The following is a 72,089-nucleotide window of genomic DNA, read 5'->3' as shown; positions in this document are numbered from 1 at the left end:
GGAGAAAAAGGGTCTCAAGAGTAGGCTGAAGAGCCAGAGACACAGCCCACTCCCACTGTTAAGAGTCCCACAAGAACACCAAGATACATAACTATAACACATATGCAGAGGACCTAGCTTAGACCCACCAGGCTCTGTGATTGTCACTTTGTTCTCTGTGAGACCCTATGAGCCATACTTAGTTGTTTTTGTGGGCTGTGTTCTTATGGTATCCTCTACCCTTCTGCCTCCTATAATCCTTCCTGTCACTATTCTGAGGAGTTCTCTGAGCTCCATCTAATGTTTGGCTGTGGATCGCTTCATCTCTTCATCTACTCCTATCAGTTACTGGATGAAGCCTATTTAATGACAAATGGGATTAGGCACCAATCTATGAGAATAGAAGATCATTATGAATCATTTCATTGACTTTGTTTTGGGGGGGGGGGGTTGTTGTTTTTATTTGTTTGTTTGTTTGTTTTATGTTGTATTTGTTTAACTATGTAAAGCTGTTTTATTGTGCCTGCCTAAAACACCTGATTGGTCTAATAAAGAACTGAATGACTGATAGTAAGGCAGTAGAGAGATAGTTGGGGCTGCCAGGCAGAGAGAATAAATAGAAGAAGAAAAACAGGAAAGGGAGGACTGAGAGGAGAAGGAGATTAGTACGCCAGGGGCCAGGCACCTAGCTACACAGCCAGCTATAGAGTAAGAAGTAAAGAAAGGAATATAAAATAGAGAAAGATAAAAAGCCCAATGGCAAAAGGTAGATGGAATAATTTAAGAAAAACTGGAAAGAAACAAGCCAAGCTAAGACTGGGCATTAATAAGTAAGAATAAGTCTCCATGTATTTATTTAGGAACTGGGTGGTGGGTTCCCAAAGAGCTAAGAGGAAAAAAAACAACTACTGATTCTTTGGATGAATGGATGAATTCCTAGAAAGATGAACAGCTCTGTTAAATCCATGGTCAGTCATTTGCATTTATTTGTGGGTTTTTCTATAAGAAGTTCCCACTACTCAATGGCATTAAATATTGTTGATCATTTTAATAATTCCCAATCTGATCAGCAAAATGTGAAGATCCTGTGGTGTGTATGTGGGTGTGTGTGTGTGTGTGTGTGTGTGTGTGTGTGTGTGTGTGTGTTTATACCTTAGAATACAAGCTAAATGGACCACTTTTCACATGTTTAATTGCCATTTTTATTTTCTTTTAAATGGCTTGTCCATTTCCTTGCCAATTTTGAATTGGGATGCTTGTTTGTTTAAAACTGTCTTCCCATATTAAGTTCCTTAATATTTTGTCTATCATATGTGATACAGGTGATGGGCATTTCATATCACTTTGATTTTCTTCTTCCAAGATGAACTTTTAAAGAAAATGATGGGCTTGTCTTTTGTTTGCGTTTTGGGTTTGATTTTGCAGTTTTTTTTTGATGAACTGAATGTGATAAAATTACTAGATGGAGTCAAACAAAATAATAACTGTCTTTTCCTCCAGTGACAGTGGCAGGCCCTGGGTTGTCTTGTCTTTTTGGTATGCTTCCCAATACCTCAGTATGAAAAAAGTGTCTCTCTAAATCACCTTTAGCAGTGGTAGGTAGGCATATGATCCAAGACAGCCAATTTGGACCTGCTTTCCAGGAAAATGAACAATAGGAGTGTTATATAGAGGGTCAGTTAGAAGATATATAAAATCACTGCTAAGAGTAGGTAGCCTCATGCCATGACCTAAAGCAAAAATATTCACCTTTAGGGGTTCAGCAGTTTGCAAACTAATTATTGAGTGATATCAGGAGCAAACTGTCACATGCCCAGGGATATCTTTTTCAGCTGTGATGCCTAAGCAATTCTGCCCATTTTTGCCCATAACAAAATCTTTCCCATGTAGATTCCTTGGATCACTGCCCAGTTCTGATTCTCATTAGTCTTTTTTTTTTTTTTTAATGGTAAGCATTAATATTTGATCCCAGATCCTTGGACCTAAAATTTATATTTGTACTATTTTTATTAATGTTTAGAATTTTATATAATGTATTTTGATCATATCCATCCTCCCTTCCCTTAACTCCTCCTTGATCAGCCCCACTTCCCTAGTTTCCCCATCTTGGTGTCTTTTTTTTATAATCTAACAATATATACACAAAGAATTGTTTTCAGATATAAAGAAAAGTGAAATTTGCAGACAAATGAATGGAACTGGAAAACATTACAGTGAGTGAGGTGACCCAGACCTACAAACATAAATGTCATATTTGCTTTATGTGGACCTTGGCATTGGTTCTTTAGATTGTGTGTTTGACTTGGATTACCTATAGAACACAGCAAAAGAATCCAAGCAGAAAGGTCCCCCTGTGGAAGGGGGAGATATTAAGGGAGAGGGAGAGTAGAACACAGGTGAAATGAAAAGGAAATGGTTCGCATTTTTCTTGACCACATGACCACATAATACCCTTGTCATCACATCTAAGTAGAACTTCTGCCAGTGCCCCCTCTTCCTGTTCTCAGAGATTACTCTTTATCTACTCAAAAACTATCTAAAGTCCGATTGTGTAAGACAGTATGTGATTGTTCTTTTTTAAATTTTATTTATTTATATGTGAAGTGTATGTGTGTGTGTGTGTGTGTGTGTGTGTGTGTGTGTGTGTGTGTGTGTGTAAAATGTGGTGTATGCTGTAGGTATGTGGTGCATGTATGTCATTGTACGGGTGTTCACACATGCTAAGACCAGAGCAGGATATTGGGTACTGCTTTCCACTTTATTGCAGGGTCTCTCACTGAACTGAAGCTCTCATTTTTGCCTAGGCTGCACAACCATAAAGCTTAGGATCTGCCTGTTTGCACACCTCAAGGCTGGCTGGGTTAAGGACATGTGTGTACATTCATGTCTGGCTTCTTATCTGGGTGTTGGGAACTCAAGGTCAGATCCTTGTGCTTGCAGAGCAAGTATTCTTAGTCACTGAGCTCTCTCCTGATATTTTTCATTATTATATAAAGCAGTGAAAATATACTCATGGTGATAATAAAACATTGTCTTTAATTATTGAAATAAGATTTTGAATATAGTTTTCATAAATTATGTCAAATTTAATCCCCAAAATTTTATTTAAATAGTGAGTTAACCCTGGATTTGCATAACTAACAACTTTGTAAAGTGCATAGCAACTTTTTCATCTTAAATTGAAAAATATGGTAAACTCGGTAAGCAAATTTTATTTGTATAAACTGTTGATAAATGACATGGAAATTTTTTTTTATGCTTTTGTGGTTTTTATTTTATTTTGTTTTATTTTACAATACAATTCAGTTCTACATATCAGCCACAGATTCCCTTGTTCTCCCCCCTCCTGCCCCCCTCCCCTTCCCCTCAGCCCACCCCCCATTCCTACCTCCTCCAGGGCAAAGCCTCCCCCGCGGACTAAGATCAACCTGGTAGACTCAGTCCAGGCAGGTCCAGTCCCCTCCTCCCAGGCTGAGCCAAGTGACCCTGCATAAGCCCCAGGTTTCAAACAGCCAACTCATGCAATGAGCACAGGACCTGGTCCCACTGCTTGGATGCCTCCCAAACAGATCAAGCCAATCAACTGTCTCACCCATTCAGAGGGCCTGATCCAGTTGTGGGCCCCTCAGCCATTGGTTCATAGTTCATGTGTTTCCATTCGTTTGGCTATTTGTCCCTGTGCTTTATCCAACCTTGGTCTCAACAATTCTCACTCATATAAACTCTCCTCTTTCTCGCTAATTAGACTCCCGGAGCTCCACCCGGGGCCTAGCCTGTGGTTCTCTGCATCCAGATCCCTCAGTCATTGGATGGGGTTTTTAGCATAACAATAAGAGAGTTTGGCCATCCCATCACCAGAGTAGGTCAGTTCGGGCTATCTCTTGACCATTGCCAGCAGTCTGTTGTGGGGGTATCTTTGTGGTTTTCTGTGGGCCTCTCTAGCACTTTGCTTCTTCCTATTCTCATGTGGTCTTCATTTACCATGGTCTCCTATTCCTTGTTCTCCCTCTCTGTTGTTGATCCAGCTGGGATCTCCTGCTCCCCCAAGCTCTCTTTCCCTTGACCTTGCCCTTCATTACCCCCACTCATGTCCAGGCTGTTCATGTAGATCTCATCCATTTCTCCGTCATTGGGCGATCCCCCTGTCATTCTTGGCGTCCTGTTTTCTAGGTAGCCACCCTGGTGATGTGAGTAGCAGTCCAGTCATCCTTGTTCCACATCTAGTATCCTTCTATGAGTGAGTACATACCATGTTTGTCTTTCTGAGTCTGGGTTACCTCACTCAGGATGATTTTTTCTAGATCCATCCATTTGCCTGCAAACCTCATGATGTCATTGTTTTTCTCTGCTAAGTAGTATTCCATTGTGTATATGTACCACATTTTGTTTATCCATTCTTCAGTTGAAGGGCATCTAGGTTGTTTCCAGGTTCTGGCTATTACAAACAATGCTGATATGAACATAGCTGAACAAGTGCTCTTGTGGTATGATTGAGCATTCCTTGGGTATATGCCCAAGAGTGGTATAGCTGGATCTTGGGGGAGATTGATTCCCAATTTTCTAAGAAAGCACCATATTGATTTCCAAAGTGGTTGTACGAGCTTGCATTCCCACCAGCAGTGGAGGAGAGTTCCCCTAACTCCACATCCTCTCCAGCGTAAGGTGTCTTCAGTGTTTTTGATCTTAGCCATTCTGACAGGCATAAGGTGGTAACTCAGAGTTGTTTTGATTTGCATTTCCCTGATGATTAGGGATGTTGAGCAATTCCTTAAATGTCTTTCAGCCATTTGAGTTTCCTCTGTTGAGAATTCTTTGTTTAGTTCTATAGCCCATTTCTTAATTGGACTGTTGGGCATTTTGATGTCTAATTTCTTGAGTTCCTTATATATTCTGGATATCAGTCCTCTGTCAGATGTGGGGTTGGTGAAGACCTTTTCCCATTCTGTAGGCTGTCGCTTTGCCTTGTTGACCATATCCTTTGCTCTACAAAAGCTTCTCAGTTTCATGGAAATTTCTTGTAACTTAGGCATAATACACCATGGTTAGCACAAGATGAAAGTGACAAGATCATGATCACACAGGAATGACAAATTCACACATTTATCACAAATAAGTTTTACTGTATCATTCTGTCAACTACCAAATGTCAGAACATGTGTGAGGCAAGAAGAAAATGAGTAGCTCTTCAACAGAAAGCCCCAGATAAAATGAAATAATATGCAAGATGAATGTGGCACTCTCCAACATCTGTAGTAGCATAGACTTTGTTAAGAGAATGTTTAAAGAATGTTCCAGAGCTCCTTACAGCACTTCTCACTAAAACCAGAGGCCACACACTATTTAAAATGACATCATTCTTATCCCATTAATTAAACCTAAAATTCAACCATTAACAGTATTTTACTGTACGTCACTTTTAAAATGACCATTTTCTCTTGGTAAGTACAAAATTTCAGAAGGTTACAGCAGGCATCCACAAAGGAAAATTAACTTAGCCGTTTGAACCCTGACTATCTGGCTCAGTTAATCTTGGGTTTAGTTGTGTGGTTTTCTTTGGTTAAGGAGGGGTAAGAGGATGCAAAGTTTGCTTCTACAGAGAGGAGCTTAGAAGACAATTGTGTGGTCCCCATGGAGTCTGCTCCTTCTGCCCGGATCTTGGAACAAAAAGCAGACGTGGGCAAAGAGCAGTGCTCTCTATGACCAGCAACATCTTACATCTGACATAAAACTAGAGAGAAACATGTCTGTTGCCATGAGCAATTGAGATTTGAAAGATGCATGTTTTGTGTCATAATTTGGGTGTTAGGAGTTGACACTGTGGTCCAGTGCATCTTCAGGTCAGATAGCCAGGCAAATTCTGAATTACATGTTTTGAAAGAGTAAAAAGTCTCAGGAGGGAATTTCAACTAAATCCATATTATTTATTCAAATATGAATAGCTTAAATTACACATTGCCTTTGACTCAAGCCGAAAGTATCAATATAGAGGCTCACTTTAGCCTGCATATGCAACTTGTGTCTAGGATACAGGCAGTAGGTGTAAAACTGAAAAAAATTACTGAATAAAAATTTGGAAGTATGGGAAAATTAAAAAGGAGATAAATGAAGAGAAGAGAGTTAAATGAGATGCATTTTTACTGCCCTTACAGACATTATCAAAACATTTTTACAAGTTCTGAGTTTAATTTTTTTTCAAAACTAGTTAAAGCATGAATAGGTTTGTAACTTTATTGCTTATTGAATAATACACTTGTTACTTCTAATATGACTACTCTAGTTTAAGAAAAAAATAAAGAAGTATCCCATTCAGGTAGTACCAAAAATTGGAGGATTACTGGAAAAACCAAAATGCTAATGAGTTTGAAAACTGGATTTATTTCCATGATATACTCAACCACTGAATGTTAACTAGCCAATTTGAGATAGAGTCACTGAAATATTTATTGAGCAGTAGGAAGGACATATGAAATCTAAATATGTATGCATGTGTTTGAATCAATGGTGTATATTAATTAGTCAGTTAGCAGAGGGCATTTTATCACTATGTCATTAAACCGTATGTTGTCTTATCTAAAATTGAAACATATACAACACACAGCATGTCTTTTTATTTTATTTATTTATTAGACTGAAAAGGAATGGGAATGTTTTCTGTCTTTATTTTCACTAGTAGTTGAACCAGATTTTAGTCATATTTAGCTATTCAAATAGTAAATAAGCAAGTATAGAATGAGAAGAAATGGGTTGAAAATGTACTCCATAAGAAAGGAAGAAATTGAATAAGTCTTAGGAATGGATGATTGATAAGATGGAGTACCATTAGACATGAAAGGTGTAGACATAGGTAGTAACAGTGTTGATGGGTAGAAAGAAAAAGCTTTGGACCACTAAAAGGGTGGACAGTTAAGAATAATAACTGGTTGGAAGAATTTGAAAGTTATATGTTACTTATAATGAATAAGTAATGTTAAATTATTCCCCAGGGTAACAGAGTATGTCTATAGCATATGCAAAACTATGGGCGTAGTCAACAATACATATTATCTCTCTGTCTGTCTTTGTCTGTCTGTCTGTTTCTCTGTGTGTGTCTCTCTTATTCTCTTTCTTATTTATTTATTTATTTATTTATTTATTTATTTATTTATTTATTTAAGATTCTGGCCACTGTTACCCCTCCCTCCTCTACTCCCAGTCTCTTCCTTCCCTCATTCCCATTCACCAATCCAGTCCTCCTTTGTTTCTGTTGTGGAAAGGGCAGGTCTCCCATGAATATCAACAAAGCATGGCATATCAAGTTGCAGTAAGACTAAGAACTTCTCCATGTATTAAGGCTGGGCAAGGTGACCCAGTGTGAGGAGTAGGGTACCAAAAGCTAGGAAAAGAGTCAGAGATAACCCCTGCTCTCACTGTTATGAGTTCTACAAAAGGACCAAGCTACACAACAGTAACATATATGCAGAGGGCCTAAGTCAGTCCCATGAAGACTCCCTGATTGTTCATTCAGAATCTGTGGGCCCTTATAAACCTAGGTTAGTTGATTCTGTGTGTTTTCTTGTGGTTTCCTTGACCCCTCTGGCTCCTATAATCTTTTCTTCCCTCTACATCAGGATACCCAGAGTTCTGTCTAATGTTTGGCTATGGATATGCATCTTTTTCTATCACTTGCTGGGTGAAGGCCCTCTGATAACAATTGGGCTAGGCATCAATCTGGTCACAGGAGATGGCCAGTTCAGGCAACATATCCGCTGTTGCTAGGAGTCTTAGCTGGGGCCATCCTTGTAGATTCCTGGGAGATTCCCCTGTGCCAGGTTTTTACCTGACCCTTAAATGCTTCCCCCTTTGCAGTAGTCTCTTTCAGTACTCTCCCCCTCTGAACCCCCCATCTGATCTCTCATGTTTTCAACCCCATCTGCCTACAGTTCATTTATGAAATCTCTGCTTCACCTTCCCAGGGAAATCCAAGTGTCCTCCCTTGAGCTCTCCTTGTTATAGTCTCTTTGAGTCTGTGGATTGTATTATACTTATCCTTTATTTTATAGCTAATATCTGCTTATGAGGGAGTACATACAGTGATTGTCTTTTGGAGTCTGGGTTAACTCACCCAGGATGATTTTTTTCTAGGTCTATCCATTTGCCGTTGTCATTTTTAACAGCTGAGTAATAATCTACTGTGTAAATGTACCACATTTTCTTTGTCCATTCCTAGGTTGAGGGACATCTAACTTTTTTTCTAGGTTCTGGCTACTACAAATAAAACTGCTATGAAAATAGTTGATCAAGTTTCCTTATGGTATGATTGAGTATCCTTAAGTTCTTTATATATTTTGGAGACCAGCCCTCTTTCAGATATGGGATTGGTGAGTATCTTTTCCCATTCTGTAGGCTACCATTTTGTCCTACTGACTATCCTGTAGCTAGAGTTTTTCTCCCCAGGTCCCACCAAACCCTGGCAGTTCCATAGCCCACTTATAAAATAAACATACAGACACTTATATTATTTAAACTGCTCGACCATTAGCTCAAGTCTACCATTGTCTAGCTCTTACTCTTATACTCAGCCCATTTCTGTTAATCTATATGTTGCCATGTGTTCCATGGCTTTACCTGCTGCCTTTACATCATGCTCCCTGGACAGCAGGCTGGTGTCTCCTCCTAACTGCCTTCCTGTTCTCTCAAGTCTCCTCTCTGCTAGTCCTGCCTATACTTCCTGTCTGGCTACTGACCAATCAGTGCTTTATTTACGAATCAATCATCCACAGCACTTCTACTTTTTCTTTTTCTTTTTTTTCAAAAAGGAAGGTTTTAACTTTAACATAGTAAAATTATATATAACAAAACAATTATCAAGCAAGAATTACAGTTGCAATATTAAAGAAGATATCCTATCTATCTTATATTTGTGAGTCTAAGGTTTTATATCTAACTTATCTTTTATCATAACTGAGGAAATTATAACTATTCAGTCTTCAACCACATCAAAGACCCCAGAAGGATATATTATTACTTGAGAAATGGGAGAAGAATGCAAACAACTTTCGGGGTCTTGCAGGGTAGACAGAGACAGCTGGCAGCCTGGACAGTCACCTAATGTTCTTTTGTAAAGTTGGGGCATCTGTCTTTAGCCCACAGGCCTAGAGTCTCTCAGTTATTTCTTTCTGTGTCCTGTAGAATGTCTGGCAGTTTCCTCTGTGAAGCAGGAACCTGAAGGACCATTTTGCCAAGCAAAGTTCAGTGGTCACCTTCCTATAGGTCCTGCATGTCCAGTTGATCAAGCAGTCCAGGCAAGAACAGTTTCTTGCCCAAATAACTATTTTTGCCAAGAAGAAGATAAACTCCATATGGAGTGTCTTTGATGCCCATCCTCCTTTCTGAAGTAAATTGGTGCTGCCAGGAGCAGACATGTCTCACTGTTCAGAAAGTCTAAATTTTTAAAACATTTTAAATGTCATATTCTGTAGGTCTTTGAAGTGTTTGAAGAATACCTACCTAATTGAATTATATCTATGTATACCTAGAAAACAACATGACTATAAGTTTGACTATCATAGAAGACTAATTATTAATCTGTATTTCCTAATTATCCATTACAATCTAAATGAGTTACATAAACATAATGCCTCAAACAAGAATAGAAATATACATACAGTATAACAAAATTAAGTTTAAACTTGTATCAATAAACTAAAATCCATAGAAATGTAAAACATTTTAAACAAGTTGCTCTTTAAAAGTAGATTCAATAATCTACCCTTTCATCCTATTTATAATCAACCTGATTTAAATAAAAGTATTGTTTTTTCTCTGCCCCACACCAGAGGGCTCTTCTGATATGGGACACAAGAATCTCTCAACCTTTTTTTTTTTTTTTTTTTAGCAATATGTTTGGGTTTAGAGAAGGAGTGAGCCAATTCCATCTCCAAAGCCAGCTTGGTATATTTGGGAATTTGGACATAGCTTTTCTTACTACTTCCTGCTGGAGGTGGGTGCTGTATCTTATGGGGACACAAAGAAAATTTTAGGATTATGGAGTAGTCCATGAGGGTGTATCATCTGAGTCAGTTGCCTTGAAACCATTCTGGATGTTGGATAATCTGGGCCATGGTGTCATCAGAGACCTTTCAGGGGGTCTTGGCTGGTCAAACCTGATGTATCTTAATCTGGAACAAATCCATAGCCTCTGGCTTTCTGTGGAAACAAAAGCAGAGCCTCCTTTCCAAAGCAACATATCCTTATATCCAAATTTTGAAGTCAAGGTACCTTTAAAATATATATATTAGCTTAATTCAACAGCTTTTGCAATCAAAGGTTTTTCTGCAGTTAAAAATCCCAAAGACAACATAATCCAGATTCTCTGTGTAATATCCATCTTTATGTGGCTTATTTTTTACACTACCTTTACTGTCTCTTTAAAGACTTTATTTTTAAAAACTATTTGTTTATATAACTGTATATATTCATTTTTTTCTCTCTTTCAAGCCTACGTACCTTTTTACAGACATTGTAAAGCATTTAAAGTCTTGTTTCACCTGAATCTGTCTTATTGTGAATCTATTGTTTTAAACTGCAGCATTACTAGGGCTAAAATAGCAGCTTTGGCTGGTGGCTCTGCCCACCTCAGCTTCCCAACATGGCGATGGTACATTTACCACCAGCTCTGGGAGCCATCAACTCTTAGAAACAGTGATTCTATGCTTCTATCAATGCAGCATGTAGCCCAGAAACCTCTTTTTTTTTTCTTTTGGGGGGGGTGGTTGTTGTTTTTTTGTACTAGCAAAGACTAAATCCACTACGCAGCATAATGTGCCACTTGTAGACGCCTCATTCCCACCATACTGCAGGTCAAATGGGCACACCAGGAACCCGTCACAGTAGCTCAAACCTGCAGGCTGCCACTAACTAGAGAGAGAGAACTAGGAAGCTGTTTTTAGCTCTGTTTTTGAATCTTTTTTGTCAGGTTTTAGGTGGAAACTCTTGTCAACCCACTGGGTATCATTTGTCGCTGAAGTTTTCTCCAGTCCTGCCTGGCCCACAGTCAGGACAAATATTTCTCACCCGCCAGTCCTGCAGCCGCTCAGACCCATCCAAGTAAACACAAAGAGACTTATATTATTTACAAACTGTATGGCCATGGCAGGCTTCTTGCTAACTGTTCTTATATCTTAAATTAACCCATTTCTATTAATCTATAAGTTGCCACGTGGCTCATGGCTTACCGGTATCTTAACATGTTGCTTCTCATCATGGTGGCTGGCAGCATCTCTCTGACTCAGTTTTCCATCTTCCCAGAATTCTCCTCTCTCCTTGTCCAGCCTATACTTCCTGCCTGGCTACTGGCCAATCAGCATTTTATTTATACAGAGCAATATCCTCAGGACTGGTGGGTGAAAAAGATTTGTCCTGACCATGGGCCAGGCAGGACTGGAGAAAACTTCAGCTACACTCTCCTTTGCCTCACAAAAGCTTCTCAGTTTCGTGAGATCCAATTTATTACATGTTGATCTTAGTGTCTGCACTGTTGGTGTCCTACTCAGGAAATTGTTTCCTCTGCCAATATGTTCAAGGCTATTTTGCACTCTTTCTTCTCTCAGGTTTAGTGTATCTGGATTTATGTTGAGATCTTTGATCTACTTGGGCTTGAGTTTTGTGCAGGGTAATAGATATGGATGTATTTGCATTCTTTTGTGCAGTTTGGTAGATAAGGATCTATTTGCATTCTTCCTCATGCCAACATCCAGTTATGCCAGTGCCATTTGCTGAAGATGCTTTCTTTTTTCCATTGTATATTTTTGGCTTCCTTGTTAAATATCATGTATTCATAGGTATGTGGATTTAACTCTGGGTCTTTGATTCAGTTCTATTGATCTGTCTGTTTCTATGCCAATACCATGCAGTTTTTATTACTATAGCTCTATAACAGGACATTCTTTTACTGTTTTCGCTATCCTGTGTTTTTCATTTTTTCATATGAAGTTGAGTATTGATCTTTCAAAGTCTGTAAAGAATTGTGTTGGGATTTTAACGGGGATTGCATTGAATCTGGATTGCTTTTGGTAAGCTGGTCATTTTTACTATGTTAATCCTTCTGATCCATGAGCGTGGGAGATCTTTCCATCTACTGATATCTTCTTCAATTTCTTTCTTCAAAGACTAGAAGTTCTCATCATAGAGGTCTTTCACTTGTTTAGTTAGAGTTACACCAAGATATTTTGTTATTTGAGGATATTGTGAATGGTGTTGATTTCCTGATTTCTTTCTCATCCCATTTATCATTTGTATATATGAAGACTACTGTTTGTTTTTTGTTTGTTTGTTTGTTTTTAGTTAATCTTGTATGCAGCCACCTTACTAAAGGTGTTTATCAGCTGTAGGAGTTTCCTGGTGAAATTTTGGGGATTACTTGTGTATACTATCATATCATCTGTGAATAGTGATACTTTGACTTCCTCCTTTCTGATTTGTATCCCCTTGATACTACTAAGCATGTGGCCTCTTGACCTAGATTATATAAATTTGACTTTGTAAAAGATTCCATGATTGTGTCCATAACAACACTGCCACCCAGAAAATAGTAGATAGCTCCTCCAGGAAATGCTTATGAAGGCCATGGACTGCCAAGAGTGTATCCTTTGTACTACTATCACCAGTGTATGAACTGTCTGGTCCTTTAGTTTAATAAGAAACAACCTATTATGGCCTCAATGTGCCCATCCCTAGTTTTGTCCCCCAAATAGGCAAAGAAACTTACAAGAGAAAAGACAATGATGAAGGTATCACATCACCTGATTTCAAATCCTGCCTCAGATCCATAGTAACTGAAACATGAAGGCTTTCATAAAAACTAGCACATAAACCAATGTTATACCAATGTCATAGAAAAAAGAGGCTCCTAAAGAAACCCATGCCATTTATTTTGTTAAAGGTTCCAAAAACGTCCACTGGAGAAAAGCCAGTAACTTCAAAAATGATGCTGGGAAACTTGATGTCCACACATGGTTGACTGAAATTGGGTCCTTCTTGATTACCTCAAATACAGGCACAGTCAAAAACTTCATGAAAAGTATTCAAACAGTTCAGTAGATAATATTGAGAACGGACAAATTTGTTTCTATGAAATTTGAAGGCATCTAAACATCAAGAAACAATTAACAGAGTAAAGTGACAACCTATAAAGGCTATAAATTCTTCTAGCTGCACAAATAAAAAGGAAATGATACATAGAATATAATATATAAAGAAATCAAAAAGTAAAAGTAAAATACTATCAGTATGTGATCCAATGAAAAAGCCACTTCTCAAGAGATGAAATATAAATGCAATATATAAAATAATTTCCCGCATCCTTAGTCATCAAGGAAATGCAAATCAAAACTCTACTAAGATTTCATTTATTCAATCAGAAAGGTTATCACTAAGAAAATAAACAACAAATTTTGCTGAAGATTTCAAAGAAAATAAATTTATCCAGCTTCTGTGGAAATAAACATGGTGGGTCCCAAAAACTAAACACAGAACTATCATATGACCCTGGAAATGGCAAAGGAATCTAAGACAGCATACTACAGAAATCCACATGAATTTGTACTCTTTGTAGTATTCTTCCCATATACAGGCTATGGGAATAGCCTACAGGTGTCCACCAACAGCTAAATGGCATGGAAAATGTGAGATATACATACCAATTATTTTCATATGCCATTAGTGGAACAAACTTGTCTTTGTATTTCTAAATATGATGCTATGAGTCTAACATGGCAGCTTGATCAATTTAACGCACTTTCTACCATGTGACCTTGATGTGATCACACAACCTTTATACGGTGACCACACCTGTTCTGGTTGCATTTCTGTTGCTATGACAAAAAAAAAAAAAAAAAAAAAAAAAAAAAAAAAGTCCTGACAAAAATCAACTTAGAGAGGAATGATTTATTTAGGTTACACTTTCAGGTTATAGTCCATCAACTTGGGCAGCCACAGTGACAAAAGCTGGAGGTGCTGGTGATACAACACCAGTCAAGAGCTGAGACAAAGAAATGCACATAGGCTGCCTGCTTCTGTTTCTTACTCAGGCGACTTCCCTCCCTCTTAGGCAATTCAGGGCCCAGCCCTCGAAATAGCACCACCTACAATGAGCTGGGCCTTCATTTCTTCATGCAGGCATGAAGCAATGAACAACCATGACAGTTCCCACAGACAGGTCCACAGCCCAACCTGACCTAGGTAGGTAATTACTCATAGAGATTCCCTTCCTGCATGACTTTAGGTCATGCCAAGTTGACAACATAAGCAAATGAGCACAACGCAATTACCCCTTCTTGTAGCTGGATAATGCAGTTATGTCACCCATCTCAGATTTAACATTAGTGTTACTACGTAAAGTAATGCTAAGCCAGATTTGTTACAAATGCATTCTGCATTTTCATTTGTGTCACATTTCTGAGACAACCAATGGCCTCTTTTTCCAATTCCATCATTCTTCATTATGTTGTAATGTTTCACAGAGAGGTTTTCATAAATAAGAATTTAAATAAGAAGATGAATAAAGTTAATATTAAGATATCTAATAGCTCTAGCAGTTACTTTTCCTTTGCTGTGATAAAGTACCTTGACAAAAGCAACCTAAGGGAGAAAAGGTTTATTTTGACTCATACTTCAAGACTACTGTCCATCATGGTATAAGATTCACATTAGCAAGAATCTGAAGACTCTGGTCCTACTGCTTCTGCAGTCATGAAATCTGCAGATGAATGTTTGCGTTCAGGACACCTTTTGCTGTTTAGACGTAACAGAATCCTAGCCCATAGAATAGTGTCACCCATAGTGGGTAGGTCTTCCTACCTCTATTAACCTAATAAATATAATATTTCACAGGTATAGCCAGAGAGCTATCTCTCAGGTGACTCTAGATTGATCAAATCAAATTGATACTGAGTTTAACATAAATTTATTCAATAGCATGCATCTAGTAAGTCATTGTCAACAAATAACCAGTATAGTCATTGCAGAGCATCTCCACTGAATATCAGCCTAGAGAAAAGCAATTAAAAGAAAATTCAGGATGGGAGACTATAATTTCTCATTGCTTCTCAGCCTTTTGGCTATGATCAAGTGTAGGGAATTATAATTTCTTTTATAAGTGTGATCAAATTCATTGAAACTTTAAAGTATGTGGATTCTGTAAAATCATAATGAGGACTTATTTAAGAATACATACATGTATTTTGTTATGATTAGCCCCTTAACCATAACAGGTATATGTGATATTAAATAACTCATACATGAAACATTCATATAAAATTCCAAGCTAAATGTTTGAAGCAAAAGTCCATAAAGAGAATATATTTCTGCTATGTAAAGGTTTTCTCAGCAACCAAGGTTCTTACTCTCTAATGAATAAATATTTTTACCTCTGTTTAGACCAGACACTGAATATACATCAAAGACCTTGCAGCAAAGTGAACTGAATTAAAGAGATAAGGCAACGCTCCTCCTGGGAAAACTGCTAAGTAATTGCACCCATTAGCTGTGAATTTTCAACAGGTGCTGCCTAAACGTTATATAGTGTCCACCTAGTATTCAATAATGTATCTTAGTTGTGGGTCACTGTGGCAAATTGTGTACCAATACATTTACTTTGAGTGGAATTACTGCACCTCCCTGCAAATAAATACAGATAGACATGTCATTTGGTAAGTGTTAAGGGGAACCACATTAATTATCACCAGAAATGTCCCTCCAGAAATCACTTTTGTCAATAATCCTATCTCAACTGAAAGGAACGGGAGGTAAGGGCATTCAATTTAAGCAATGTGTTGCTGAAAATGAGTTTTGGAGAAGTCAGAGACTAGATCCAGAAGCTACAGAACAGCCTTCTTGCCTGTGGTGTACAAATGTGCAGGTAAAGAAGGTTTGTTCTGTATCCTCACAATGAGTCTTTTCAAAATATGAAGTGTGTACGAATATGAAGACATTTTTGGTCAATTTCCGACCATCACCAAAAAAAAAAAAAAAAAAAAAAAAAAAAGCTGAAATTTTCCCTCTTGCCTTTCAGAGTCTAAGTGAAAAGGCCTGAGGAAAGGCCTAGGAAAGTAATTTAAAATATATTTTGATGGGAAATTGAAAATAAAATGGATGATTCCACAAAGAAAAATATTTGAACTTTTTAAAAATCTGAAATGCATATAAAGGAATTAACAAAATGTGTGCATTACAAAGTAATTCAACTTGTTAGATATGAACTTTTTTGCTCAGAGAGCATTTAAAAATTTAGAAATATGATATAAAAGAGGAAATAAGAATAAGAATATCATTTTATAATGAATAATCAGTGATAGCTCAGTGGTTAATTTTTATCTGAGGCTGCATAAGACATGACTTTATTTAAAATACATATAATTACCCAATAAACTGAGAAAGAAAGGTGGAAGACCAAGAAAATAAATGAAAATGCAAAACACATTGAAGATAACAGAAATAGTGAGATATGGGCAGAATTTAGAACAGCCTGTTTTGAGTGGTAGCAATCTTAAATTGTTTTGTCTTCTTTTAGTATTTAATCAAACACTTGAACCAGTAGCTTGTTCTATCAAAGTTATGATTTCAGTTCACATTTATCTATGTTCTATGTTGACAAGTCATGATTATTTGCAGCGAAATAGACACCTCATTATCAGATGTATATGGTCGTGTTCTCTGATGACCAGGATTTGACCCACCAAATGTGATGTAGAGTGCCATCAGAAGTCTTTGTTGTGTTTGGCCCATATTTTCTTTTTATTTATGTCTTTTCCCAATTTTATCATATTATCAAATTATGACCATGAACCAAACACAAACCTGAAACATTTTTTTTCACCACTTCAGCTGAGAAATAGTTATTGTCTGAGAAATAGTTATCGTCTAAAACATTTTTTTCAATTATTTTAAGAGCTGTAGATAGTGAGTGCATTATAATTGTAGGAAGGCCTGAAATACTAGTCAGAAGAGAGAAAATGAAAATCATATTCTGAACAATTCCCATTCCCTTAGGAGAAGTATACTTTTTTCCAAGTGAATGAAAATACATAACTGTTGTCAAAAAATTTCCTGTGTCCTGGCCTGCTGGACAAATCTCTCCCATTCACATTCCCCAAGTAAACACACAAAGGCTTATATTAGTTATAACTGCATGGCCATGGCTCAAGCTTTTTGCTAGCTAGCTCTTATATCTTAAATTAACCCTTAACTATTAATCTATGTATTGCCACATGTTCTGTGGCTTTACCTGCGACCCATTACATGTTGCTCCTTGGGCAGCTCACTGGCATTACACCTCTCCTTCTTCTTGTCTCTCACTTTGAATTTCCCTCCTGCCTCTAAGCTGGTTTACCATAGGCCAAACGGCTTTATTTATCAACCAATCAGAGCAACACGTATTTGCAGTGTACAGAAAGACATTCCCCCATCACTTCCCCTTTTCTGTCTAAACAAAAGGAAGGTTTTAACTTTAACCTATTAAAATTACATATAATTGCCGGGCGGTGGTGGCGCACGCCTTTAATCCCAGCACTCGGGAGGCAGAGCCAGGCGGATCTCTGTGAGTTCGAGGCCAGCCTGGGCTACCAAGTGAGTTCCAGGAAAGGCGCAAAGCTACACAGAGAAACCCTGTCTCAAAAAACCAAAAAAAAAAAAAATAAAATAAAATAAAATAAAATTACATATAACAAAACAATTATCAAGCAAGAATTACAGTTACAATATCTAGTCTATTTATAGTAAAGAAAAAATTTTCTATCTATCCTATATTTGTGAGTCTAAGGTTTCATATCTAATTTATCTTTTATCATAACCAAGGAAAATTATACTCAGAACTATCTAGTCTTTAACTACATCAAAGACTCCAGAGGATATACTATTACCTAAGTTAACTGGAAATGCATTGTAAGCAACTTCCAAAAATCTAGAATGACAGAGACAGCTGCCTGCCTGGATAGTCATCCAAAGTTTTTCTGTAACATTGGGACATCCATCTTCTGCCCATAGGCCTAGTTTCTCAGTCATTTTTTTCTCTGTGTCCTGTAGAATATCTGACAGTCTCCTCTGTGAAGCAGGAACCTGAAGGACCATCTCACCTTGCAAAGTTCAGTGGTTACCTTTCTATGGGTCTTGCATGTCCAGTTGACACAACATTTTGTCAAACAGTCCAGGTAAGAGCAGTTTCTTGCCCAAATGGCTGTTTTTGCCAAGAAGGAGATAAACTCCATATAGAGTGTCTTTGATGCCCATCTTTCTCTTTGAATTAAATCGATGCTGCCAGGAGCAGACATGTCTCACTGTCCAGAAAAGTCTAAATTTTTAAAACATTTTAAATGCCATATTCTGTAGGTCTTTGAAGTGTTTGAAGAATACCTACCTAATTGAATTATATATATATATATATACCTAGAAAACAACATGACTATAAGTTTGGCTATCATAGAAGACTAATTATTAATCTGTATTTCTTAATTATCCATTACAATCTAAATGAGTTACATAAACATAATACCTCAAATGAGAATAGAAATATATATACAGTATAACAAAATTAAGTTTAAACTTCTATCAATAAACTAAAATCTGTAGCACTGTAAAACATTTCAAACAAGTTGTTGCTCTTTAAAAGTAGATTCAATAATCTACCCTTTCAATCATATCTATAATATCCCCTTTTCTTCTTTAAAAACAGATTGCCTTTTATCAACCCCCTTTAAATAAAAATAAACATTTATAAACAATATTTTGAGAATCCGGGCGTAGCTTCTCATACTACTTCCTGCTGGTGGGGGGCACTGGTAATCTTATGGAGATTCTGAGGAAATTAAGAATTACGGTCAAGTCCTGACTGGAGTAGTCTGTGATGCTTCATTGTCTGAGCCAATTGCCTTGAAGCTGATTTTGCATATTGAATCATCTGGAGACCTCTCAGGGGGTCTTCCTTGATCAAACCATATGAGCCTGGAAGCAATCCACAGGTTCTTATCTTCTGTGGAAGAAAAAGCAGAACCTCTTTTCCAAAGCAATGTATCCTTAGACATAAATTTTGAAATCAAGATATCTCTAAAATATACATATTGATTTAACTGAGCAGCTTTTACAATCAAATGTCTCCCTAAAATTAAGTTTCAAAGACAATATAATCCAGATTCTCTGTAATATCCATCTTTATGTGGCTTATTTTTTACATTATTTTTACTGTCTCTTTAAAGACTTTATTTTTTAAAACTTTCTATTTCTTTATATAACTGTCTATATTCATTTTCTTCTCTCATCCAAGCCTACCTACATTTTTACACACACTGTAAACCATTTAAAGTCTTACTCCGTCTGAGTCTACCTTATTGTGAATCTATTGCGTTAAACTGCAGTAGTCAGTACTAAAGCAACAGCCTTGGCTGCTGACTCCACCCATCTCAGCTTTTGAACATGATGGAGATAATTCAACACCAGCTCTGGGAGCCATGCTGTCTGCTGACTCTGGGAGGCCATGGGTCTATGCTTCTATCAAAGCAGCATATAGTCCAGAAACCTCTTTTTTTGTCTGTACTAGCAAAGACTAAATCCACCATGCAGTGTGATGTGTGGCTTGGAGACGCCTTTGTATACTGCAGCAGAATCCACCATGCTGCAGGTCAAGCCCAGATGCCAAGAACCCACCATAGAGTAGCTCAAGCCCGCAGGCTGTGACTGGCCCAAGAGAGACGTCTAGGAAGCTGTTTTTAGCTCTGTTTTAGAATCTTTTTTTTTCTTTTTTTTTTTTTTTTTTTTTTTTTTTGTTTTTTGTTTTTTTTTTTTTTGTTTTTCGAGACAGGGTTTCTCTGTGTAGCTTTGCGCCTGTCCTGGAACTCACTTGGTAGCCCAGGCTGGCCTCGAACTCACAGAGATCCGCCTGGCTCTGCCTCCCGAGTGCTGGGATTAAAGGCATGCGCCACCACCGCCCGGCTAGAATCTTTTTTTTTTTTAAGCTTTCTCAGGTTTTAGATGGAAACTCTTGCTCTACATTTTGGTGGCACATAACCGTTTTATATAGTAACTCTTTATCTTTACGGCCGGTGACATCTCGTTGCCACCGAGATATCTTAACCTGTACCGAACAGCAAACATTAGCCACTTGACACATTAGTTATTTCAATACTTTATTTACATTGCCAATAAATCTGAAATGCCAATAAAAACTTAAATTAGCTTCTTGAAGTTACATGATACAATTATTTCCTCAGTAAAGAGGATTTATTTGGCTCCCAACAATTTATAGTTGAATTTTCACTCTTTGCTTCTTGTTGAGTTTGTTCTCATAAATAAGACTCAATAATTATTTTTATACATACATGTCTTTACATAATTATATTACATTATAAAAATCAAATGTGATAAAGTTAGATTTCTGATTTTGAGTTGTATAAATTGTTGCTCCCTCAGCATTTACAATTCTAGTTTTCACAGGCATATGTGTCTATTAAGTGTTTTCAATACTAGTAACCCCACATTTGAAAGTCATGGATTTAATAGCCCTGATCATATCAAAAGATTGATTGTATGTCTATTCTGACTCTGAGTGAAGTCTTATTCCTTGTGTTATGAATTCTCATTTATAAAAATACTAATGAATTTTATTTTCACTTGATATTTTAAACTTCATAACTCAACAAATTAACCTGATTGTTTTAAGAAGTCAAAATATATAGATCCGCACCTTTTGAATAAATTGCAAAACAGACATCTTAAACAAAATTAGGAAGGTGGAAATATTTCTGTTGTATGTGTGGAACTGGGTCATCAAGTCTGTGTCCAGAGTGTTAAGCATCAGACAGAACTTCCTAGATAAGTGGGAAACTGAATTTATATAAACAAATGATGGCCATACCTATCTGTTTTAGGAGATGATCTTCCAAACATTCCCATTTTGAATGCTTTCATTTAAAAATTATTCCTGAAAAAGAAAAACTACCACTGTAAACATTTATTGTCGAAATATTTGTTTGGACAAATCAATGAATGAGATAGGTCTAAGAAAACAAAGCGTCTATTCATTACCACACCTTGGAAATAAGTTTCTGCTTCAATGCTAAAGCAGTCACATTCTCATCAGGAATCATTTTTTATTTATTTTATTTTATTTTTTTTAGGAATCATTTTTTAATCAAGAAAAAGTCTCTCACCAAAATCTTGGGGGAATGCATTAGGGGGGCTAGTTTCAGTCATATTTAAAATTCAGATTCAGGTAAGAATTATCTCACTAGCCAAGGAGGCTTAACATGAACAGGTCTCTGTAACCTTCCCCACTAAGTCATCCAAAACAAGAGTGAAGAATTTTTGTTCAATTTCTCACAGTCAATATAAAAAGCAATGTGAAATTCAAAGAATGTCCTAGTAGCCCAATGTTATAGGCAATTAAACTAGTCTTTCCTCATAGAGTTAAAACTGAACTTCAGCTGTATAAATTAAATAAATAAAATGAAGAAATAAACAAAATCTACTACAGAATTGATTATTTATTTCCACAGGTGAAGGAAAGAGTGGTTTTAAAGGAGACATAAAATATTCATAAGCAGCTAGAAATACCTGATATTGCTACCACCGCAGTTCCATGTCTTCTTGTTGCAACAAGTAAAAGTGCCTTAAAGAAGGAAGGGTTTATCCCATCTCACAATTCAAGAGCACAGGCCATTGTGGTTGAAAGTGATAGTGGCAGGAATCAGAGGCTGCTGCTCACACACAACCTCAGTAAAGAGGCGTGAGCAGTGCACAGCCAGACTGCACAGATTGCTTTCTCTTTTCTATTCTGTCTGGAGGACCTCAGCCCAGACAACAGTTTCACCAGTGAGTGTATCCATATCCAATACACTGATCTAGGAAACACCTTATATACACACCCATACATTTGTTCACGTCCTGATTCTAAATCACATCAAGTTGGCAATCAATGTTGATCAGAACCATGGTTAAACTTAATGGTGAAGGAAAGCATTCCAAATTCACTGTTATAAGAGAAGTCAAGTCATCCAGCAAGTCTACACTCTCCCATAAGCATATACCAGCAATCATAAGTAAGGTTTGGTATCATTTTATATGGTTGTTTTGCTGAGCCCAGAATGAAAGCACATATTATGTTCTATGTGTTAGCACAGGGACATAACAAATAAGATGAATGGATTCATGCCCTCGAGAGAATAACCATCCATGTTGTTCTCTTCATTTTCATGTGGCAAAAGCTCAAAATTAACTATATATCCACAACTCCACATCAAAACATTATGACTTCTATGCATATTTCCTGATTACAGATGTTATTTTTAATTGTGAGGAAAAAAGGAAAGAAAAGAAAAAAAAGAACAGATAAGAAGAGAAAAAGATATGTACTGGGAAGAATGACGTAACGTTTTTAACAAATCAGTTCTGCTAACAAAGTTCATATGAACTTTCTAAATGGTATTGTGAGCTGTTGCTGAGTTTCCCCTACTAAGCATATAATATGTCTTGTAGACATATTATAAAAAAGTTTATCAAAAGAAAATTTCAAATTTGCTTTCAAAGACATTTTTACGAGTACAAATATTTTCAAGTTGTTCATATAAATTGTAAATACACTAATAGCTTGTTTTTTATCACATTTAACTGTAGCATTTAAAAAAAGATTTGAAAACAGAAATGTCTAATTTCTCTATTACCATTCTGTAACTTAAAGAACTTTAATATTACATCTTAAAGTATTTGAGCTATAAAGAAGAAATTGAAGGGAGAATATTGTTTAAAACTGACCTTGACTTTGGGTGAATATTTTAAATATTTTTATTCTAATTAAAAGCAAGGGAACAGGGAAATGGCCTGGTCAGTAAAGTGAAATTGGAGTGAAATCTTTTGTAGCTCAAGATATTCTTAGCTGTAAATTAACAAGGGTTTCAGTTTTTGTTTTACTTGTTTGTTTATTTGTTTTTAGTAATGGTGTTTTTAAACCTTAGCTATCATCTCATACCAGACTGTTATTTTCTTGTTGCAGCAGGTCCTCTAATGCTTTCATTGTCCCTCTCATAAACACAGCTCTTAAAGAAAAGTCAAGACACATTTAACACACACATTAAAGATCATGATAAGGCCCAGAGAGGAATCTCTCTCATGTCCTCATTCATATATGAAATCAACAAAGGTTGGTCTCATGAAAGTAGAGAAGGAAATATTGGTTACTAACGTTGGGGTAGAGGAGGATGGGGGATTCTTGGAGGAGTATTCATGCAAGCATATAAAATATTTGTCAGTTAAGAGGGATAAAATCATGAGATCTATTGTGCAGTATGGTGGATATTTAATGTGAAGTGAATAGAGAATAAATGTCCTTACCACTAAGGCAGCAATTATGTGCTTCTGTAGGTCTTGCCATTTCACAGAGCACACACAACATTGTCCTGCACGTGGCAAATCCATCATTAGTTGATTATTCACTCAGTCTGCTTCTGATCTACTCAGCATATGTCTGACAGTGCTGTTCTTCTGACATTATTATTTCTTCTCTTTATGTTAGCCCAAACAGTCTTTCCTCATCAGCCTTTAAGTACCCTGTAAGCTTGTTTAATGACCCCAGGAGTGTTTCTAAGAGCTCTGGCGAAGGTCTTGCTCTGTATCCTCGCTGCCAAGCAGCCCTTCTTGCTCTTAGCTACTGCTGATCCTTCTTATTCTGTGGCATAGAATTTTGCTGTTTTTGCTTTCTGCTTCTTGTTTGTTTTTGTTTGACTTTTTTTAATTGATTCTTTGTGAATTTCATATCGTACATCCCTATCTCATTCGTTGCTTCTTCCCATCCCTTCATATTTGCCCTCTGCTCTTGCAACATTCCCCCCTTAAAAAAAAAGAAAATTTAAAGAAAAACAAAACCAAAAACAATCAAACTAACATACATACATACATACATACATACATAAATACATACATACACACATACATACATACATAAATGTCTCAGTGTGTAAGCTTTAGTGTGACATAGTGAGTTACACAGTATACTCTTTAGTCCATATATCTTTACTTGTAAGTGTTCATTATAATGAGTCATTGGTCTGGTTCAAGACCTCTGGCTTTTATATTGTGGATACCAGGTCCTCAATGGGGTTATTCTTGGATATCCTGTTGTTGACTTGTGTCATGGATGCCCTGCAGCTTTGACTCTGGAGATCTGACTCATACACATGCTCCAGTAGTTCATAGATGAGGTGGATGTTGGTATAGACCAACTCATAGCCCTATTTCTGGGCCTGGGTGGTAGCTGGGTTGGTCAGCCTGCCAGCTTTCCCTCATCAACACCACCAGGATGAGCTCTCCAGCATTGCCCTGGCTTGGTCACCCACTGCAGCAGGCAACAAGGAGCAGGGCCTGTTCTTTGCCCACATGTCCCCAGGGTGGCTTACCCACAGCACCAGGGCCAGCTCTACTGTTTTGCCCAGGTGAGGCACAGGGCCAGCTATCCTGGTCTCATGCCCCTGAGGCCAACTTCCCTGCCTACTGAAGCAGGGTGGGGGGTATTGGTGGGAGTCAGCTCTTCTGCTCTCATTCCCTCAGGGGCCATTTACCCACACCTACATCACCAGGCAAGGTTTTGCCCAGGCAAGGTACAGGGCCTGCTCTCCCGAGTGCTGCAGCTGGTGAGGAACAGGACAGCTCTCCCACTTTCATGACCTCAGGTCCAGCTCTTCTTGCCCATGACAGGCTTGGAGGAGCAGGGTATGGTGGAGAGCATGGGGCCAGATTACCTGAGCTCTGTGGCTTAGACTTTTATCACTCTCCTCAGCAGGATTCCTCCATGATTACTAGTATTTGGGAATCTACTAAGAGTATAGAATTACTGAATTCCAGCACTGCCATAAGCCCACTCCACTACTAAAGCAGCATGCACCAGGCCTGCATGGGTCTGCACTAGGTCCTTTGGATATACATATATGGCTTCCAGTATACTGTTTTTGGGGATTTCTGAATGTGTGAACAAGTGAGTCTCTGATTCTTGTGTTTTCTCATGCACTCTTTTCCTTCTGGTTGTTTGTTTTGTTCAATTCTTATGTGTTAGCTTTTGTTTTATCTTTTATATTTTATTTTATTATCCCTTAGAAGCCAATTTGTTTACTAATGAGACAGAGAAAAGGAGTGGATCCAGATGAGAAGGGATGTGTGGGGGAATGGGGAGGAGTAAAAAGTAGGGGAAACTCTAATCAGGATATATTATGTGAGGAAAAATTCTATTTCCAATATATGGGGGAAAATAAAACTCATTTTTGTTAAATTTTCATTTAAAATGAAATATAAGTACAATGAACAAGTTACTTACAAGGACTACTGGTATATGATATTATTCCTGGGGACATGTGAATAAATATCAAACAATTTAAGATAAGGAACCAATGACAGACTAAAGTATGGATGCTGTCAAAGTCCAATTTTGGTGAACCAATGGGTTTTATTGGGGTTGCTTAAAGGAATACAGGTTAGGAACTATTTTACTTGCAAGAACAGAAATGACTCAGCTTCCCAGTGAACCTCTATGTCTGTCTGCCATCTTACTGTATGAGTGGTAGGAATACAGATAAGCTCTACCCCATCTAGTGTCTTTACACGGATTCTCAGAATCTAACTAAGGTCATTATCTATAATGCAAGTAGATTTACCTGATGGACCTTCTCACTGAGCCACAAGAGGCAACTTTTATAACAGGTTACCCATTAGATGGCATGGTTTCTGAAATTAGAATCCTTGAGGCAATATTTAAAGACCAAATTACTTACTATTGCATACTTATCAGTAGTTCACTATTTATTTACAAGCTAGTTCAGTTCAATGTCATGATGGAGCATCACATTGACTGGCAATATCACTCTATCTACTACTACAACTTAAGCTTACTCCCTCCACAAGTCTGTGCTCATTACTTCTTTAAAATTCAAATATAGCCAGTGTCTATGTGTTTCCCCTTCAATATTTAATCCTTCCCTCTACTTTTAAATAGCTTCTTTTTTCCCATTTGAGGTCTAGGTTCTTCTAAAGCAGTGGTTCTCAACCTGTGGTTCTCAATCACTCTGGGGTCACATATCAGATATCCTTCAAATCAAATATTTACATTACAATTCATAACAGTAGCAAAACTGAAGTTAAGAGGTAGCAATGAAATAATTTTATGGTTGGGGGTCACCACAACATGAGGAACTGTATTAAAGTATCACAGCAATAGGAAGGCTGAGAGCTACTGTTCTAAGGTATTTCATGTCTCTCAACTAGCAGCAGTGGAACACACACACATACTTATCCACTGCTCACAGTTTCCCAGGATAATTCACAATCTACAGAAGAGAAGTGAATAAAGTCTAGAATTATGTAATTATTGCTGATATAAAAAAAAAGATACCTGGATAGGTTCCCAACCCTCAGAGCAGAGGAGACTCAAAAGATTTCAAAGGTATGGAACCATAACCCTGATCACATCCTGCTCCTTGAAAATAATCCTTTTCAGAAGCCATATTTAACTTTGAAATTTTCTGTCAAGGAGCTATGTTCTCTACATGGCTGGATTTGGATACTTGCAATTGAAAACATGTCACCGTAATTGCTTATGGACACCTTTCTCCCTTAAGCTCATTTGACTATTTTCCTATTAATCATTTCTTTGGCTGTTAAGCACAGTGTAGTAGAATAGTCCACAGTTATCTATGTGTTGCCCCTTTAATAGAAGCTTTAATAATAAAAAATCAGTTTGGGTATTTATAATTTCCCAGTCATAGTTTTAATGATCAGCTTGACATAGCCTTGTGGCATCTGAGATGGAAGACTTGGTTGAGGAATTATTTAGGTCAGATTGGCCTGTCCACATGTCGTAATTGCTTTTGGGGTGGAGCTAGCACACTATGGGCAACTTATCCACCGAAAAGTAGCTCTGGCATCTATAAGAAAGCTAGCTAAGCATGAGTCTGTGAATGTGCCAGAGAGAGAGAGAGAGAGTCAGCAAGTTGCATTCCTCCCTGTTCCTCCCTCCAGGTTCCTGCTATGAATTCCCTCAATGACGAACTGTGCCAGGGAAGTGAAAGCCCCAGATAAACTTTCTTTCCCAGGGTGTTTTTGGTCAAAGTGTTATGTTGCAACCACAACATCAACAAGCAATCTAGAATAGTACCTAATTAGACAACAAGCTTCTAAAGTCATGAAGAAAATCTTCTGTTGTATTTTCTTTCTTTCAACAATTAATATACTAATTGGTATTTAAAACTAAAATGTTGGCAAATATCAACAAATGATGTGAACAATGAAAACAACAAGTTATAACTTACGAGCAGTTACCTAATATACATGCTAGTTAATAGATAAAATAGAACTTAACTGATAATGAACTTTCTTGGTACTGCAGTCATTCACAGTTTTGATGGTATGGTAAATCATCATCATAAAGAGATTGTGTTTAATACATCTTTTCCAATTATACATTAATCAATTTCATTATTTTGTTTCAATATTTTAGTGACAAGTTGCTCTTATAAGCAATATATAAAATAAATGTAAATGATAAGTATATAAAGATCACTTTGTAATTGCAAAAAAGATTTTATGATTTAACTCCAGATATCACAAGTTGGTAGTAAAAAATATCATTCATTAAACATTTAAATACCAATGTTTTTCTGAAAGTATTGCTTAGCTTTTCTTCAGAACATGATATCTGCAGTAAAGGGAAAGAACATAATAGATTAGATAGCTTTAAATTTGTAATAAGTCTAAAATGTTGAACTGCATTTATAATTTAATGTATATATATTTCTCCTCTTATATTTTACATTGGGTAGAAATCATTTTTCTTTTCCTTATGAACCTTAATTCAAAAAAATATTAACTTACTACGTACATTATATCAAGAAGTCTGCAATGCATTTGAAAGAGGATGGCTCATGGCAGAGAGGTTCTCTGCTCTTGGGAAACTGTCTAGCCAGTATGGGTTTATGTAGGAAATCATTTCAAAATACTTAGAGTGACCGAAAGTTAATTTCAGAATCCTAGCAAAGTACATGAAAGGGTAAATATATTATCTAATTTTGGTATAAGTTAAATCACTACTGCAGTCAGCTGAAAGAGAGTTTCTGTGGTGGGAGGAGAGTATGTAGGATGGAGAGAATAATAACAGCCTCTAGAAAGGACTGAAATGTACCCGCAGGCAGTGCCTGTGTTGTATGGTACAGAGCTCTACTTTAATAGAATTAAATTATGTGTGCAGAAATGTAAATTAAGCATTTATGATTTCTGAATTTTCAGTATTTCTCTAGATGAGCTAGGCCATTTGGGGCCAGAGCTTCACAAAAAAAACAGACAAATAAATTTTAAAAAATGCACTGTTTCAGTTTGGAATATTACTGCTGGTATATTAGAAATCTTGGCCTTTGTCCATCATTCCTTGGGTTTTTACAAATACATTAATATGTTGAAAAATGCAAGAAACTACATATGAATTCAATACCTTCCTTTTTCCTCAAATCAAACTTAAAATCCCATATTTTACAGGTCAGTCCAGATTAAACTATTCATTAAGTAAGTGTTCAGTGGGAATGGGCAGACACAAAAAGAAATAGAATAAAATATGCATGCAACATTTTATATACATAACTTCATTAATTCTAATGAGGAAGGTGGTATCTTGGGTAATATACTTGGGAAGACACTGAAGATTGAGATATTTAAATTACTTGTTTAATTAAACATATAAAATTTTTCATATACATTAAAATTTTAATACATTGAAGTATGAATGACAGTTTCTGTACCCATGTTGATCAATTTGTCATAAAACTTTTATAATAGAATGTGTATTTCAAGTTTTTATGACAAACTCATTGGTTGGTAAGGTTGAGGTATGCATTTGTGTACTTTATATTCAGGCTAATATGCATCAGAGTCAGTATAAAATTTCACACATACATTGATTATTAAAACTTTTATTAAGGCTCCAAAGCTACACAGAGAAACTCTGTCTCAAAAAAACAAACAGAAAAAGCTTATATTAGGCACACATAGTAAGACTACTCAATCTGTGTGTGTGTGTGTGTGTGTGTGTGTGTGTGTGTGTGTGTGTGTGTGTGTGTGTGTCTATGTCACAGGCTCTTCATAAAGCAAACAATCAATTGTAAAATAAATAAAGGTATAGCCTGTGAACACATGAGAAAATCTTACCAATATGTAGACAATGATGTGCTACTACAGAAAACCATTTTGCTTATGGATCATATTGTCATGACAAAGCCATCAAGTGTTAGAAAATGATTCCTCTATTTTGAGAAACAGCTTGTAGGATATGACAACACACACTGAAAATTTTGTCCTTTCAAATATGGCTTCAGTGGCCTACAATATTATTATTATATACTGTACTAAGTTTGCTTAAACAAGATTCCATTTCATAGACTACTAGGCCAGTGATGTGTCTGTTTTGTTTGTATATCTTTCTTCATCAGTTTCATTATTCTGCTGTGGTTATTCTTTAAAATATATGTTATAATCATTTTTTGTTTAACCCACAATAACTGTTCAAATTTTTATAAAACTCACAAGTAAATCTTGTTACTTAACTTTCCTAAAATGAAAAATGACAGAGCAAGAGTAGTCCTACTATTTACAGAATTTATTCTGCAGTGTTATGTGTTTTTTTTTCTTTAGAGAAATGAAAAAAAATCTCATTGCTTATGGAAAACTCAGAAGGCATAAGATTCTGGTTCAAAATATATTATAAATCAGTGACAAATTTTACTGGGCAGTATATATACCCAAGAAAATGGTCTGCATGATTGAAATATTGACTCCAAGAAAGGTAAAATAATTTGGGAAGTAACCAGAACCATACTTCTCAAACTTAATGAGATGAGATTTCCCTTGCACATTAAAGAAAGTTCTGGAATACTGGCCTTACTCTGATGAGCATCTTCACAAACTGCAGGTCTGGGACTGGAAGGCTCACACTAGGATTCTACAAGTATAGTGCCAGTCAAATTATTTCATTCAATAAGGTTTGTTTGTTTGTTTGGGGGGCATTTTTTGTACTCTAAAATAAAATTTTGCTGTGTGAATATTTTCTTTATTTTCATAAGGCATATCTAAAAGATTTGCTACGAAGCATGATTCATGAATATCATGAATATGACATGTTTATTAATTTTTCTAATCACTATTATTGGTGAATAGAAATAATACTACTTTTGAAAATTGAATTTATAAAATGTCCTTTCATGGAACTCACTGTTGGCAAAATCCTTTCAGATAGTTAACTATGTTAATGGTGGCTTAGGGCATTTAATCACTCCCTCAGAAGCATGAATAATGTCATTAGTCATCATCTTTGCCTCTACCATAGAATTCACTAAAATTATTTCAACAAAATTTTAATTATATGATACACTTACACAATGTTATTCATTGGGAAAATATCTCCTGCTCACATAAGTAAGAAAAATGTTAGGAAAATGGCAGGTTAAGCTAGACAAGCCTTGATAGTCAAAAAAGACCACAGACTATTTTTCTTTTTGGTTTTTTGAAACAGAGTTTCACAGTGTAGTCCTGGCTGTTCTGGAACTCACTATTGTAGACCAGGCTGGCCTCAAACTCACAAAGATCTGCCTGCCTCTGCCTCCCCAGTGCTGGAATTAAAGGCATGTGCTGCCACTGCCCAGCTTAAGACTTTAGACTTTTAGTATCATAAGTCCTTATTATGTAACTCCTTGAGTTTAATACTATATGTAATATATCTATAGATAATTCATTGCTTTATATCAATTCACCCTAAATTTAATTTGTAACATAAGTGAATTAATTAAAAATGGTTATTGATTAGTCATATTTTCTAATAATTAACTCTTCCAAAACCATTCTTTTCTCCATGGATTTGAGAAAACACTTACAGTAAAAATGTAAATTTTTATTATAATTTTATATTATAGGATTTTTGTTATTTCATTAAGGCAATTTGGGAGGGCGGCATTTTCAAAACAAAGTTTCTCTGTGTAGCACTGATTGTCCTGGAACTCACTCTGTAGACCAGGCTGGCCTGGAATTCCCAGAGATCCACCTGCATCTACCTTCTGAGTGCTGAGATTAAAGGTATTTTTATGTACTTATTGTATATTATCTGTTTGGGTTGTTTTGTAGTTGTGATCTGTTAATCCTGCATTCAGAGACACTCTCACTTAACCTTCAGTCAGTACTTTGATGTAAATGTACACACAATAAGTCAATATCAATTGGTAACATTACTACTGATATAATTTCTTGCTTTAGTTTGTTTACATTATTTTTTCAAATATCTCTTGGACATAGTATGTAGTCACATTCTTTTAAATATTGGCTGTGAATCTCTATTGTGTCCTGATAAACTCATCTCATATACATTTATTATAATGAATGTTTTGTTTTCCTTGTTTTTTCTAAATTAACTACTTTTTATTCTTTCATATTTCCTAATGTTATATATAAAATAATCTTTATCATATTATTGGATATAATTTGAAAAGCTAAGTAGTAACATTTAAAACTTTTTTTGTCAGAATTGATTGGTCTCTAGTGTAACCTTCTCTTCCAATACTATATTTATACTCTCATTTTAAAGATTTTTGTTTGGACTTTCAACTTTATCTCTGGAAGTTTACAGACTTTTAACTTTTAACCTGCATTTCTATAGCCTGAAATACAAAGATTAATTGAAAATTAAATACTGAGTGTTAAAATAATGCAATATTCAGTTGTTTAAAAACACCCAGTAATTAGAAGAAAACAGAATATTCAATACTATCAAATATGTATGTAGTTTATCTTCATTTAATGAAAGAAGTTGTGACCTGGGGATTATTTTAGGCTATTCTGTTAATCCCAATTTCATATTAATTTGCATTCTTTGTTCAATTTGTTGATTCCCTTTTTTTTGTCCCCATCATCTTTTCAGTGTTGGGGTCTATGAGAAGTCCCATAAAAGTCACGTATGCAATCAATAAGAGTGTTTAATAAAAAATTCCAGCATGCAGAGGTCAACCATCTGACACAGTGGCAAATGGTTATCCTGAGAAGCTCAAAGGCTCTTTTTAAGCAAGATTAGGGGAATTCCAGCTATGGTTAAATGTACTTTGAAGAGAATGGGTATAGAACCTTACTGGTACAGGAATCATTTTATGATTGGCTCATGACATCTCGTCAGCATCTGTGGTTGCAGTGTCAGGGGTCTGTCTACTGTGTCAGGGGTCTGTTTGACTGAACATAGCAAGAACAGTCCCTGCTTGTGGCCAGGTAGGACCCTGATTGGCTACCAGACAGGACGTACTACCTGAGGATCTGATGGAAGCCAGACATGAGTCAACATAGGATGGTGGGGTAATATGGGGCAGAGGTCTTAGCAAACTGGATCCTTGGAAAAAAAATGAAACAAACAGGAAAAAAAACCTGGCTCTTTTAGGATCAGTCCTGTTATAAGAGGGGACAGACACTTCATTCCCTCTTTGCTTTCCTGTTCCTCTGAATCATCTTCCTTCTAACATACCTCAGAGCTTTCTCCTCTTGGCTGCCCTTCCCCCATAGACTCATAGACAAAGAATATTGTCCATGGAGACAACTGTTTGAGGAGTTTTGTTTCTTGTTCACCTCCTCTAAAACTGATGCTGGGTGTAGAACCCAGGGCTAAGCAAGTATTCTACTTTGAAAGTACATTTCCAACCAGCCAGTACTTCTTGAGTGAACTGTCTGCTAAGATAGCTATATTTCCAATTTAACCTTGTCAGTGAGACCACAAAGCTTGACATAGGAGTACCTAGTGCAGAGCAACTGTGCATGTAACAATGAAATAAAGGGAAGATGCTGTTGGGGAATATTTGTTTAACCGGGCAAAGATGTGTTACATTTGTTCATGCTGCATTTGTTAACTATGTAAAGATGTGTTGCATTTACGTTAATTAAGTAAAATTACTCTGGGCTCAGAGAGGTAGTAGCAGGGAGGAGCTTAGTATGTGTATTTTGTTTGTTTGTTTGTTTGTTTGTTTGTTTTTTAAGTTGGGAAGTTTGGAAGGGAGTGGCTTCCAGGTTGCCAGCAAAGAGAGAAAGTTAGCCAGTTGCTACTCTCTCTAGGCTTGCAGGTTTTCACCCCAGCCTTTGAACCTCGAGTTTTATTAGTTCCGTAGAGATTTAGTTAAAACTACCTTTAGGGGCAGCAACAGAGGGAACAGAATTCCCCCCAGGCCTTAGCAGCCCAGACACCAGTAGTTTAAATCAAAGCCACTGTGACAAAGATAAAACAACAAGATGTTGCTTCAGTCACCTGTCCCCCAAGTAGAAGGTACTACATTGTGAAGTGAGAAGTCCCACAGCAATAGTAACAAGCTTCGAGTGATGTCCCCAGTATGCCACGAAAAATCCACAATGACAAAAGCAAAAATCATTTATACTCCATTTGAATTGCCAAAACCTCACCCAATCTCACAGTGATATGAAATTCAAATCTCTGAAGTCACTGTCTAAATTAAAACAATGGCCAACACAGTCAGCCACATTCAACACTTTTAGTGTAACGATTTATTTTTCTAAAATTCAATTCAGTCAGATCTCTTTTCACACTTCAGGTCTTCTGTGGGGACTGTGTGAGAAACCCATTCTTCTCCACTGTTTCTCAAGTCCTGCTGCAACTTTATCCATTCCTTGGGTGAGAATGCATCCTTTATGTATTGAACCCACCTCTTCTGTCTGCTACTCATTAGCCAGCAACAGTTGAACTACTGTTGTGCTGTCTTTTCCATGAAGTCCAATCAATACTTTAATGTACTGAAAAACATAAGAAACTTTTTTTAGAAAAATTGGTAGAAATGTCTTCTAATGGCATATTTACAATATGAAACAGAAATTCTGTAATTATGACAAGTAAAATAACTCAGAAACAATACCTATGACATCATTATTGTCATTTTTGCATTAAAACATCCATTTTCTCTCCCAATAGCAGCACATTAACATTAAATATTGTCAATGTTTGTGATCACTTAATATGTATAGAATCATAAATACATATGCAAATCCAGGAATTTAAATCCTAGTCTAGAATGTGATTTTATTTGCTTTTGTCATTAAAATAAAACCCCAAATTTGCAATTCCTAAAGACTAATCATTGACTGTGAAGTTCCATCTTCAAACCATGGTCTAAGGAATGATGAACCGCACCCTGCTGAGGACAAAGCAGGTGAATATAATAAATGGTTCTGCTTTGAGAGTGGACTAGGTATAGGCAGGCTACAGCTGAGATATCAGGAAAGCAGACATTGGTTGGAGCCTCCTTTTCCTGAAAATGCCATATCCATGCTCACTGATGCAGCAAGGAGGGAAACTGCTTTTCTGGATTTAACTTTGAAATTCATGTGACAGGAACCTTGGGAGAAAGTCAACTTGTCATCGCACTGCTTGAAACCGCCAAGAAAGGAAACACTCAGCACAATCTGACAGGTCTCTTAGACATTACAAAGGAGATTTCTAAATCTTAGAGAGCAGATCTGAGAAATTTCAAAACAGCAGTCTGCTAAGAGGGTCAGAGGTCTGGAAAAAAAAATCTGGCAAGAAAATTATAAATGGCCCTGATGAGACAGAAGCCAAATGAAAATATATATAGAAGAAAGTAATACCACAACATATATTTTCCTGAACTGTCATAGTAGAAAACAAGGAAGGCGTTTTATCTCTGACATATTCTATGTGAAAATAAGATGCTAGGTTGTTCAACAGGTGCTGTTAAGAAAAGTTGTCCAGGAGAAAACTGAAACTCAAAAAACTAAAGAAAATCCAGAAACAAAAGATCCAAAAAAGAAGAAATAATGTAACTAAAGATAATTTAAATATCTATGAGCGATAAAAGGCATATTTGTTAAAAGTAACATGAATTACTGTAGTACTTGAGACTATGCATTCCACAATCACCAAAAGAAGTAAATGGGTATAAGTACTCATGTGTTTTCTTCTCTGTGCTTAAATATTTCAAATAAAAGATGATCAGATGACAATAGCTATAAAAGGAGATAAAGTTAATGGATATTCTATATTGATTGTTCTTTATTAGTGAAAATATCCGTCAATGTGCTCACCTTGCCTTTGTCCAGATGTGGAGACTTAACAAAAAAACCTGCCTATCTAGTTAACTAGTAATAAAACAAATTGTATGCAACATGGTGAATTCCTGCCACTGTACACAGCATCTGCAAGCTGTGTAGCATGGTGTGTGGTGGACATAGCTTTTGCTAGCTCAAAAAAAAAAATGGTTTCTGGGCTACATGCTGCTTCCCAGAGTCCAGAGTCGGCAGTGACCATGGTTCCACCAGAGCTGGTAGTAAACTTAGTTCTGCCATGTTGGAAAGCTGAGGTGGGCAGAGCCAGCAGCCAAAGCTGCCATTTCAGTCCTAGTAATGCTACAGTTTAAGGCAATAGATTCACAATAAGGCGATTCAGATGAAATAAACCTCTAAATGGTTTACAATATGTGTAAAAATATACATAGGCTTGAAAGGAGAGGAAAAAGCAGAAGCTAGCCACCACCGAAGGAACAACATGCCAGCAGACAGGTAAGCCACAGTCACATGGCAACTTATAGATTAATAGAAATGGGATAATTTAAGATATAAGAGCTATCTAGCAAGAAACTTGAGCCTTAGGCCATGGCCATGCAATTTGTAATTGATATAAGCCTCTGTGTGTTTACTTGGGTCTGAGGAGTTGCAGGACCATGCAGGACACAGGAATTTTATAAATGGTTGTGAGACCTTGGTGCCTGCCAAGCAAGACCAGGAAAACTTCTAGCTACAATTGTGTGTCTCTGCAATCTAAATGATGAGATGGACAGCTTAGAGAGAGGAGGTAGCCAATGGAAGTGCAGGGCATATCTTTCCAGGACAGCACCTTTACTATGGCTAGTGATGTGATAGAAACACAAGGATCATTGGTAGCCAAAGAATGAACACAGAAAAGCCATGTTAACATATATGATTACACCTTCTGGTGATTTTGGTTAACCCAGACATGCAAATTTTAACCAAGGAAAACAAAAGCCTTTCATCATTGAATGTAGATTAGGAAATTTCAGCCTAAAACTAGCCTCTTTTTGAAACAAAGAAACAAAAAATTCATATGAGTTGCTGATATTAGCCATTATCTAATGTTTGAAAAGACATTATCCATTGTGTGAAGAGAAAATATAGATATATTTTGTTCAAATAAATAGTGCTAAAAGTTGAAGAGGAAAGGAGAGATACCATGAAGTAGTCGTCCTACCTTCTCTTCAGGTAGACTAATAATGTGGTTGATTTCTGAAAGTCCTGTCTCTGCCTTTGTGTTCCATCAGGCAGCTCCTCATATAATTACCATACTGATATGAACAGTACCTAGATAATCACAGAGACTAGGGAGAGCCATGGAAAATGATACAGAGGTCAAATTTTTCTGATTTTCATGTAAAATTAGAATGCATGTAGAAAATTATACATCATGAAGCATCCCATCAATTCTCAGCAAAATCCCAAGACCTATAATTAGGCAGAAGGCTCAGGAACACCTAGAACAGGAAGAGGCAATCACCAAGAGCCACTTAAGTTTACTAGGAATAAATTATGCCAGATTAATTAAATTATATAAACAGTGAATCTGCATCTCAATGAGGCATTTAATGCAGAGTTCTGTTAATGTCTTCCTGGACAAGATAGATGTGAAGAGAATTTTTGCAAGTTATGAGGATATGTGTTAAACAATCATTCACAAACCATGATAATTATACAGCTTATTGCTGAATCTGTTGTGACCCTTTCACACAATTTTAGATTTAAAAGTAGTAGTAGAAGAGGTGTGTACCAATACAGACAGACACATTCAATGACAAAATTGTCATTAAAAAGACAACATTATTTTTATTATGAGAGTTAACACAGTGGATCAGACTGAGCAAGAAGGAATTTTAGAAGATAAACACAAAATTTAATACTTCAGTTTAAGAAGCCAGTCTTACATCAAGAGAATGGTGGAGACTGTGACTAGAAATGAGGCAGTCACAAACATTGACGTAATTGGAATTGTACTTTACAATTTGCAATTCACAGTTTTTAACACAAATCCTGGCACAAAACACACAAGGTACAAAATATTTTTGTGAAAACAAGATTTAATGAGTCAATTAATTTGGTCAAAATATTCATTACCCTTCCATAGGATGGTGCTTACTTAGCAAGAGGGTTAACGACAAGCGTACACCATGCACTAATACAACTATAGAATCATGGAGTAGTTAATGGGAACATTGGTAGATGGTGGTGGCGCCAGAAGAGATTGGACAGATGATGAAATAACAAGTCAAGCTTCTCCAAAGAAACAGACGAGACCCCCCCCCTCTCTCTCTGCGTGTGTGTGTGTGTGTGTGTGTGTGTGTGTGTGTGTGTGTGTGTGTGTAAAGAGAGAGAAAGACACAAGAAGACTTGAAAACATTGGCAGTAGTGACTCTGGAGAATAGCATGTAAAAATTCTGCAGGACACACTGGCACGCTGAAGATATAGGGAAGAGCTGAAGTTCAAGTTCAAATACCTTGAGATATGGGGAAAACTAAAAGCTGAAGACAAAATGCACATCCAAAGGCAATCTACCTGTGTAATGCCTTCTTGCCTTCTTTTGGAGGGGCCAGTGCTTTTCTCTAAACCTTCAAGTGTTGGATAAGACCCATCCCTGTTAAGAATAGCAATCTGCTACATTTGAAGTTTACTGATTAAATGTTTGTTGCATCTTAAAAGGTATATTCCCAGAGGCATCTACAACAGTATTTGGCCAATTATCTAGCTACAGTGACCTAGACAAGCTGACACATGAAATTTACCACAATTCCACTATCATAAGAAATAGTTAAGAAGAGGAATTTAATGCAGAAACATAAAAAACTAGAGAAACACATGGCATTTTTGATTTAAAAAAAATTTCAAATTTTAAACCAAAGAGGTTTAAAAAACATCTAAACAACCTATAGAAATGTAATATATATTTGCAACATATTTGTTGACTCATTAAAATTTTGTATTCATAAAAATATGTGTGCCTTATATGTTTTGTGCAGAATTTATGTTAAGAACTGTGAATGTCAAACTCTAATGTGCAGTTCCAATTGTGTCAAAATATGTGACTGTCTCAATTCTAGTCACAATCTCCACCATTCTCTCAATGTGAGGCTGGCTTTTTAAACTAAAGTATCAAATTTTGTGTTTATCTTCTAAAATCCCTTCTTGCTCAGTTTGATTCACCATGTCAACGCACATACTAATTTTCAAATCATTAAATTTAGCCACTACTTTCTAAAATGTCTAAAAGACAGGTAAAAAAATCACAATTGAATCTGAGGAAGTATATTTTTTAAGTATTGAATTATGCTAACTCAAAGAAATATGTCACAAAAGAAAGAAATATGTCACAAAAAAACAATCCTCTAGGAAGTTGATAGTTTAACTGCACAGATAAAAATGTATATGATAAGAACAGTCAGTGGAATCAACCAGGCAGTTGAGGACAGGGGCGGCAAAAGCCACAGTTCTAAGTCTTGGTTTTAGTCAGAAGCTGAAAGCGACCTTGGTAACTCTGGGCCCTGAACTGGCTTCACAGTTTCTTTCTTCCTTTTTTTTAATCAATCTAAATGATCCCTGATACCCTACAGTTGTGAGGACGGGGCTATGACCAAAGCTGAGAGCCAACAGACACTTCATGGTTGGGCTGACAGGCCTGACAAGCTTGTATTCCATGCCCCACCCCAGTTTCTTCTTTGGTCCAATAAAGAAGTTGAGGCTTTAATAGTGTCTCATTTCTGGGACCTGTTCCTGATGCGTAGAGGCACACAATCTTCCTTCCTCTTGAGTACCCACCAATAATCCTATAATAAACTTGTTCTTAAACCTTGTCCCTCTTGTCCATGATCTTCATTCATCAAATTCAGGAACAAGGATCCAGAGGCACTGAGTCAGTAGAAGTTCTGTGTGGTTGTGAGCTTCCAGTACTCTAGCTCCTGTGAATGCCTACCCAAGGATGGGAAGTTTCTGTTGCACTCAAGGGCTCCCCTTTTACTCAATATACAGTAATACTCATTAGCCAAAAAAAGAAAAAGAAAAAAGATAAAGAAAGAAAGAAAGAAAGGAAGGAAGGAAGGAAGGAAGGAAGGAAGGAAGGAAGGAAGGAAGAAAGAAAGAAAGAAAGAAAGAAAGAAAGAAAGAAAGAAAGAAAGAAAGAAAGAGAAAATATTGATTGCCTACTTTTTGTACCAGCCATGATTTTATGCCATAGTGATAACAGCAAACAGCAAACTTCCCTACCCTTTCAAAATTTATTTCTGGTGAGAAAATACAAATTAATAATTGTAACAAATAGCATGTGAAACGGGCAACTGTAAAGCAGACTGGGGAGCTTGAGCTCTAAACAAAAGCCCAGGGGTAATTTCTCTGACTCAGCCATAAGCAGTTATAATGGATAATGGTCTTACTTCCTCAATACCACCTGTATGTAGTTCAGCTGGTGTGCTGCAGGATGAGCAGAGATAGTAAAGATCTCACCTCCCTCCTCAGCCTGCCGTGCTTCATGTGCATCCGGATCCCTCATCCAGCAACTCCAGAAACTTTTACCACACTGTCTGCCTATGAGGGCCTTCAGCATGGCTTCCAGTTTCCTCTGCCCAAACTTGTCAAGGCATCAGAGAAGCTCAAGAATATTCTAGCTCTTGCTAAGTACCTTTCCAACCTCAATATTCTTTTGTCTCCCTTTACACAGTCCCTTGATGCATAAAATTCAGGAAACTTATTTAGGGTACCCTCATCAGTGAAACAACTCGCACATCTATATTGACCAAACTGACACCCAATTTACACAAGATCCAATGGAGAAAATGAAACAGGATGGAGGAGAAAGACTTAGAAATGGGAGTCAAGGCTTTCTCAGCCCCTAGTTTATGGTGTAGCAGCAACTTAATAAAGGTTTATTATTTTCATTTTTCTCTTTTGCCTTGGATAAGCTCATTTCAAAACTGATACTTCATTTCTTTCCAGCTAACATGAGCTGGAATAGATGTAAAAATAAAGCAGGATCAGAAGACAGGTATGGAGTAGAGATGCAATACCAAAAAATTCAAGAAACAAAAAGGTAGCTTGGGCCAACATCCAAAGAACATGAAGGAGGGAGCGAGCCTTTTGGATATCTGGGGAACAGCCTTGTGGGATGGAGGACCCACACACATAACGGTCCTGAGGATAAAGGTTGTGCTAGACATTGGGCCCACAAATAAGAAAGGAAAGGTGTCCTTTCACAATGCTCAAAGTCCAGGAAAGGAAAACAAAATGAAAGACTGAGACATGTCGTGAAAGAAGAAAGAAATTGGCTGTGAAGGCATAAAGCAGTAACGCTCAACAATCGTGGAGGAGTCATGACCCTTCTAACCAGAAACAAACAGTAAATGAGAAATAAGGAAGAAAGGGGTCAGGATGAATTCTACAAGGAAAACATTTTAAGAGAAGTGAGTGGGGCAGTGCAGATGTTCTCTCGGCATCGCTCCAGAGGACACTGTTCACACCACAGGCTTGGAGCCCTGCTATGTTAGCAAAGAGGCCCTGAATGACAGCCTTGAAATCAGAAACTTAAAAGACCATGCTGATTTGGGGGAAGCCAAACCCTTCAGTAGAATTAGATTATGGAGTGGGGAGACAAAAGTGAAATGGGAGCTAAGCACAGATTTGTATGAATTTTTAAAGTCCAAATTTTAAATAAGAAGTAGCATTATTAAATGAGAAAACTAGGGTTCCCTTTTGGAGTTCTTAATCTTGTTAATAAAATGATTTAAAATTGACTCAAAACATCAAGCACAATTTTATTAACAAGAGGTCACACGAACTAAATTTTGGTAGCTTCCAAGAGGCTGGAGACAGAGGAAAGAGAGAGAAAGCTACACTTTATTTTAAGGGGGCAGGGGCTGGAATCCATTCTTTTAACCAGGAGGAAGTAGATTCACCTTAAACAATGGAACCAGATACCACTGCCTCTACATTTAGGAGTTTAGATCATGAGGAAGTGCTTCCCTGTCTAGAGTTCCTAGAAACAGGAGAAGTGAGACAGGGGAAGCCATAGTCCATGAGAAAAGGGTCATCGCTAATAGTCTTTCAGCTTGTTAATGTCTCTCTAACTACCTAACAATATGACAAAACCACTAATGGTGGTAAGTAATTGTGTGACAGGAAGGTAAATCAGATACGAGAATATTGTGTGAAATATATCTTCTGACTTTGGACTATAACCTTGAAAAGCATGAAAAACAGCAAATCAAAGAAGTAGATTGAAAAGGGGTGAAAGTGAAATAATGAAAATGAAAGCATTTAAGGGTGACCCCTAAATTTTTGTTTTGGCAATATTACCAGCACACTATGCCAGAAACAGGAGATAGACATGTTTGCATCTCCCACAATGGGAGAATTTATTGAATAACAATAAATTCACAAAGTTTGGCCATTTCAATGATTTACCTATCTTGGTAGCTTGGCCAAGGCAAATTTAGGTTCTTTAAATCCAATCATAATTACTAATATTAACTTTCAGATCACAGAGCAACCAGCATTCAATAAACATATATAGATATAGTATAGAAGATATAGATAGATAGGTACATAAGTAGGTAGATGGTAGATAGATAGGTAGATACATACATGCATACATACATACTTACATACATACATACATACATACACATACATATAACTGGTTTGCAGAATGAATATCAACTAAAAAAGCTATGAGCTCAGAAGTGTGTTGAGGAAATGTCTGTGTAGATGAGAAAATTAACCAGACCAGTTCTGGGAAGAGGGTGCTGCTGGAGCTGCTGAGGTCAGGTTAGAGAATAAACCTTTCAGCTATAGGATGAAAAAGAGGTCAAACTAGGTCCAGGGAAGGAAAGAAATCAGGAGCAAGAAGTGGCCAGTCAAGTCCAGGTCCAGACAGGCTAACAGGTGGATAGGCAGGCAAGGATCTGAGCCAAAACCCTAGGAAGAGTGGAGAGTCCTTGATCACTGATGCACACACCAGACATCAGATGATAGGTTGATGAGGGGCCACACTATTGCAGCTAGTTGTCTATCATTCTATGGAATCCACATAAGGAAGTTACATCCCTTCCATGGTCTAGCAGGATTGATGAGCTTCTAGGCCTCATTGCCCAGATATGATTTTATGGGTTCAGCCTGCTTCCACTGCACAACTCTTACATCCCAGGTATGATTATAATGAGCCAGAATGCTCCCAAAGTTCCAATTCTTCCCAATAAACTTATAGAATGGCTCCCTTTCTATTCTTGGCCAATCTGTGTTGGATAGGTGACACCTGACAAAGCTAGTTTCTGGGTCCACCCATCAGCTATAGTCATAGTTCTCCCTCAAAATGGAGTAAAATGTTGCTTGTAAAATGCAATCTCCTAGGGCAGTGAATAGCATGAAAAACCACTGTTTTATACAACACCAAGTAACTTACACTATTTTAAACCCTGATCTCAACAGGCACCTACTGATCTCATCCAAAATATAAGGACCCAAAAAATAAATAATAAATGAGGTGATTTATTTGTTAGACTCAAACTAGTATGCTTAATTTTGTCCTCATGTAATTGAAGTACATGCAGTCCATCCAGGTAAAGAATAAACAAGATGAAATACTAGCAGATATGTACTACACATTATCATATCCTGCTTATTGTATCCATTCTATTATTTATTCATCCAAACTGTTTTTTTCCTCATAAGCTTTGTTTCACTCTGGATTACATAAGATTAGCAATTGAAGCCTGTTAAAATTACTTAAGGGTTTTCAAAGGTTATAAGCTGTTTGTAAAGTATGGATGTCTTTCTTATATCCATCACATGCAAGACACAAGCTTCAAACTGTGGTTTGCAAATCCATCAAGAGAAGACAAAAACATTAAGCAAGTGCTGTGCACTGGTCTTCATTGTCTCTACGTGATTCCCCATCTACAAAAATGAAGAGTGAGATGGACAATGCAGAAGTGGGGCACACAAAGTATACTGGGGACACAGGAAGGAGAGTGGTGAGACTAGGGAGGAAACAAACCAAGACAGAGCCATTCTGATCAACTGGATGTTCAGAGAAACTGTAGGAGTTACTTGGACTGAGTCATTGGGCCACCCAAGTTTCCTCCATTTCTTACTGCACAGGCTGAAAATTATATTCATTTTTCTCTTTCCTTTCCATCCTAGTGACACAGCAAAGCTGTCATGGCTGTGTTTAATGAATGGAAGAATGAATGAACTCTGATCTCTTTGGTATGTGCAATTAATAAAATATTATTTGTATTAATAATGAAATACAGTTATTTAACATTTAAATGGCACAGATTGAGATTTCATTTCTGATGTCTGAGACTGGGCTTTGAATCATCAAAAGAGTTTAAATCAGTTGGAGGTTCAGGCTGAATACATATGTACTTTTTTCCTTTTGGTATTTTAACTGTGAGTCAGGGATTCTGGAACTAAAATGATGTTCTGGGAGGACACAGGACTTTCACACCCCCTCAAATCACCCTGTCCTGCAATGCTCTCATCCTTTCAAGAACATTCTATTAAATTCTTTTTCACAAAACCTCTAAGACAATTTATATGGAAGTTGTTTTTAATACTGAACATTTGTGGATTAATTAAACTAGAATAAATCACTACATTTAGATAATATGCCATGACTAGAAATATTGCCTTTCATAGCGTAGGAAGTGATCTCAATTTGTTATTAGCTAAAAGAACAAATTTGGTTTAGCATTCTAGTTTTTATTAAAATAGAATGAAAGTTTGTAGACATAAAGATTGTTACTTTCTGGATGGTCTAAAATAACATTAATTGAAATATCCTTGTTTGTGTTTGCTACTAATTATTGAGTTCAATAATTAAGTATTAAATCCAAAGCCTAAAAAAGGGATATCTATGAGTTTCTGTACTGGATTTACAAGAAAGTTTTAGTTTTCTTCATTTGGAATTTTATGTATGTAGAAGTTTTTTTTAATATTCTGTCCAATAATCCTGTCATGGTTACCTTTCTATACATAGATTGGAAGCATTGTGAGGACTTGGTGAGTTTCAGTGATTCAAGTAAGTAATTTCAGGAGGAATTATGGGTTGCAGCTGTAGATTAGAAGAGAAATGGATTTAGTGAAGGAGCAAGGTGAAGAACTGAGGAGCCAAAGTGAGTGAAGTCACTTTCTGTGGGATTCTCAGTCGTTTTACACAAACTTAAGAAGGTAATTGGTCAATGGAATATTATTAATGACTAACTCTACCTTCATAGTTAAACTCTGTTTTGTATAAGTTAATTTCTTCATGAAAAGTATGATAATCTTTCTTTCATGGGTCTATGAAGTCTTAGAACTTTACAATAATGTTCCAAAAAATTTTAACTAACATCTCTTCAAGAGGGAGAAGGGGGTGGACAGGGGTGTTAGAGATAAAGTAAAGATACAGTTAGGAATAGGTTGGTGTCTGTTTTAGAAGTGTCTATAAAACAGAAAATGTGCACAGTCAGTTGGTCATGATTCAATGCAGAATAAACAAAGTTAAGGTGTTAAAGGTCAGTGGTCTTATACTAACAGGGGAGAAAGTGAGTAAAAGTTCATTAGAACCCAAATAAGAAACCAAGAATGTATATTATGGGTTGAGTAAAATAACTGTAACAGAATAATTTACATTGGGAGGTGGTCTGAATAAGAAGAAGGATATCAGTTTATCAGTTTTGGTAACCTATAAATTCTGTTCTTGGTTACTTTGACTGAACTTTAAAGGTCTTGGAAAATCATGCAAGTTCTTAAAGTGATAGGCACTATGACCCCCAGTTTAAGAAGCTAAATTTATAAACAATGTGGAAGGCAGAACAGTTTATTGAGAGGCTGGTAATAGAGTCTCTAATTAGAAACCTCTAGGATCGTGTGGGAGATGTAATGGTATCATTTACATCAAATAAATGGTTGGATGACAAGGGCCCACTGGGCAGGTAGAATTAATAGCACTTAATGACTTAGCACTAATAGGGATGAAGGCTAGGGTAGACTTAAAGGTAAATGAAGTACCTTTTATGAGTAACTAGAAAGGTTAAACTAGTGATATACTCTACTAGATATAGTTTTTGGGGCCTTGAAATACTGTCAAAATGATTGGGAATCAGTATTAGAATGTTAGAGAAGAGAAAGGGCATAGAAAGTTGCCTGCCAATACTCAGAAGCCAAGATAGAATCCTTCCTAGAAATAGGGGGTAACTGATAGAGACTGGATGTATCATAGTAGATGATCTATTTGAGAGGCACATAAGGAAAGTTTAGAATAATGATACCAAAACAATAAGGTAGGAGAATACAAATGAAAATCCTACAACATATATCAAGAACAATTAGTGATTTCTACATTTTTTTATCAAAACACAAAAAATGAAAGAAGCTACTAAAGAACAATATCAGGAAATTGATACAACAGAAAAATTAAATAGTGAAGAATGATCAATAGATGTTAAATTTGGGGGGATGATGATTAGAAACAGCAAAGAGTACAGGTGAGCTCTGAATAACAACTTCAGTGAACTGTGAGACAGAAAACATAAAGACGTGTCCTGCTGACTGCGAAGGAATCTGAGGCAAAAACCCAAGTTACCCTCTGAAAAACTAATAAAGTTAAAGGAGATATGCGAGGAGCATTCTCATCCCTAGGCAGGGCCTGCAAATGGATTTTTCTTTCTTTGTTTGCATTTGACCACAAGAAGCTTGATAGCCTTTGTTGACAAAGGAAAGTCTAAAAGATATAAAGAAAAACACAAACAATTAGAGATCACAGGACAAAATGTATAAAACTAAGAACAATAATGAACATAATGAGCAATACACACACACACACACACACACACACACACACACACACACACACTTGTAAAGCAAACTCATCAGAATTCACAAAAGTAGCCATCACTACTCTCCTCCTCCTCACCCTCCTGTCAGCTCATCTCATTCCTCCTTCTTCACTATCACTGTTGGTTATTAATTCCTTCAGTATTATTGAACACTCACTAGGTGCCTGATACTCTACTAGTCTACTTGTCCAGGATTAACACTGATAAACAAAAATACCAAATCTTTCTGAGTTCTGTGAATTGTCCAATAAGTTCAAAAACAAATATTAATCAAATATAAATACATGTAAGTAAGTATACGATTATGAATTGTGATAATTTAATTGGACAAAATGAAAAGCAGGGAAAGCGAGCAACAGAATAAAAAACTTCTATTGTGGAACAAAGTGAAAATCTTTCTGAAGAATTGATCCATTATTAGAGATGTAAAATCTAAAAATTTTAATCTATAAGTATTATTGGGTGTTTCAAAAGTACACAAAATTGATTTACTTCCAGTCAAATCAACAGACTTTGAAAGTCCTTTACTGTATTTAAATACCCATCAAACTTATTATAATTAAAAGCAAAATGTTTTGTTTGAAATTTACTGTAATTTATATGAGAAAAATCAATAAATAAGAAGGAAATAGGTTCTATTTAAAATGCCAGCAAAATAATTAAGTTCTTTTGTAGCTGAAGTTTTCCTGTGTCCTGGCCTGCTGGCAGTCAGAAAAAATCTCTCCCACTAGCATCCCCCAAGTAAACATGCAGAGACTTATATTACTTATAAACTGTATGGCCATGGCAGGCTTCTTGCTAGCTAGATCTTACATCTTAAATTAACCCATTTCTATTAATCTGTAAGTTGCCACGTGTCTTGTGCCTTTCCAGTACTTTACATCTTACTTCTCATGGTGGCGACTGGCATCATCTCCTGACTCAGCCTTCCACTCCCCAGCATCCTCTTCTTTCTTTGTCCCGCCTCTACTTCCTGCCTGGCTACTGGCCAATCAGCACTTCATTTGTTAAGCAATCAGAGCAACACATTCACAGCATCCTTTATAAATATTTTGTTTTGACTACACTTATTTTTAATATGCTTATAAATTCTTTGAGAATTTCATACACTGTATTTTGATCACATTCATGCCCTCCACCAGTTCCTTTCAGACCCACCTCCATTCAATCAGCATCCAACTTGTATCCTCATTTTTTTTAAATCCCACTCAGTTCAATTTGTATTGCCTCTGTCATCTTGGGTGTGTGGCCATCCATTGAAGGGCGGTTAACTGACCAGAGGCAATACAATTAAATAAAACTAACTTTACCTTTCCTGTTATCTACCAAGCACCAATGCTCCTTAGGAAGAGATAGGAGTTAGTGCTGACTGCTTCATGCAGGTTTTTCTTGTGGCTTGATCTTGCACAGGTCATATGTATGATGTAGTAACCACTGTGAGTTCATATGCATTTGCTTTGTTGTATGTAGAAAACACTGTCTTGCTGTAAGCATCCACTCCCTCTGTATCTTACAATCTTTACACCCTTCCTTTGTCAATTAACCACAGGCCTTGGGAAAAGGAGTTGTGATCTAGATGTCCTGTTTAGGGCTGATCACTCCATAGTCTCTTATTCTCTGCACCATGATCAGTTGTGGGTCTCTGTGCTAATTTCTATCTACTGCAAAAAGAAGTTTATCTAATGAGGGTTGGGCAATACACTAATCTATAATAGGGATGCCATTAGAAGTCAGTTTAATGTGTTCATTTTAAGACCTATATGACTGTTTAGCCACAGGTTCTTGGTTCTGATGATGTCACAAAGTACGAGTTCAACTTTATGGATTATGACTTATATCCAATCATAAAATGGTTGGTTACTCCGATGATATTCATACCACTATTGCACCAGTGGACATGTCTTCCAAGCACATTCATTATTGCAGCTCACAGAGTTTAAAGTAGATTAAGGTTACTTTTCTCTTCTAGTAGCATACATAGTAGTACCTTCCAGGACCATAAACTCTAGTCAGTCCAAGTGAGGACTAGGTTGATTTCTCTATGTTTTATGACTCAAGAATGTGCTGTATTCAACTATAATCTTACATTCTGCAGGGTAACCAAGAGCAATGAACTAGTTTGTATACAAAATGTAATTAAAAGCTACACTTAGAGTTAGTTTTCATAGTATATAATATATAGGCACAGCTATCACATCTTAGGTGACAGAATAAGAATCCTGTGATTCCTATAGATATATTATGTAAAGGTTAATCATAATTAGAAAACAAGACCAATGGATAAGTCACTATAAAACTAGTGGGTGTCATTGTAGTTTCAGAAGCTTAAAAGAAACAGAAACAGAAAAAGAAAGCAAATTCAGACTAAATCAGTGACCCAAGCCAATAAATAAGTGGAATATGAGTAGAGTGTTATGTCCAGAGGATTAATTTCTTTTTCTGTTATTTCAATCACATTGCCACCAACAAGAGGTAAGAAGAGGCTACGGTTGTACATTAGTCAGAACAGAACAAAGACGACAAACTTGACAGGCTTACTCTACTTTGATGGATACACTGCATATGATGTGCAGTCTGCAGGCAAACACCAAAGCCAATAGACATGTCTCAAGGTTGTGTAATATTTGTGAGTAGTACAAAGCAGGATTCCTTAACAGCAAGTTAGCCTTTATATATCTCCGTTTTAATTTCTAGCAGCTATAATTGTTTAACATGAAAGAATGGAATAATGAAATTTTGGAAGCCATGATATAATTAAGAACTAGTTGAAGCCATTATTCCCAGCAAAGATAAATCAACAGAAAATACATGATTTAAACATGATTGTGCTAGTTATGCATTGACTGTCATAGGTAGCATTTAACAAATATCTAAGTCATTAGAAAAGTGTATTAAAACATTCAACAACAACAAAAAAGATCAACAAACTTGGATATCTCCTACAGAAACAAAATTCCATGCAACTTAAGTGTACTTGGTAAAATAAAGCAAATATATTTGTAGACATGAACAAGTTTTGTAAGGAAGCGGGGCATCGTCTGCTAAGGTTAGTCGACACAGCAGACTGTGAATTGGATGTACTTCTGATTTATTCCCTTCCACTAGCTTGTGACAATAATTTGAATTATGGATTTACATGTGATATATCCTTTTCAAATTTTCACAATTAACTAGCTAATGATTGTAGGAAAAAATTATTTTAGGAACTTCTATGTCTGGTGACCACAATTATTAACATGTACTTAAAAACTCATAGAGTATCATTTGGCTGGGATTAAAATCTGTAACTTCAATGAATAGCTTTAAATTTTTTCTATATACCTTACAAAAAGTAAGGTATGAGAAATTATGGAGATTATGGGGATGGTTTACTTTAGACTTTATCCATTTTATACCATGTAGATTTTTTTCCAATTGCTAAGTTGTATTAAAAACAGCAATATCTAAAATATTCAAATGATTTAAATTATTTTCTCTTGGACCTGCTTTACATCATCTAAAATCAGAAGGAAGAAATGATTCTCTGGAAAGCAGAACTGAAGCCAGGATTACCAAGTCTCAATGTCGAAATTCTGTTCATACTGTTATTACACACACACTGAACTCTCATTGAGATCAACATCAATAAATTGATTGACCTGAGAGATACATATTGATTTTAGCAAGCCCAAGGTCTGGATTCACATTAGATAATTCTTCTTGATATTTCCTAAGATGCAAAGTCAATAAATGAATTGTTATATTTATATTCTGAGTAATTTCCCCAGTCAGTAGGCAAGTTTGATTTCTCAATCCATTATGGATAGATGCTGAACACCTTACATTTATATTCCATGTGTGCTCCCTAAAAATATCCAAATGGAGTATATCTCATGTTTGTTACATTAATAATTGAAATTTTAATAACATCAAATATTATTACAGTTCAGTGTTAACTTGATATTTAACATCTTTCCAATTGCAACGCTTCTTTTTGTATATTACCAGCTCAGTATTTTATGATATGAAGCTAGCATATATGGTTATTATAATTAATCAAGAAAAAATTAAATTTAACTAATTATAAAATGTTCTTTTTTGATTATTCACTGGTATTTAAAGTGATATATAGATGATTCCTTATACTGTTCTGTTGTGATTCAGAAATGACTCTAGCATTCTATACAGAAGTGTAGACCCCTCTTTTCAATGGTAATATGTTGCTACATCCCAAAGCATTTATGGTTCTTGGCTTCAGTTTAGTCTACAGAGGCTGGAAACTGTCATTGGCTAGTGCTCCTGAGCTTGAAAGGGGCATCAAGGCATCTGTGTAGGAACCAGTTCAGAGTCCTGAGGGTGACAGCCTTGGTTTCTGAAGGAATTTCATTATTGTCAGTGGCAAATTAGTGTAGATAGTAGTCCCTGTTTACATCTACTGCTGTGGAAATATATTCTGACAAACAGCAAGTTAGTGATACAGGGGTTTATTTCAGTTCATAATTCCATGCCACAGTCTAACACTGTGGGAAAGTAAGACAATAGCTTTAAACACCTAATCACTTCATAGCCACAATAAAGAGCAAAGAGAAAAGAATGCATACATGTTTACTTGCTTTCTTACTTATGCTCAGCTCAATCTCTCCACTAATTTAACTCAAGAACCACTGCTTATGGTACATCCACTATGGACTGACTCTTCCTAAATCAATTAATTTAATCAAATCAATCCCCCACAGGCAACCCAATGCAGACAATCCCTCATTAAGATTCTCTTTCTAGGTGATCTTAGATTATGTTGAGTTGACAATTAAAGCTAATCATCTCAAGAGTTAATGGGCATCTTAAACAGTGTCTCAAAATATTGCCATTATTTTCATGATGAGAATTTGATCCGAGGAACATAGCAGGAACAATTTTCCTCTACTTTTCAAGAAAATGGTGCTTTAACTGAAATACATGATGCCATGGAACACATAGCTCTTCTTTTTTGATTGTCCTTCAAACCAGGTAGTTAGTATCTCAGCATGCTAGGACTGCCATAACTAAATAACTTTAAAGCACATAAGTTTCTTTCCTCCCAATCCTTGGGGCTGGAAGTTGTACAGGGCTCACCAAAGTTGGTATCTTTGAGGGCCTTTCTCCCTAGCTTGGAGATGGCAAATCTCTTCAATATTCCTTTGTCTTCTCATCTGGTGTAACTATATCTTACCCTTTTTCTTAAAGGTATATCAGACACACTGAACGGCAGCCCACCCCAATGATCTTATTTTCCCTCAACTCTATTTGCAATAACCTATTTTCAAATATGATCACATTCAAAGGCCCTGATGTAGCAACCTAGCGCAACATCATAGGATTGGTGATGGAGCACTAATGACACTCCAAGACAACCTAAGAACAGCTGGTCTTACTCACATTCACATGGACACACTATAGATGGAATAAAAATTTATCATAATTTAAAGATATATAAACAAGAATACATATTGAAACTGTCACACACACACACACACACACACACACACACACACACACACACACATACAAAGAGTACATAAGAAGTACTGCAAACATTCTGTCTCCAACCCATGTCTTCAGAGTATGTTTCTGCAACCTCAAGAGACTACTGTGCTCTGGAAAGTTTTGAGTAGATACTGATAGAAAATCATGACATTGTCAAGGTGATCTGGTTCATGCCTGTTATCCCAAGACTCCATAAAAGCAGCAGGAAAATTGTCATGAGTTACAAGTCAGCCTGGTCTACATTAAGAGTGCAGACCCAGCCAGAACTACTTAATGAGACCCATTAATACCAAAAATTAAAAAAACAGCAACTAAAATAATAATATTTAAATTTTGATTTATCTACTTATCTAATTTTATATCACAACAAACTTTTTGTGATATGTAAGTTTTTTTCTTTTTATAACTGAATCATAAAAATACTCAATTTCTAAAAATGGCATGATGAAAGATGATGTTCTAAAATAATCTACACAAGTAGGTATTTCTATAAACGTTAGAATCGTTTTCAAGAGTACTTCTATCTTCATTTCAAAGTAAAATCATGGAGTATGAGTTTACCCTAAAAGACATCAAGATCACACTGATAATATAGTAATAAGCATAGATCTACACAAACATTCAGAGATGATGATTTTCAATCTGCTTCATTATATAGATATTTAATACTATGAAAAAGTCATTAAGTAAAAATGAGTACATTAAAGAATGTATACAGGATAATATCTATGTTCAAACTTCTGCTTTTCCTTGTTTTTAATTTTCTATCAATATTCTTATAGGTATATACACACACATAGAGAGAGAAAGACTCATATTTGATTCATATATACATCTCATTACACATGCATATATATATTTCACATATGTGTACATATGAGAGTCTGGAAAAATCTGTATTAAATATTATTTCTGGCATGATATGCATTGGAAGATCAACCACAAACCAGGTATTTTCTGTGCAAGTATGTAGAAGACTGGCACAACTAAGTGGTGAGTGACTGAACATCAGTGTTCACAATGATGCCTAAGCATTTGACATTTGCTGTTTCACAATTAGCCATGTGAAATAGACACTGTTTTTGTCTTCAGTTTATAGGTAAGGATCTCAATGCTCAGTAAGGTTAGATCACCTAAAAATGAGCGAGCCATGTGTCCAAACAAGTCCTTGCCAACTTCAGATTTCAGACTCTCAAGCATTCCCTCTACACTTCCTCCCTGCACTCCATCACCGGTGCTGACATTCTCAGAAAACCTGTCTTGCTAAGGTTTCAAATCATGTCAACTATGTTCCTTTCTCTGACTTCATTTATTTAGTTGACTATCGCTGTTTCAAAAGACGTGAGGTGCCCAGAATGCATTAGTTAGTAGCAGCATAAACAAAGGAAATCCTTCACCTACCTATCCTCTCATTGTTATTCTCTTTTGCTTCAAATTTAATATGATTTGTTAGTCATTGGAAGAAATATTATTATATATGCAAATGTAAGTGACAAGTGTGATTGCCTTCTCTTATCAAAACGGTACAACCCCAATTAAAAGGACAGGGAAGAACCCGAGAGAGGACGATGAGTATCACAAAGTGGCAGCTCTGAAAGAGGCAATGCAGATTAGCAATGACTCGCAGTACCTTCCTGTCGCTCAGCTGAATGCCTTAAACTGTTATGAGGTGCTTTTGGAATCTGAATAAATAACTTTCCAGGTGAGAATGTCGGTGCTCCTCACCTGTAAATTTTGGTACACCACAGAATTCTGAAGCATCACCTGTAACGATGCTTAACTCTTTTTCTGGAAGTCAATGTAACACCATGAGTTCTATTTGACAGTAGTTTGCCAATACAGCCCTATGAGTTCTATTTGATAGTCCCTTGAGTCTTTCCCTTGTTCCTGATTACTCATAGCCCTGGTTTCGTTGGTTAGACATGACTATTTCTGAACTTTCAAGACCACATGACAGATTTCATGGGAAATCTTGAGAAAGTCAAGGTTTCTAGAGAAGACAGTAATGAAAAATAGGACGTTACTTTAATATAATTTGTCACTGTTTGCCTCAAATTCTCCCTAATGGAGTCCCATGAAGCTGTCTTGTTACACTTACACAGGTTTTGTTTAATCTCCTCACCTAACCTTTGAAGAACCTAATTAAGTACTTCTAAAAATACTAGCATATACTTCATAGAAATTGAATTTTCCATTAAAACTTACCAGAACAATGGATAATAGCTTGCATAGTTGTAAAGACAAAGGGAAGACATCAGGTCAAGAGACATAAAAGTTGGAAAGAAAATTACTGTGTCATGAAAAAGATAATAAAGTTTAAAAGAAATTAAAAAGATAAGACATGTAGGATATATAAAACAGCTTGAGATCCAATGACAAAGATAAAAACTTTGATGAAGGGAATGCCACTAATTGGATATTGTTTGAAGCTGAAAGCGACATTTTATCTTTGCCTTTATAGTCAGACAAAAATCAGAAGCATCTTACACCAGCAATATCTGTCTTCCCCCACCACAGATCAAGGTACAAATTGTATGACATTATCTCTACGGGGCGCAACCTAACAATGTGACACCGACACCATGAAGTAATATTGAAAATATATTTTTGGAAAGTACTTCGAACTTTGGTGCTCTGTGCAGAAGTAAACAAATGCAACTGTGAGTTACTGGAAAGGATGCAGCTGCATGGATGTTACTAGTGTCCTATAAAATCATCCAGAAAGCAGTCAAATAATTATATCACTGTCAAGGTGGTCTAAGATTAGTCTCAGTAACAGTGGTAAAAATATAAGTTGTCACAGATATACTGACTTATGATTTCAGAATATTGTCAAATATATGCAGTGACCACTAGCATTGTAACAGTATCTTACAGCTTGAGAAGGTTGAAATTATTTACAGTATCAATTGTAGAGAATGGTGTGAAGAATCAGGTATATGAAGGCATAGTTGGCATTAACCAAAATATTAAGAGCTGTAAGTATTACTTGGACAGAAAATTCTGTGCCTAGGAGTTTAAGAAGGAGAGGGTTGCAATAAGATATATTTGAAGCAGCAATTAATGCATTTATTGCTTTTTGTTGCTGTGGCCAAATATCTGACAAAAGGCAACTTAGAGAAGGAAGGAAGCATCACAAAACGGCACACAGAAACACCCTCATTTCAAACAGGAAGAAGAAGATGCGAGCAGGAAAAGCCTGAACCTAAATCATACCGAACACCCGTAGGACAAATACAGAATTACCTCATAGTTTTGAGGTATGTTTCATCATGGTGCGAAAGGCATAAAATTAGGAACTTGAAGCAGCTGGTGATACCTCATCTGTAGTCAGCAAGCAGAGAGGCATTAATACTAATGCTCAGATCACATTTGCTTTGATTTTGTCTGTTTGTTTGGTTGGTTGGTTGGGTGGGTGGGTGGGTGAGTGGGTGGATGAGTTTTTATGTTTGTTTTGGGTTTTTGTTGTTGTTGTTGTTCTGTTTTGTTTTATATTCAGTGTGAGAATCCATGAGATAGTGTCACTCACATCCACATTCAAGGTGAGTCACTCACCATTCGTTAAACTTCTCTGGAAAAGCCCTCACAGACATATGAAAAAGGTGTAGCTTCTAGGTGATTTTAAATTCAGCCATGTTGACAATGAAGACTTGCTGCAGCAAGTCTAGCTTTTACCAACTTGACACCCTAATATATCACTTTTAAATCACAATATCTCACCTTAGTTCTTCAAAGATTCATGGACATTTCACAATGAAAACTTCACTTGGTTCATCATTAAGAATCCACCAAATCTTAATTCTAACATTGTTCAAAAGCTCAAATTTTAAGGTATTTTCTATGATTCAAGACAATCTCTTACCATAAGCCCTTGCAAAATCATTAATTTATATACTTTCAATATACAAGAGCATACAGCAAACATTCTTGTTTCAAATGGGAGAAATGAGGTTATAGTAAGGAAAGAGCGGATCTAATTCATAGCAAAGCCAGGAGGACAAACAGCAAAGGCTGCAGTTCCATGTTTAGCATCTGCAGTCTGTAAAGGATTCATCTGAGTCTCAGTAGATGTGTTTTGCTGGCTTTCCGGTTCTGCCACCTGCAGCATACATAGCCTCTCTCTTAGACCAACTCGGCTCCACACATGCAGCTATCCTTGGCCGACATCCCATCATCGAAGCATTGCCAGTATCCTGGAGTTTCCACTGCAATTTCACCATCAAAATTAGACACAATGTCAGGGCCTCCTTTTAGGGACTCTGACTCTGACACACATTTCCTCACCTCAGTGACTTTCTGGAACTTCCATGTAAGCAGGCTTTCATGACCCCATAATCCTTGCATTTTTCTGCCTAAAAAAACCAGTGTCATGTGTATGATACTGCCAAGTTCTACCAGCTTGCTTTAAAATAGTCTACTCCCCTTCTACCCCAATAATTACAGTCTCCATGACCCTTAATGATTGAACCTGGGAAAGCAGTTACATATTTGTTTTCAAACAGCATTCTCAATCCAGGCTTTCTTCCTTCAAAATTAGTTAATATTTTCACAGTTCAGAGCTTTCCATGGTACAATCTTACCTTTGAAGGACCTTTCTTATTGCCCTAACTAAAAGCATGTGAGGCATCTCTTTGATTACGCTAATCTCTTTAATAAGTATCTCTTGCCTGCATCCTGAAACTTGCTGGGGCTCCTTTCTTGATAAATTTCACATTCTGTTCATATCTTTCTTCTCTCTCTCTCTCTCTCTCTCTCTCTCTCTCTCTCTCTCTCTCTCTCTCTCTCTCTCCTCTCTCTGTCTCTCCTTTCCTCTATTTCTTTTTTGCTGACTAAGAACATAAATAGCCACTACGCTACAGCCTGGATATTATTTTGTCTTCAAACTTCCTTTACAAAACAACTTAGCCTATTTCATTTAGGAGAATGCAAGCAGATGATTTAGCAAATCTTACCATAAGTGGCTTGTAGTCCAGTTTCCAAGGGTTCTTCATTCTGCTTTGAACATCATGAGAACAATCTATTGTCCTTATTTCTCTTAGTATTCTGATCTTCCATGTTCGTTCCAGAACAATTTTTAAGCTCTCCTTGCAGCATTTTAGGGCTTATCTAGCCTCGTGGCATCTTCCATATTCTATCTCCACCAGTTTCAAAGTCCTACATAGGTTTATTTCAGAACAATAACCTCATCCCTGATTCCAGTTTTCAGTATTTGATCCTTTTCTTATTGGTATAACCATATATCTGGAAAGAATCAAGAGGAAGATTTTATTTTGATTCAAAGGTGGAGAGTTTTTTTTTTTTTCCATAGGAGGAAAAATTCAGCAGCAGGAGGGAGAAGCAGCTGACCTCATGGTATGTCCAATTGGGAAATAAATAAGATGAATGCTGGGTTTAGCTTGTGTTCCCCTTTTTCATTTCTTTATTCAGTCTGGGATCCCAGTCCACTGGATGATGCTGCCCATATTCTGGGTGATTCCTGTAAGGTATCTAGAAAGGGTCTCACAACCATGCCCCAAAGTATGCCCATCCTCTAGATAATTCCCACTCTAGTAAAGTTGACAATGATATAGTATCACAGTTTTGCATGTGTAGAAGATGAAATTGATTTTTTATCATTCATTTCACTTATGAATTTTCTAAGCTGAGAATATGTTTAGATTCTTGTCTTTCTCAAGAGCTTTCATATCCAGTACACCAAATTAAGGAAGGAGATGAGGTGGCCCATAAGTCCCATGTGAGTAAACAACAGAACTAATATGAAGCTAATACTAACACTTAAGTCACCATGCTGCCACAGTCAGTATCTAAGGAAAACTAGGATTGGGTTATCCGTCTCCATTTATATACACTATGTGCAGATTACACTGAACTGTCACACTCTTATATTTAAAACACAGCTATGAAAAGGGTAGTAAAGAATCATAACATAAATCTTGAAGAATTTCATTAATCTAAGTTTACACTTTGTATCATGATTAGAGTCCATTTTGTGATGTCTTACTTTCATAAAAACCCATGTGGTCATTGCCAGCAGAGGGAACTAAAAGAAATTGATACCCAGTGTAAGTTTTCAATAAAGAAAAGCATTGTGTAACACAGAAAATTTGTTTCTCAAAATAAACCTTGCTTCATCTTGTCTGATGTTTAAAACAACATATATGAGGCCAAAAATTAATTTTATAAAGATTACAATAATATATAGCACCATATAAGGTAATAAATGAAGTGTTCTTGCACTAAAGACAGAGAAATAATTACATCTATGAACTGTGCATCATGCTTAATAATCTTTTTTTTTTAGCAGCTGAACCAGGAGCCAAGCCTGTTCAAGCTGAGTGCTTCACTCTTGGTTTTAGAGATAGTCACTTTTTATCTAAAATCTTTTACACCAATGAATCAGTATTAGAGGTCTGAGGATATAGCCCAGTTGGTAGAGTGCTTGCCTAGCATGCATGATGCCCTGGTTTTGATCCCTAGAACCACAGAAAGCTGGTTAGGGGTGCATATCTGGAATCTCAGTACTTCAGAGGTAGAGGCAGGAAAGTCTTAAGTGCAGGGTCATTGTCAGCTACATGTTCAGATGGAGGCTACACTAATTTAAAAGATCATGTTTCAATCAACAACAACAAAAACACAAATGATATATCTAACTGCAGGAAAAATAATGCAAGTTACAAAGATAAATGGTGGGTTTTTGAAAGTCACGGCATAGTATCCTAATATGTGCTTGTCATGATTTTTATCTGAGAGAAAAGTTAGATGATCATGACATATAAGCAAAATAACATTATAATTATCTATAGTAACGATCTGGTTTATAATTGGATAAAACAAATTGAATTAAATATAATGAATAATTAGAAGGACTACTTACTACTTAGGCATAATTTGGGGCAAGAGGAATGCTCAAGGCAAATCTCTGAATTACTGCTTCTCTGCTGTAGGCTTAGTCACTCTGTCTTTTCCCAGACATCTCAGTACATAATACTTTGACCTAGTGGTTTCTATGTAGGTAGGGAAAAACCGGTCTCAAAGATCTTTCTCTCTGTCCACTGTTGTTCCTCAGCCAATAATCCCAGGGAATGACTACAGGAGAAAAAATGAACAATAAATCATATGTGGCTTATCTGGGAGAATAGATAAGACTTGAAGTCACCCAAGAGTTACTAGATCCATGAGCATGAGAACTCTTGTGATACAGTCTTCCACCTTCTCCAGGCAGTGTTTGAGGTAAATAAACCAATCATTTTTACATTAGCCAAATTCAGCTGCTATAAAAAAAAAAAAATACATCAAATGGGTAGCTGAAAACAACAAGGATTTATTTTTCAGAGTTCTGAGGCTGAAATTTTGGGACAGTGGAAGTAGATAGTAATTACTCTTAGACTGGAACTAACAAGGCATTCTATGCTCTTTTCCACAACCAATGCTATCTATGGCCAAAAGAATTAGACAATGAATATTGATTGACAACAGGGAGATTTCCTGCCTTCAATATTTCCCCCACACTAATTTAAATAATCATTAAGTTGAAATAAACATCCTAAGAAAGGCTAAGGAGGTTGTGATTGGGATGATTACTGAAGACTTCAACTTAGGTTAATTGTAATTACTCAAATTCCTTCCTGATATTTAAATAAATTTCACTGAAAGAATTCTGATGAAAGCAACTAATAAAAGAAAAGGTAATTTAGTGTTGTGGGCACTGTAGAGGAAAGAGGGCATATTCATGGACTCAGGACGGTAAAAGATTTAGGGAAACATTGCTATGAAGAGAGAAATGCACATTACCAGAAGGAAAGAGTCTTAGGAAGGTAAAAGAGCAAGTAGAAAGATTTACATTTCATGTTCACTGCACTGAGCATTAGCTCAGCCCTCTTCTTTCTTGATTGAAAATATTTTTTCATACAATATATTTTCATGATTTCCCTTCCTGCAGACAGAAGTTTCTGTCTAACAAGCCACTCTGAAGTAACCACACAGAGGCTTAGTATTAATTATAAATGCTCAGCCCATAGCTCAGGCTTGTTACTAGCTAATTCTTACATTTAAATTAACCCATTTTTCTTACCTGTGCTTTGCCTCATGGCTTGGTATCTTTTCTCAGTATGACATGCTCATCTTGCTTCTCTCTGCATCTGCTTGTGACTTCTGATTCCACCTTTATTCCTCCCAGCATCCTGTTTGGCTCTCCCCATGACCTTATCCTGTCCAGCTATTGACCAGTCAGTTCTTTATTAAACCAATCACAACAACATAGTTACACAATGTAAAGGAATATTCCACACCCTCCCTCATCTCCTCTCAGATCCTCCCCACCTCTCCACCCATCCAAGTCCACTTCTCTGTCTCTCTCTTTAGAAAACAAACAGGAAAATAAGAACGAAAACAAACAAGAAAGAAGGAAAAATCACAGAAACACAGACACACAGACAAACACACACTCTAAACAAAACCCATAAAAAGACAAAATTGGAAACAATAATACACAAGCAAAAGACCAGTAAGGTTAAAAAATGTCCAAACAATGTAATATGAGATTAAGAAAAATAGTTTTCAAAAATACCTTTGAGTTCATTTTGTGTTGGCCATCTAGTGCTTGGCTTAAGCCCAACCCTTAAGTGTGAAACACTTATAAACACTTACAAGCACAATGAGACTCCATTGGAGCAAACTAATTTTCCCTTTACAAATAGTTGTTAATTGGAGTAAGATTCTTGTTGGAATTTGGAGCTCATGTCTACTTCCCCCTCTCACCCATCTGTATTAGACCTGTGCAAGCCCTATCCAGACAACCATAGTCTCTGTGAGTTCATATGTGCATCACTTGGGTCTGGAAGGCTCTATTTCTTTGGTGTCACCTACCACCTCTGGGTCTTACAATCTTTCCACCTCTTCTTCCATAAAGTTCCCTGAGCTTTAGGGGGAGGGAGTTGATTATGACTTCCCATTTATGACTAAGTGTTCCCAGTTCTCAAGCTCTCTGAATATTTTCCAGTTCTGGGTCTCTGTTTTATTTCCCATCTATTGCAAGAGGAAGTTTTCTTGATGATGTCAGCTCTCAGAATTGTCATCAGAGAGCCTTCATCCAACAATGGATGGGAGCAGATGCAAAGACCCACAGGCAAGCATTAGGCTCAGGGAATCCTGCAGAAAGGGAGAAGGATTATTAGAGCCACAGGGGTCAAGGACACCACAAGAAAACCCATGCAATCAACTAACCAGAGCCCATTGGGGCTCACAGAGACTGAACTGACAATCGGAGAGCCTACATGAGTCTGACCTAGGTCCTCTGCATATATGTTATGACTGTGTAGCTTGGTCTTCCAGTGGGACTTCTAACAGTGAGAGCAGGGGCTGTCTCTGACTCTTTTGCCTGATTTGGGTACCCTTTTCCTCCTACTGAGTTGCCTCATCCTGCCTTAATATTAACGAATATTCTTAATCTTGTTGCACCTTGATATACCATGTTTGATTGATTTACCTGGGAGACCTGCCCTTTTCTGAAGGGAAATGGAGGAGAGGAGGAGAAATGGAGAGAAGAGGTGGGGTGAGTGGGCACTGGGAGGAGAGGAAGGAAAGGAAAATGTGATCAGGTTGTAACATATAGAAAAGAAGAAACAAAAAAGAAAGGAAGAAAGAAAGTGAGAGGAGAGAGAAAAAGAAGAAATAAAGAAAGGAAGAAGGAAGAGAGAGACAGAGAGAACTCAATGAGTGTTTGACAAGAACCCAGCATCAGGTACCCCGAAGTACACTTAGGTACAACAAAATGTTGAATACAGACAATGATGTTCTGGCCTGGGAATCTGATCTCTGGATGAGTGATCACCTGAGGGCATTTCTTTCCTGCTGGGACTTAGCTGGCAAAAATCACAGCCAGGATTTCTCTACTGATGCATTATCTACATGTGGATACTGAATTTTTTTTTTTATTTTATGGCTGTTTATCAGTAGACATTCAACAAAAAGGCTGAGATGTAGGAAAGAATGATATAGCATGCTGATAATTTGTAAGTGCTATGCTGAAATTCCAAAATCAAGATAAAAACATAGAGAGATAGTTTATCAAAAACAATATCCATTTTCCAAACAGTATTACTCTAAAATAAGAAGTGGCTATAAAACAGACAAACAGCAACAACAGAACTCACTATAGCCAGGTCTCTAACAACAGTAAGGAATCAATACAGAGAACCAATATGTGTCTATATCTGTAGTCTGTCCCACTCTCTCCCAATAACACTGGATGCTTAAGCCTTAACAGAATTATTTAAATGATCTCTCCTTGCCCTTTTATTTCTCTCTCTCCTCCTCCCCCTACTCTCTCCTACCATCCTTAAACAGTTCTATAAAGGAAAACATGAAACTTAAGGGGGGAAATTTCTATGTATTATAATTCTCCCAGCAATAAGGATTTTATTGTCAATCTAAAAACAGCTGACATAGCCTAAAAGTAGAACCATAAAAATAAAATACAGCTCACATCTTCCACTTGCCACACTTGAAAGAAATGAGCTGTTCTCCCAATTGTTATGGCAGCTGACAGACTACATTTGGGAGTTCGCAACAATGCCAAGAGAGGAAAACACATCTCTGGGGCCTCAGAGCATCTCTTCACTTCCCAGAGGGAAATGGTGTGACTTAAGGCTATGTATCAGGATGTATTCATGATGAAAACCATCCTACTATTTTATTATTTGTCTATCTTTCTCTGATAATTGCAAAACCATAAAACCAAGTCCTGCCTCAAGATTGCTGGAGTTGTTTCATTTTCTACTTTCAAAACTAAGATTCCTCAAAGTCAAAACTTTGCTTTCCTTGCCCGTTAGTCCTCTCAAACATTCCAAACACTCACTACCCTTTCCAAGACTTCTAATCTCTCTGGAGAACCCCTACCCCACCCACCACCACCACCACCTTTACTTTCTTGACAAATACAAATTACATGAAATGAATCGCCTTGATGCCCTGAACACTGCTAGGCCTGTATTTCAGGCCTCAGGTCTGCTGTCTCTTGTATCATCTCCTTCAGGATGGTGATCCAGCCAGTCTTCTTCATTTTACCTAGTCTGTCTCCTTGAGTACTGATGGACTCTTCCTCAGAACACACATTTGCTCAAATTACTCTAAGTATAGAATGTTCTTTCTCCTGTGCATCACTCCAGGTTTCCTCTGGCAGTTTTCTATTCACATTTTTACCATAGACTCTTATTTTAAAAGAGTAAATATGTTTTTGGTTGGGGGGAATCGAGGTTGTTTTGGTTTTTTTTTTTTAGTTTTGGGATGGAGTATTAAATAGCCTGGGCTGTTTAATGTCAAACTAAGTATGTATCAAAATCTGCCCTTGAACTTCTAATCCTGTGCTGAGACTACTGTACTCCACAGAAGGAGTAACTTTGGCTCTTACTTTTCACTTCCTCACTTCTAACATGGCTCTCCCATTCTCAGATGTCCCCTACACTCATGCACAAAAGCCATTCTTGTAAACAAACATATTATCCAAAATTCCATGCCACTATGTAACAAACTCAAACTAGTGGGCTTTATAAGGCCTTTCCCCTGAACAGTCAGCATTTACAGTTCAACTCAAAATTGTTTCATTAGATTTTATGGGTTGAATCAGGAACAAAGAGGTGGCAGTTTAGGGAGAAAGGCAAAGAGCTAAAGACAGGAGGGGGGAGAGGAGAAAATATTAATAGAGAAGAGCAACGAGAAGAGGGTGAGACAAGAATTAAGACATTAAGAAACTGGATTCTCTCATATTACTAGCCAAGTGAACAGGAAACTAGGTTGTTTTAAAATCCCTTTTCTGCCTCTTGTAGTATGTGTGCTTTTCATTATGACATTTCTCAGAGAGAAAACACTTGTTATACTCCAGATAACTGACCTCATCATTGCACACAACTAATTGAATGTTTCTTTTTAACGTGACCCTTTTTCTACACTTCCACAACTCTCTTCAATCACAGTTTTCGTCTCTGGCATGCCTGGTGTCATAATGAAATCCTCTTCTTTACTTACTCTGTAAGGAAGCTCATGATGTGAGGCTGACGTTAGCAGTTTCCCCTTCCCACCATAACCACCAGTTTTACTGGATTGCCCCTCGATGTCCCATACATGCACATTCATACGTTGACATCAGTGCTGGTTGTTTTTTGTCAATTTGACACAAACTAAGCATATCTGAGAAGAAGTAATCTTAATTACAAAAATTTCTTGAGAAAAAATGTCCTTTAGGCAAAGCTGGGGAATAATTTCTTAATTAGTGTTTGGGGTAGGAGGGCCCAGCTCATTGTGAGTAGAGCCAACCAGGGCTGGTAGTCCTGGGGTCTGTAAGCAAGCAGGCTGAGCAAGCCATGCAGAGCAAGCCAGCAAGCAGCTCTCTGTAGCCTCTGCATTAATTTCTGTGACCCCGGGTTTTTACCTTGAATTTCTGCCCTGACTTTATTGGATGAAGGACTGTGATATGGAACTATAACCTGAAATAAAAGTACTCTTCCCCTCCCCAACTTGTTTTGGATGATGGTGTTTTAACCCAGCAATAGAAGCCTAATGAAGACATCCTAAGCCCCAGTGTCTCTCAACGTGGCTCTGTTTGGACACAATTCCTCGGAAGTGATGATTACAATAAGTAAGTTCTTCTTGGAGGATGTTAATATAATGAGTCTGGACTCCTCAGAGGAAGAGGAAATGTGACACACAGTGCACCAGGAGGGTGGTCACAGACAAAAGCCAGTGAGAAGACACATCAGGAAGGAAGCTGTCTGAGTCCAAGCAGAAAGACCTCAGACCCCTCAGTCTGAAAGGGCTTCATCTGGGACACTGGCAGCCCTAGGACACTAAACTCGGTATTTCAATATTCATTTCAATGGTAAGCAAAGACCAAGCTTCTACTAGAGTATGGTTCTGATTGCCCATTCTGTAGCAGAATGATGGGCTATTAAGGCTGAACATTTCCAAGAGATCATTTAATAATGAAGTTTAAAATGTTCTCTAAGGTTCACTAGATTTCTTTCAAAACTAAGGAAAACAGCTCTTTCTTACCTTCTCAGTCTTTTTTTTCTGACAATTTGAACTTAGGCACATACACAAATACTCTTGCAGGTATTCAACATTTCTACATACTAAGTTGGCTTCTTCACAGTGGAAGGATGATTTTAAAAATCATTTGTGAGTGAATAGTTCTGTCTCTCATTTTTCAGGCAAAAATCTCAAAACATTCTGGAATAAAAATAGAAATAAATTGCATTATGTAAATTAAAAAATATCCTCAGTATTAAATATCAAGGAAATTGATTTCAAGGTTTTCATTTCTTTGGTGTGGTTCTCAAAAAAAGACATCTTGCTCCTCAGAGTTGTGACTGTCATTCTTCATGGTGAAACTCCTAACTCACTATGTGAAGGACGTTTTCATGTTATACAAAAGTAGAATAAACAGCACTCTTTTGGCCAGTCAAGGGTAGAATTGTATGGGGGGGCAGATATTTTCCAGGACCCTTTGGGTAAATTCTAATCACATCATTTACTTCAGCAAATAAAGTCATCTTTGGCAAAACCTATATCAGTCTATCTTCAGGCTTCTATTGCCATGATGGAACACTGGGACCACAAATCAAGCTGGGTAAGAAAGGGTTTATTTGACTTACATTTTCCCATTGCTGCTCATCACTGAAGGAAATAAAGGACAGGAACTCAAACAGGGCAGGGACCTGGAGGCAGGAGCTGATGCAAAGGCCATGGAAGAATGCTTCCACCTGGCTTGTTTCACCTGGCTTGCTCGGCCTGCTTTCTTAAAAAACCCAGGAACAGAGGCCAGGTATGACACAACCCACCATGAGCTGGGTCCCCCCTCACTGGTCACTAATTGAGAAAATGCCTTACAGCTGCATCTCATGGAGACATTTCCTCTACTGAGGCTCCTTCCTCTCTGATGACTCCAGCTGTGTCAAGTTCACACCCCAAATCAGCCAGTACACAGTCCTTGTCTATTTCTGCCCCCAAATACAATAAATCCATATTTCAGTATAAGCTCATCAGCCTGGTGGAAATATTCACAAAAATTGTTAGTATTCTGGTGTATACGAACTTCTGCTAACAAGTGTAAAGGTGTGCTGTTCTCAACTGAAGGCTCTGGAAGGCTATGCTCTAGAACCAGAATCTTTTTATGTCTCAGCTCATGTCTGCTTCTTACAGAATGAAAACAGTCCAGGTTTTAGTGTGTTTAGAAGAGATGATGGGGCCTTGAATCATATTTTTTCCTTCGTCAATGAACCAAAAGACCTACCAAGTAAGCCATCCCTGTTGCTTTGGTAAGATATACAGGCAAAAGCAACTTTGACAGAGAAAAGGCTCATTTTGTCTTTAGGTTCCAAAAGGGGGTCAGTGCATTTGTCAGGGAAACCATGGGAACAAGAACATGAGACTAGCCCTTCACAGTGCATTAGCATCTTGGAAGAGAGAGTGAGCAAGAAGTAGGGCCATGCTACAAAGTCTCAAGGACCCCTCCCAGTGACCTACCTCCTCCAGCAAGGATCTGCCTCCAAACAGTGCCACCAATTATTTACACACATGAGACTACAGAGGACAGTTCACTTTCAAACCACAGCATAAGCCAACCCATAATGTACTTCACTGTGTCAAGCTATCTATGCCATGAATGGGTTTTTTTAATCTCTCCAAAGAAGGGAAATTACCGCTTAAAAGTTAAATAAATACTTCAATATTTATTGGACTCAAGCAAGCATCAAACAAAACCTTCATGCTGTGATTAAATTCATGACAAAATTCCACACACAAAAAATTATGACTTGAGAAACTTTCTCAGACAAGGCATGGTGACATATCTTTCTCAACCCTGGGAAGTTGAGTTATAAGAAGGAGGAACTGAAGGCCAGTCTTAACTACAGGGCAAGTTCAATGTTAACCTGTGCTATTACATGAGACCCTATCTCAAAACAGCAAAGCAAATAAATAAATTCAATTAAAAAACAAGTCCACTTGAGGAAATTCGTATCTTTGCTGATAATAATCAAGGTTTGTTTCAACACTGCTAGCTGGGTCTTTGTTCCCAACTCCTCCTGACAACCAAAGCAAGGCAAAGGCATGATGATGTCACTTTTCCAAGGTCAGAAATTGGGGCAGAAGCGAAGCCTGCTTGTGCTTCACTAGGGCTCAGTGAGCTTGGGATTTTGCTGTTTGTTTTTGTCTGTGGGTTTTTATATTTGCACTGTTGCTTGATCACTGGGTGTGGGTTATTTAGTTATTCCCTAGCAAAAGGTTTGTTCAATGAACAAAATCCTCAGAGTTTGGAAATTATCTGGAATCAGTGACATTTCTAAGTGGTACACAAAATAGACCTGTCTTTTTACAGTCTGAGTGTGCACTTGAATCAAGACAACCAGGGTTTGGCAGCATAGAAAACTAAGTGCCCTCCGGTCCTTCAGCCCCTCTTTTACTTTATATCATTAGACTAGATAATCTCCAGAAGTCACCTTCAGTTCTTCCTTCCCCTCTCCCTTCATTTTCGACTAGGTCAACTCTAGGAGCCAACTTTAGTTCCTGAGCCTCTTTTTGGATCATATCCATGAGAGTAGATCAGCTTGTTCCTTGAGTGTTCCCTCAAATCTCTCATCTATCTTTTTTTCCGTTATCCTTGCTTTGACCAGTACTTGTTTGGACATTTCAATATCCAATGAGATGTCCGTCTCCCTCCCATTAGACACTTTCTACTTTGTTCCCGTAAAATTTCCAAAACCAGTAACTTCAGAATATCTTTTATTTTGGACCTTAGTCATTTGGTTACTTCTATCTTGGATACCACCTGGTATGTGACAACACAGGAAATGTTATCCAATAAGCAACTAAATTATTAAAAAACAAGTTCCCAGCCAATGCCCATAGTTTCATGAATAAATTTTGAATTCATGAGCCTCTAGTAGACGTCTCATTCTCTACCCATAAACAACCTTGAGATACTGAGTTGCAAGAGTCAGCAATTGCTTCTTATTTCTCTGTTAAGTGAAAATACTTCAAATGTAAATAGAGGTTTCTAGTTTGAAGATCTGATGTCTAAGTGCAAGCTTGCATGTAGAGAGAAAACTAGGAAGTTTGATCTTCTGTGAGACTAAAAAGGCAATCCCAGCATAAGTGTTAAGAATCACACAAAAATTGGCAAGCATAGTGCCATGATCCAGCTAGTATTAAGAATGGAGAACATCCTTTCTTCCTAGTGATGATGACAAATATGGCAGTACCACAGGGCTTGTAAAGATGATGCAGGAACTTTTTGTACTCACTAGTTTTCTCTCATGACACCTGCTGAAACACAACCCTGCATGGGAATAGAGAAACCTGTGCCTTCTGGGTCTATTTTTAAGCCATTCTAGTCTCTCTATGGAAGGTAGAGATCTTTTTAAACTTGAGTACTACTAAACAAGACTCTGAAAATATTTTTATGAGATATTGATTACCTAGATGAGCAGCAATTGAGTGGCTATAATCTAGACACCACATTTTTTCATTTATGGTTTGGGAACACCCACAAAAGTCTCATGTATTCTGAACTTGGTTTATTGTATGGAGAAAGTGAAGTAGCAAGATCTTTAAGAGATGGTATCTAGAGAGATATGATTAGGTCCTTGGGGTACATCTTCTAAAGACAATTATATATTATCATGGCCCCATATTTACTGAACAAGCAATCTGTAATAATTGTAACCTGGCTTCTGTCTTTATGACTTCCTGTTGTTGTTTTTTTTTCTGAGAGATGGCTGTCTCCCATGTATTCTCACCATGATATGATACAGCCAGATGGCCCACATCAGAACTAAATAGACGATGGCACCACAAGGCTGAATCTCCATACCTATGAGATAAACTTTTTTTTCTTAATACATTTTCTGGCATCAGGCATTTTGATACAGTAGAACACTGACTAAAACATTAAATTAAGAACTCTCAGCTACTACTCTACAGAACTTATGCTGCAGCCAGTTATTAGTATCCTTGACTCCACTGACAAACACAACCATTTTTATTTTATAAAGGAAAGTGACTGAATGAACTTCATCTAGAGTTACAGCACTTAAGAAGAGTGAAAGAAGCATAAGAGCAGCACTTGTTCTAGTGTGTGATTGTCTCAGAACTTCTGGAGACTCAGAAACTGTCTCAGCAAAGTGTTTTCCATGTAAGTATGAGGACCTGAAATCTAGTTCGATCTCTAGCACCCAGGTAAAGGCTTGGCATGGCAGTATGCATTTATAACACCAGCACTGGGAGTCATGGGGGAGGGGACAAGAATATCCCTGCCATACATTGTCCAACCAAATCAAAAGTCAACTGGCAAGATGTGAGTTCAATAATAGGCTCTGGTGAGAAACAAATGCATTAAGAGGCTCTGTTCAAAAAGCAAGGTGAAGATCAAACAAGGACCACACCCAATACTGACCTTTGGCTTTCACACACATACCCATCCACATGTCCCTACAGAAAACACACACACACACACACACACACACACACACACACACACACACACACACACATGCAATTTCTATAGACAAATAGACTGAGGCAGACTGAGAATACCTTCAAATTTTAGGCTTCTTTGGACCCACGTGATGGGGTAGAACATAGAATAAGTTAAGAAACTATCTCCTTCTCTTCACCAGAGTGAGTTGCTCTGGCATCCTACAGATTGGAGGTTGGGAAGCAAACAAAACAATAACACTGGACTTGCGCTAATACATTCATGGCGGGTGTAACTATCAGTGAAGACTCTCTAAGAACATCTATCGAAAGCAGAATTTTATACATGAAATTTGAAATAGAAGAGGTAAGAAACAAGAAGGATACTAGGCAATGGAACATTTTGACAACTGGTTTGGTGCCCATTAGGGACTTCTAAGACAATCCTAGAAATAATCAGGAGGTAATATTAGGATGCTACTAGCGGTCAGTCAGTGTAATGGAAGTACATTCCATTATACTTTGTGTGTAAAAAGGAAGTGCTGTCTTGCTTATAGACATAAGCAATAAGGTCTCAGACACCTGGATAATGTGTTATCAATGTTGGAGTTGAAAATAAAAAGAATATAATGCTCAAAATTATTAAAATTGAATGATTCATTATATAGTCAAAACATCATATTTCCTTCCAAATGTTTCCTGATTTGTTTCTCCTGAACAGTAGCTGTTTCAGGCTACACATCATTTTGAACAGTGTAGTAGGTTTCAGCACACAGAGAGGTAAAAAAGTCAACAGACAAAAACATGAGTCAAGATGAGTCTCAATGACCCTAGTCAAAAAATGTGTTCTCACAAAACTTAAATGCCTCTCCCTCCCTCTCTGTCTCTCTGTCTCTCTGTCTCTCTGTCTCTCTGTCTCTCTCTCTCTCTCTCTCTCTCTCTCTCTCTCTCTCTCTCTCTGTCTCTCTACACACACACACACACACACACACACACACACACACACACACACACACACACCCCTCCCCTCTCAGCACCATTGCCTCAACATTAGAACATACCTCCTCATAGACATAGAGGTCTCTTCTGCAAAGTATCTGCCCAAGCATTGAGAAAGGTCATCATAGGGCTCCATGGATCTCAGAGGTCACTTCAGGAGAAACTACAAGATGTGTGCCAATAACCTAAAATGACTCTGGGAGTAGGAACAAGAAGTGTTCAAGAGCTTCTGCCTCCTGCCAGTTACTTGAGTCAAGCTTTGGCAGCATCCCCTGAAGGCTTAGAGACCTCTAAGAAAAGCTTCCCTGGCATTTGCCAGACTTTCTCACCATGTATCAGCAAGCTCCTGGTTGTCAACTCACTTTGTTGTGGGGGTGGGGGGATGTGTATATTTTTCTCTAGATGATTATTGTTGTGCCTTCATTTTGGTTAAAAATCCAATGACTGTCATGTCCTGACCCTGAGTAAATTATTGGCATTGTTAGACTATTAAGTAAAACATACTTTATCTCTACAACATTAACATGTTTTCAAGAGCTAGGATTAAAACTCGTGTTCACTGAAAATACATTGTTATTTATGATATGACGACATATTACAAGAAAGAAACCCAAGAACTAGCATCATTTAGCACAGTGTTTATCAGATCTAATACTATGCAAAAAAGTGGTGGCAATAGCCGGGCGGTGGTGGCGCACGCCTTTAATCACAGCACTCGGGAGGCAGAGGCCGGCGGATCTCTGTGAGTTCGAGGCCAGCCTGGGCTACCAAGTGAGTCCCAGGAAAGGTGCAAAGCTACAGAGAAACCCTGCCTCGAAAAACCAAAAAAAAAAAAAAAAAAGTGGTGGCAATAATTGTATTTTTCTCAATACTTTTAATTTCTCTGTCTTTCATTTTTTGTATTTTTAAACTCAAAACAAAGGTAAATTTACAAAAAACATTTTAAAGAATTGCCATGTACATTCCACCCCAAAGCCCTATTGTGGTCATCCCAGTATTGTCCTCTGAAAAATAAACCCAAGAAAGAATACACATTTACAGTATTGCTATGTCTCTTCAGGATCCTTCACTCTATGAATGTTGAAATGGATCTCTTTTCTTTTCTTATTAATGCTTACTCAAGAGAGCTGTACCCCTTGCTGTGCTACTACTACACTTCTCCCCTTCAGGTCAAAGCTTTATATGTTATCAATTTCTCAAATTAGCCCTGATCTTACCCTTAGTTATCTGCCTCACTCAGACCTGATGCATAGATTGGAACTAAATTATTTGTATCATATTGTCTCTTGTAACATATGCTGAGTTCTAAACTGGATACAGACTGCAGGTGGGTCTTCCTTTATGCTATAACATATGTTTTATTTTGTATGAAAAAAGGTCTCTTTAGCTTTGGCTTGGATCCTAGCATACAGCCATTATTCTCTAGCTGTTACTTCTAATCATGGCTTTTCTAGAGTGTCAGGGACATTCCTGAGGTGTTCATCAAGGCCTCATCAAGCACCCTTGCCCTAAGTATGAGCATCCTTTGGCTGCATGACTTCTGCTGACTTCTTTTAGTTTTCACTCCTGACTGAAGCTCTCCTCTAGACCCAAGGACTTACCTGTACAAATGCAACAGTGCTTCTTCTGGGAACCAACATGAACTTCATGCAGGCTTCGGGCCCCCACTGCTCTGTACAGCTTTTTGTCTCTTAACATAGTCCAGCAATTCAAGCAGTTTCAACACTGATGTTCATCTGCTGAGGTCAGTGAGACTTGAGCCATGCTTGGGTTTCCTGCTCTTATTCTGTGAGAGTGAATTTTCTCCAGGAGGGGAGTCACAGCTAACCTGGGCAGATTTTACTTCCAAAGACATGCACAGCTTACAGTTCAGGTCTACAAAATACACATCACATGTGTTATACAGTTTTATAGTTACTTACTAAAATAATCATTCTACCAGTTACTCTATCTTGGCTGGAAATTAAATTAAGTACATATTTAAATATAAAATTAATTCAACATGTGAAAAATACAGTCAACTATAATGAACATAAATTGAATTGCACGTTTCAAGTTTTAAAAGCATATGGATGGGAAAATACTTTTAAAAATATTAAGTGAATTTGAGCTACTACAGTAATACTTTGCTTAGCAGAGCTACATAGTTATGACTCTTCTGAGCCTCGATCAGTCAGTAGAGCAGA

General features: G+C 37.1%; 1 long non-coding RNA gene across 1 annotated transcript; it reads right to left on the bottom strand.

Annotated features, from left to right (window-relative positions):
- Positions 1-31,887: 31,887 nt before the first annotated feature.
- Positions 31,888-58,508, bottom strand: LOC128110711 (uncharacterized). The gene is made up of 3 exons (XR_008218288.1): positions 58,313-58,508; positions 56,391-56,679; positions 31,888-33,786 (listed from the first exon to the last, which is right to left on the bottom strand). It is a non-coding gene; the product is annotated as an uncharacterized LOC128110711 (long non-coding RNA).
- Positions 58,509-72,089: the final 13,581 nt, after the last annotated feature.

The sequence above is a fragment of the Peromyscus californicus genome, unplaced genomic scaffold (genome assembly GCF_007827085.1).
Source record: "Peromyscus californicus insignis strain IS unplaced genomic scaffold, ASM782708v3 Scaffold_15__1_contigs__length_86483966, whole genome shotgun sequence".
NCBI lineage: Eukaryota > Metazoa > Chordata > Mammalia > Rodentia > Cricetidae > Peromyscus > Peromyscus californicus.
This window is presented reverse-complemented; position numbering and strand designations above follow the sequence as displayed.